At 34.2% G+C, this 72,089-nt stretch overlaps 2 protein-coding genes, 1 long non-coding RNA gene and 1 pseudogene across 12 annotated transcripts in view; 1 reads left to right on the top strand and 3 right to left on the bottom strand.

Annotated features, from left to right (window-relative positions):
* Positions 1-3,970, bottom strand: part of LOC148195323 (putative terpene synthase 2) — a 6,251-nt gene extending 2,281 nt beyond the window's left edge. For 7 of the 10 annotated variants that reach the window (XR_015780983.1, XR_015780982.1, XR_015780980.1 and 4 more), the window contains exons 1-6: positions 3,800-3,970; positions 3,403-3,685; positions 2,621-2,996; positions 2,306-2,527; positions 2,082-2,223; positions 616-861 (exon numbers count right to left, since the gene is read on the bottom strand). Coding sequence is in view for 3 of the 10 variants with exons in the window: in XM_088094939.1 (XP_087951065.1) it covers positions 1-50; positions 616-861; positions 2,082-2,223; positions 2,306-2,527; positions 2,621-2,996; positions 3,403-3,685; positions 3,800-3,940 (1,460 nt within the window). In the remaining 7 variants the exon portion in view is untranslated. Of the gene's footprint in view, positions 51-615; positions 862-2,081; positions 2,224-2,305; positions 2,528-2,620; positions 2,997-3,402; positions 3,686-3,799 lie in introns of all 10 variants that reach the window. The other 3 variants (XM_088094942.1, XM_088094939.1, XM_088094940.1) reach the window with 3 other exon arrangements.
* A 28,119-nt stretch (positions 3,971-32,089) lies between these two features.
* LOC148195322 (uncharacterized) lies at positions 32,090-36,322 on the bottom strand (annotated as a pseudogene).
* Positions 36,323-53,794: 17,472 nt separating this feature from the next.
* Positions 53,795-54,136, top strand: LOC148195321 (uncharacterized). Its single transcript, XM_088095158.1, has one exon. The coding sequence runs from the start codon at positions 53,795-53,797 to the stop codon at positions 54,134-54,136; it is 342 nt and encodes a 113-aa protein (XP_087951284.1).
* Positions 54,137-62,765: 8,629 nt separating this feature from the next.
* On the bottom strand, positions 62,766-71,479 carry LOC148195320 (uncharacterized). The gene is made up of 3 exons (XR_015780994.1): positions 70,953-71,479; positions 65,149-65,280; positions 62,766-63,179 (listed from the first exon to the last, which is right to left on the bottom strand). It is a non-coding gene; the product is annotated as an uncharacterized LOC148195320 (long non-coding RNA).
* Between the last annotated feature and the right edge of the window lie 610 nt (positions 71,480-72,089).

Below are 72,089 nucleotides of genomic sequence, written 5' to 3'. Positions count from 1 at the left end.
TTCATGTAGCAATCTACGCTTGACACAACGTGCCCTCTTTCATGCTCAAACTACATACATATCAAATAACAAATTTAACCTAAATCCCAATAACTAAATATAAAAGAAATTTGACTTAAAACATGATTTTTATTGTTGACAATCGTCTAAATTTTTTAGTCTCGAATAATTTTTCTTCGCTTTCCGTTCCTAATAATGGCTTTTCTCCTAATATTCTTATCTAAACCACTCTGGTTCATTATTTAAAATGCTATATGAACTTTTTTCAAAGACCAAAATTGAAATAAAATAAATTATTAGAATCAAAGAATGTAAACAAAATCTGATAACTAATCTGGGTCCAATACATATTTAATAAAAAACACTATTTAATCTTGTTCTCCTACCTTTCTACAATTATAGGTTTTCCATCTTTGTGTGTTTAAAAACGAAATGTGTTTGCGTTCCATATATAAAGCTAGCAGCATTGAGCATAAGAATGAGAACAATCTTATTACATCTTTAGACAAACTTGTTATGATTAGGGGTGGTTTTCAATAAAAATGTTTAACTTTCTCTATTCCAATTTTTAGTGAATGCACGTGTTGAAAAGAATAAGGGTAGTCTAAGATATACCTCACTTCCAACAATGTCATCCATGAGCCTACAAATAATTGAAGCAGCTTCAATAATTTTTGGGTGACTCGTTGCCCATATGAGGACCTCCTCTGTCGTGTCTTCCATGCCCAAGAAAGATACAGTTGTCAACATAGCATAACCACATGAGATAGTTGCAATCTCCATGTACTCCTCTACAGTTGGTGTGTGGTTGGAATTAAACCACCTTGCCTCAATAAGGTATGCCTGGACTAGTCTTTTCATCTGTCATTAAAAATACATTATATATGACCACATTGTTTGGTTCTTTTTGTTTGTTACAAGAATCTCTTTTGCTATATTGGGTATCATATAGTATTAGGTTACCCAATAAGGATATCTGTGTGCTCTACATGGATAAAAGATAAGGTTTAAGTTTTATACAAGTTTATTTAGTTAAAGAGTTCGTCCGTAAACCATTATAAAAAATCTTATAAACTCAACATATCCACCTACTCAAATACATATAAATATTTTTTTTCTTAGTACAAATACTAGTATATACTAAAATTGTTATTATGCATAAAAATCGTATTATGACTTGACTTACAGGAAAAAAAAAATGAATTATTGAAACATAAAATCCATTCATTTTAGGAACTTCATTAAGATAAATTTTCAAATAAATAATTTATTATGTTATATTATATGCTTATTTATACGGAATGTGTATCTTACATACGATGATAAAAGAAAAAAGTAATTACCAATGGACCTATTTGGCCAAAATCCAATAACCTTTTAAAGACTTATAAAGACTTTTAAACAAGTTCATACGTCGTATAATACATTCATATCACAGACCTTTAAAATTTATGCAATAAATCATACTTAGTTTAAAGGTCACTGACTGTTAAATTATTGGTCTAAAGAGCAAACGAAAATTAACATTTGCATTAAAGACTTTATCATAAGACGTGATATCAATTTTTAATGGAAAAAAAAATTAATGGATTTGTTGAAATTAACAAAAAAAGTGCATTGTCTAATTTTCAAAACATGATATTAGAATTGGAATCTTTGGGAGGAAATATACTATAAAAATTTAGTAGAAATGAATAAAAGTAAGTAAATTTATATAAAAGATTATGACACCATATTTAACAATAAAATCTTTAAAATAATTGGTAAAGGGTCTTATATATAACTTTTTTATTCTTTTCTACTTAATATGAAATTTCAAACTACATTTTATTTTACTATTATATATGGACCTAATTGTAGATAACGAAAGGCTATTTTTTAATTTTTAATTCTCTTAACCATTTAAATCTACTAATTAGAATATTATGATATATATATATATATATATATATATATATATATATATATATAAGGTATCTAATATGCAATTTTACTTAATTTTGATATTTCCAATTAAAAGAAAAACTTCTAAAAGTAACGACGATAAATAAATAAATAAATAAATAAAAAGTTAATCGTACTTCTTTTTGTGCATACTTGACGAAGTTTTCTTTTCCCCGCTTTCTCAACTGCTGCTCTGTTTCTTCAAAAATATCCAAAAGTTCCTTGTAACATAATCTCATATATTCTGGGAGATCAACTAATGAGGAGATATCCCACCTGCTAATCATTGGAAAGTTTACTTTATATTTATTTAAATAAGATAAAAAAGATGCTAAATTGAAGAATATAAGATTAAAAAGACCTTTCTATTGCATCGGTAAATATCTCCAGTTCATCAATGGTTCCATAGGCATCATACACGTCATCAATGATGGATGATATGGCTAGTACTTTTCTCAGTATTCTTCTAGCAAGGCAATACTGCGGCTCATAATAGACTCCAACAATCCAAAAGCAACCTTCTACAATCCTATCTCGTACAAACGGAAAATTGGTCGAGACATTCAAATCCTTAACCCACCACCTGAACAAGAAAATCCCAAATTAATTTCTACAAGATATTATTTATTTACTTTTCATTTAATAATAAAATGTAACTTTTGGAGGAAAAAATTACTTGGTCCCATTGGTGACTTCTTTTTGATGAAGCTTCTGCAACATATTAAAGTCTAGTTTTGCAAAGGTTAACAAACATTGATTATGTGAGGGATCTTGTTGGTAGAAAGATATATAAGATCTTACCTCCAACCTAGGCATTCCCTTGCGAAGTGCTTGTCCTATGCTATGGTGCACTAACCCAGAAAGAAAAGGGCTTAATTTGGTAGTTAATGACTTGGTTAACTCAATGAGAGTGAAACTGTATGCCTCTTCCAGTATCTCTTCTCCATGGAATCTTAATTGGGATGCTTCATACAAGCTCAGCATTCCTTCTACGTCATTCACAATGCTTTCCTTAAACTTTCCTGCTTTGTCCTTGAATTGCCAAAATACATCTGTCTTCCAAGTAAACAACTTGTTAAATTTCAAGATATATGTGTATTTAAATATATTCTTCATGCTATACAACAGGAAAATCTATTCCGAAACCGTTTAGGGTCTTTTTGAATAAACGTTTTATACGAATTTATAAAAAAGGAAAAAAGTATGCTTCGTATATCTTTTCATTTTTTATAGTTTTCAAATCATGTACATGTTTATTTTCCTTTTTATACAAAATGGTTAGGACATATTTTTTCTTAAACTTCACTAGCTATATGACAGCTCTAGACCAAAACGAGGTGACAGTGAGGTAATGAAAAGAGTGAACACAAATGAGGATAGAAGATAAACATGGTGAGTTACGACAAATATTAGATTGTTAAAGTGTAAATTTGGTGTAATAGTGGCAAAGTCATATACCCGACGAAATACGATATCCTTGCTGTCTAAGCAACCGGAAGAGTAAAGCGAGATGATGAAGATCATCATTGTAACTTATTATATTGTTCTCCTTTGTTGAAATCTCATAAATTTGATGCAATGCCTCATCAATTTCATGTTCAAAATGATAAGAAACACCCAAACGTTGGACTGAGTTGATGATGTTTAATTTAAAGAGGATATCCTTAAAAACAGGAGAGACAATAATCTTCCTCACATATTCTTTTAATTTTGTAACTTGTTGGATGTCGCTGTCATCTTCCTGCGTGTGGTTATGAAAACTCCAGCGTGAGAAAATTGTGTTGATTTTGGAAAAAGTGAAATACATAAAGTAAATAATCATAAAGATTAGACATGAATTGTTGTGTGCACTTACATGAAAAGTAGAATCATAGGAAAGGAAATAATCCCCCCAAATGGAAGGATGAAAAGCTGCAATTTGTCGAGTGAAGTTTGAGTTGTTGGGTTTGGCATCGTGGGGGAAAACAGGAAGTGATGATGATGGTACCATAGACATGCTTCGTTTTCTATTATATTAAATTGAAGATGATTTTTGCTTTGAACACTCAAGAACCCAAACTCAATTAATTTATAGGAATACAAGAGAGGTATCCGTGTCACTAACCACTATTATGTAGGCCCGAAGATAATATGAACATATTCTTGAGGTCGAATAAAACATACACTATTAAATTCATTGTGGTTATATCCAAAAGTAATCTTTTGAATTTCGGAACCGTAAATCTCTTCAATTTATTTTTTAATTAATCTTTATTTGATACTTTTATATTTAAGAAACTCGAACATTTTATTAATAGAAGAATTAAACAAAATAAAATAAATAAATCATAAAACAAAAAAATAATCAAACATTTTTTTATTTGTTTTAAAATGACTTTCATTATTATTCTTTTATATCAAAACTCTTTTTATTTGTAAGATACTACTTTAATCTCAATTATTTCGGCTTTAATCATCTGAAAATACTTTTTTCTCCAATTTATCGCTTTATTCATTTTAATCAAAATAAGAGTATGATTATTTCAATAAAACTGTTTCATAAAGTGGTATGTTTTTCTACATTTTAATACAGATATACATTATACGGCAAGTTTATATGAAAAAAAAAAACAAAAAATACTGTTCTTGTGTGACAAATGAAATAAGATTTTCCAACTGTTATGTGTCATTTTTAAAATTCTTTAAGTTCACTTCAATTTTATTTTTAAGAGTTATATTTTTCACTTTTAACCAAATTAATTTTTTCAATCCCAATATTTCTATTTTTATATACTTTGTGACCTATGTATATTAATGTTTTCCCTTTTACTTGTTTCCTTTCAAATATTATTTTGGTTATTTATTTTAGTCATTTTATTCATTAACAAAATTAGAATACGATATTTTATTTAAATAAATGAAAAATGTCTTTTTTTATAATAATATGTAAAGTGATTTTTTCTCTTTGATTAACAAACTTTATATTTATATTTTAAAATCTATAAAAATATGTTAAAAAACTGGTAAAAAATCATATTCCTATTTTATCTTTAATTATTTTTTAAAAAGAAAATAAACTCCTTAAACAAAAGTAACTATGTACTCCCATAAAATAACATATTACAAATCAATTTTTTAAAAGTAATTTTTCGCTACTTTTTTATTCAACTATAACTATTAATGCTTATTTTAATATATAAATATATGAAGAGTCCTTTTTTCAACAGCTAAAAAGGTCAGTATCTGCTTTGGGACGATATTTTGCATGTCATTTATGAATACACGTCACTTATCTCACATTGTGTCCACCAATAAAAGAATAAAAGATACTATTAAACCATTATTTAATCAATCAATTTTTTCTCATCACTTTCCGTTTTGCTATATAACACTCTTTCGGTGTGTGCTTGATTAGTGGGTGACCTGGCACTTCACCATCAACACGTTTCAAATCTAGATGTAAATCCTTAAGAGGAAGTTATTTTCAAATCTATTTTGAACGTGTTTTTATAGAATTGAACACACCGACTAAAAATTATTTTCTTCACAATCTCTTTATATTATTAGATTTTTTTTTTTTCAAATCTCATGTTCCCTTCGGCAAGAAAAATATTTCTCTTTAACCATATTTGAAATTATTGACAGATATTTATTGACGGCCTTGATTCGTCACTAAACATAATTTGTCAACGAAATTGTCAATGAATTGCACTGATTCTCTTATCCATAGATATATTTGTCTGTAATGGTTTGGTGACTTGATATACTGACAGACTTAGATCATTGGTAATGTTCGCGATGAGATAAGAATGAAAATCAGGGAATTCCCTTCCAAATCAAATTTCAGTGACTAAACCCTTGTTTCCCCTCCATTCCTTCTTTTCAGCGATTCTCATTGCTTAGCAACATTCCCTCTCTTCTACCAAGCTCTCTTCAATGCAATAAGAATGAAAATTGAGGTATTCCGTCCCCATATCGAATTTCAGTGAGCAAACCCTTGCCTCCCTTTCATTCCCTCTTCTTAGTGATTGTCCTTGGTCGTTACCTCCCTTCTCTTTTGCCAAGGTCATTCTTGTTCGTGTTATCCTCTTCTAACATTCTTCTGAAGAGCGTGCACACTCGTAGTGGTGGATTGTGGTTCGTAGAGGTTGTCTCCCTTTTGGTATCGGTAAAGGCATAAGGTTGTTCCTTCAGTTAGTGGCATGACAAAATATTTGGGGCTGAATAAAAGGGGTTGTGCGTGAGCGTTTGGTGCATAGCATTATAGTCGTGAAAGGAAGAAGAACTACAATAAACCAAGGTAAGGGGATGCTAAGTTGTTATGTGTGTTTTTCGGGCTTTCAATTTTGTTATGTTTTTATTTTATTTTATGGAGGTGCATGCAAGGATTGTGTTGAAATTATCGTGGATAATAATGTTGACTGTTAAGGTCACCATTGCTTATTATTAATTTATGTTTAGCGCATGAGCTATGTGTTTTTGGGCTGCCAAACGAGTGATTAACAGTGAAAATGACAACAAATTAATTAGGAATTTACGTTGATTAATTTGAAAATCTAAAAGAATAATTATTTGAACAATAACCTTTAAATAACTACTGATGTCCTATTTTGAAAAAACAATGAAATCAATTTATTTTCTTTATCCTTATTTTTATCTTTTTAAATCTCTTTATAAATTTGTTTCTTTCTATCTTTTGTTACTTTGTTCTTTAATCTTTTCTTTATCTTAATTTTTTTTTTATTTTACTAACCCCTTTGTATAATTTTTATAAGAAGTAATTTGTTAAATTCTGTACTCATTGGGAGACCACTTAGGGTTCAATTTATTTTTTCTATTTTGTTGGCTACTATCTTAGTAATGCTAAAGTTGTTATACTTTAGTAATATTAATTTGATGGCATCAACAATAGTGTTATTAGTAGGGGTGGGCAAAATGCAGTTCAGTGCACTGTACTGTAAATAGTTAACTATAAAATAGTTCAAGTAAACTGAACTAAACTAAAAAATAGTTCAAAGAAATTGAACTAAACTAGTTTTTAGTCCAGTTATACTAGTACAATTTAGTAAACTGGTACAGAAAACATCAACAGTAATACTAAACCCTGGCAGCAACTAGACTGAAAACAGAAAATAGGTAAACTAAAATAGTAAAAGCAACAAACTAAAACAGTATGCTAAAAACAACATAACACTCCTCACATTTGAACTAAACATTGAAGTAAACATTTTTCTGCTAAAAACAAAAAAAAATCAGAAAAAAAAGAACAACATCGAAACTGAAATGAAACTTGAATCCTAACATCTATAAAGTAGTACTAAGTATGAAACATATAAAAACCAACAAAAACAAATTGTATAAATCTAGGTTGAGCTAAACTAAAAGGCAGGAAACTAAACTAATCTATAAAACAATGACTTTCTCTCCAATTTTGTTGCACCAGCAACACCTCATCTAGTGAAGGTTTCTGAATGTGTTGAATGAGAGGTGTATGAATATCAGCATCAACAATTGCAAAATCAGCACTTGAAAAATCAGCAACAACAACTGTCACATTATTGAGTACAGAATGAACATTAAGAATTAGAACCAGAAGCACTAAAATCCACAACCATAACAACCTACACATGTTGATCTAAACAAAGGTTACAAGTTATTAACCACAACACAACTATTATCCACATGCATTTAATAGTTCATATCATCTAGTTCATTACAGACCCAAAGTCTAACCATTTATATCACATTCTACTCTTCACAACATCTCCTTTTTTCGTCACCCAACTAGCACATACATAACAATTTAATTTGCATATAACTAGATAACCAAAGCAACATCAATGATCAGACTTATCAGTACCTAGTTAACACCCGATATTTAAATCAATAAGTTCAGATAGATAATTACTCATGGAAAACAGAACGCGACCACTGAAAATGGCTTCTTCAGTTAATAAAAAATAAATCCTAAACATGCCAAATCAGAGAAGCAAAAAAGAGCATACCAATTATCAAGTTTCAGAACTCATTTTTACTCCAATGTAGAAACAAAATGCAGCTTAAATCACCGAATAACATTACAACTCAACAATGCAGCTTAAAACAGAGAGACCTTCTCAAGTTTAATTATATATTTGCTTACACAAATGATAACAACAACAATAAAAGGAATTTAGTGCAGACTGCAAGTATCCTCTATAGTTGCTTGAACCGGGTAGGACTACTCTACAGGCAAGCATACCATGGGTTCAAATACAAAACCATTTGACTAAAATGAAACAACCCCATCCGATTCTATCCATGTGTTTCATTATATATGAAATTTAAGTATAAAATCTTAGTCCATAACCTTCATAGTATACTCTTCAATAAACTCATATTCCTACCCAATTTTTCACATTAAACCAAAAAAACCCTCAAATTTAGAGACCACTGGTTAAGGTGGAACAACAGTGAACCCATGGAGGGACTAAGTGGTAACAGTAACAGACTCTTCAATATATTTAAATCTTCTTCCTACACAATTTTCTCACACACAAAAAAGAGGCGTAGTAAGCCCAAATTAAAATGAAAAAACTTTCCTTCATCGCAGGTCTAAATGATTTTTTTTTTCAAAAGGGAAAAAAAGAAGCAATTTTCACCATCAAATTGGTTGAATTAAAATTATAACTGCATAATGTGAGTTCATGATAAAATATTATTGGGGGAAAAGAATAAAGAGGTATGAGCGGTATATATACCTCGTAATCGAGGGTGCAATCTTGGCCAATACCAGACCTAATCTGCCACTGTTCATCATCCTAATCAGGGGGTTTAGAGGGTCAACGTGGTGCTTCTTCTTTGTCGCTGTCGTCATCTTCAAGATTGCCGAGGTCCTCTGGTTGAACCCGCGAACTGGAAAAAGGGTATGGTTGGGTTGGAGGGTTCATTTGGAGGATTCGCACCCCTCAATCAACCCCTTTTGCAGCTTCAATCCTGCAGTTTAATCCATTGAATCAACATTTTCGCAAAGGAAGAATGGAATTCTCTTCGCATTTCTCTCAACCTCTCGAAACCTAGCTTCGAAGCTTTTCAATTTGGGGTGAAATTTTTTATTAGAAGAAAAATCTGTGGTTCCAGTTAACTGTGCTCAAAGTGTATAAAGTTCAATTTCTTTTAACTGTACTGTATAATAGTTTATTTAGTTTTTAGTTAAAACAAATTTAGTGTTTTTAAGTACAATATAGTATGTTAACTGTAGTTACAGTACAGTTCATTGAACTATGCCCAACCCTAGTTATTAGACACCATGAGATTCCCATAGAGGTTTGATTGGTGACAATATTCGCTCGTGATCCCTTCCTCAACATGGTGTCTTCCTCCTCTCTCGTTTTCTGCTTGTGTGATGTCTTGATAATTCAAGATGTCTTCTTCAACTACCTTCCCATCCTCTAGTTCTCTTACCTTATTTTTCTTCTTCATTTTTCCTTCTCATCTCAGCAAGTTGTCTTTGTATATCCAATATGAATTTCGTATTTTGATCTGCCATATTCTGAGTAGGTACCATCTCTTCCAAGCATAACTTGTCCTCATAATAGTCGTCAAATGTTCTTGTATGAAACCGAACTATCTTGTAAGATTTAGTATATCTTCATTCTACGAAAGTTCCATTACGTAGTTTTTGTAATGATTGAATAAGTTAGGTACTTGTAAACACTTTGATGATCAAGTTAATGGACGTGATGTTAGTAACCTAATTTAACAAGGATAAATTTTCAATATACATTTTAATGGGAATCAACCATCTTTATATACATGTGATTTTTATTAGAATGAACCATCTTTATATACATGTGATTTTTATTAATGACGTAAGATTATTTTAGAAAAGTTTAGGTATGATAATAAATAATAATAAATATGCTTTCATAGCGTAGATAGGCTCGTCGTCTTGTCAAGATTGACATGATATTGGTATGCTTGAATCAACATGATCATTACCTATCCATAACTATTATAACTAAGGCTTTGTTCTTTTGTAGGGATTTAGGAGAGATGATTTGGGGGAGATGATTTGAATGAATTTGAGTGAATTTGAGGGTAATTTTTTTGTTTTTTTTTTTAGTGGATTTGTGAGTAATTGAGAGTGTATTTAGAAGTAAAGTTTGTGAGAATTAGTGTAGGATTTGATTGATGTGACAAATTTACAAAATTAGTTTAATTGGTAAAAATTGAAGATTATCAAAATGTCCCTAATTATTAAAGTAATATAAAATGTTATTTATTAATGTTATATTTAATTGTAAAAATGTTTATAAGAGAAAAAATAAAAATTAATTTTTAAAATGTAAAAAAATGATAATTTAGTAAATTGAAATAATAATAATAATAATAACTATTATTATTAATAACATTATTATTTTGATTATTATTAATATTAATATTATTATTATTATCATTGTTATTATTATTATTATTATAAAGAGAGAAAAAATCATTATTATGAATATTATTATTAATATTATTAATTATTATCATTATTATAATTATTATCATTACTCTTATTAATTATTATTATTATTAGTTATTATTATTATTATTAGTTATTATTTTTGTTTTTTGGTTGAAGATGTAATACATTCACATAGTGGTAATAAAATACATTCACGCAAATCCATGAACTCGATGCGGTTATTCCTTATTTATTCTTAAAAATCTTCCAAGTAATCAATCATAAAATCTGCTATGACTCCAAAATCCGATAGAAATTTTTTTTCAGAACTGTTCAAGAAACAAATGATCCCCTCTTTCACTTCTTATACCTAGCGGATCTTCAGACATATTTCTCTCCTTTCATAAAAGAAACTTATTCTTTCATTTTTGTTGTGAATTGACTTCTATTTTGTCTAGGAAACTACTGTAGGATCATAGATTTTCTAAATTTCTATTTCATTTACAGTTTTTTCTTTTTATTATAGTATTTATTAAAAAAAATGAAATACTAAAGAAAAAACTGTAAATGAAAGTTTTTGTCTCATATATATTAATTGCTGGAAAAATGTCGTACACATCGATATGAAAAGAAACTATTTGATATGTGAAGACATAATTGAATGTAAATTTCTATTATTTCTATAAGATTCTATCTAATTATAAATCATCTTAAATCTTCGCATAGCACCAATGATTGGAAAAATAGCTGATAGCAAATCCTTCCTTAAAATACATTCACATTAATATTAATTTTTTTTAAAATTCTTTTTATTTAAAACCTAAAAAGGGGTGAGAGACACTAAAGACTAAACATCAGTAATTTTTCATCGTATCAAAATTAATTCAAGAGATTATCTGATTTTATTCATTTAATCTAATGATACTTTGGATAACATTTTAACATCATTTATATATCAAATTGATCTATATTAATATTTATAATTATTATCGGTGATTGTAAAATAATTTTGAATCCAATATAATGAAAAGTAAATAATGTTAAAATATCCTAAAAAAAATATGTTCTCACGTATCATTGTCGCTCTTGAAAACTCACTACTTTAACTCCCAACAGTAGACCCCATCCTGTCAGAAGAAAACAATATAGTCCATTGAAGTTGGAAACATGCCCGGCCAACTTAAAACAGACACATCAATGCTTCCTGCCCATTTCAGTAAGCAGAGCCTACCTCCGATGTGAGGCTTTATATAAAATTGAATAAAATTATATAAGAATTTGTTGAAAGAATTATTTGTGGACAGAAAATATTATTTGACACGAGAGATAAAAAAAGGTATAGCTATAAAAGTGATATCATTAATCTTATAAGAGAACAGAGAGCTCAAAATAACAATAAGGGTTAATAACGTTCTTAAAAAAATAATATTACAAAAAACATCTAAACTTACCTAATTTAATTTTAAATTTGAAAAAACAAATTGCAAAAAACGTCTTTAAAGCTTAATAAGTTTTTTAATAAATACATATTCAATTATTTCAATCATTATAGGAGTTCTAACAACTTTTTTTATTGTAGTAGAAACAAAATATATGTTTTATACTTAACCAAACCAACTAATCTAATATATTATTAAGAGTTTTTTTAAATCTTTTAAGAAAATTAATATTATTTTAAGAGTTTATTTTTTGACATCTAAAAAATATATTAAGATATTTCTTTTGTTATTACTTTTTACTTTTTTTCAAACTTAGTTTTTAATGTTGTGTGTGATGTCACAGTCCAACCTACTTCAAAGTACTCAACCTTGACTAATGTTATAAGTTTTGCAAAATGGTAATGACTGTTTTCTTAGGGAGAAAATATTTTTCACATTTACCTTTTACTTAAATAACTAGTTAACATTTTCATTAATAAAATATTATATTTAGATAATAATAAATATAAATGATTTTTAAAAAAAAAATAATAATATACATAGTGATAAATAAAATAACAAATGCCATTTCCTTACGCATGGGTCTATTATTTTCTTCTAGTCCAGACAAGCTAATGTCACATAACATTTTGATGCCTATTTAGTTTTTGTTGCTGATCCACTATATTTCACCGCGTGCGTTATTTAATTATAGTGGACGACCATTTTTATTCTTGGCCACACGTTGGAAAAATCATATATGGGAGGTTAAGTGTTTTCTGTACATTTTGATTAGTTTTTTTATTTTTCATAACATGATATTTTTCTGTATATTTGATTGGTACGATCATGTCACTTTCTGATGTACTATTGCTTGATAAATTATGTTGGTACATCAAATATGTTACTCGTTCAATGCATGGTTGTACAGAGAATGAAAAGAAAAAGTATGGCTTAATATAATTGTTCTCAGTGTAGCTTTATTTGAAATGGTCCTAATTTTTTTTTAAATGTTCAATGTAGTCTTAAACATAGTAATTTATGTTTAATTTAGCTTTTTTTCAAACTCCGTTTAAATCGTTAATGATCAAATGTCCAGCTGTGTAATCAGTGAATGACATGTTATATATTGCTGGCGTGGACACTTTAAGACATAGTGAGGTAAATTTTTTATTTTTGGAAGTAATAATTTTCTGATATTAGGATTTTGATTCTTCGAGTGTGAACGTATTGTTTTTGTCAATTCTAAGTTTAGTGGGTTCTAAAATAAGGTTTTTGAAGTGTGAAGTGAAGGTTTGACCTGGTTTGGTGGAGAAACCCAAATGCGCAATCAAAAGAAACCCAAATGCGCAATCAAAATTCACACAGAAAAATAAGAAAGCACCACCCATGATTGTGATCTATAAACTCAACAAATAAGAACATAAGAACAGAGAATCAAAACCCCAATTCTCGCCACCGATCTGCAAGGTAGAAGAACCCCAACCCAATTCCAAATTTAGAGGAACCAATTATTTCTCAAATTAAAGCGAAACGAAACCCTATATCCCAAATCACAAAAAATGAGATATCCAAACAGAACCCTAAGGAACTCAATCAAAGACAGAAGAGGAGCAAGAGAAGGAAGCTTCCTCCTTATGCTACTATCCAGAACGAAAAAAAAGGAAAAAGCGGAAGAAAAGAGTCCCCTTGCACGACGAAGGCCTTACGGTTCCACTGATAATCGCGATTGAAGACGAGAACGCAGACTGAGTCGTGCCTCCACAGTGCGGGTGATTCTCGCCGCCACAAGACCATCTTCCATGCACGAGATGGAAAAATCCAAAACGAAGAAAAGGAAGAGAACCCTAATTTTTGAAGCCAGCCTCATAGACAACCCCAACCTCTGATTAAATTTTAGAAAATCACTTCTGGAAATAAAAAATTCACCTCACTATGCCTTAAAGTGTCCACGTCAACCAATATATAGCATGTCATTGACTGATTGCACACTTGGACATTTGGTCGTTAACAATTTAAATGGTGTTTGCAAAAATGACTAAATTGAACATAAATTACAATGTTTAGGACTACATTGAATATTTTATAAAAATGAGGACCATAACATAAAACCTACATTGGTGTTTTCGTCGTTATGAAGTCTTTACCGTTGGATGAGGCTAATTTTTGGACAGTGGGTTCCAGACGTATGGTTCTTCATTTTGACAGTTCGGATTGTCAATCAGAGGTCCAATTTGGGAGACAACGACCTAGCATCAACACCTTTATTTTGGAGAATTTCATAAAATATGCATTAGTGTTTTCGTTGTTGTGAAGTCGTTCACCGTTGGATCAGACTGATTTTTTAACAATAGGTTCCAAACATACGGTTCTTCATTCTGACCAATCAAATCGTCAATCGGAGTTCTATTTTGGGAGAAAATAAGCTCATGTCAACAACTCTATTTTGGAGAAGTTGTAGAACGTGATGAGAATCAGAGAATGAGTTTAGGGGTTTTGTTTAAGGTCCAGATTGACTTGTGGTTGAGATTGGAGCATGAGTAGAAGATGGAATGCACAAGAGTATGTGTGGATAATGAGCATGAGGCATGAGAGCTTAGTCTACTTGTCGTACCTAGTAAATCCTAGTTCTATCTGAGGATAGGTGCTCTCTTTGGCATTGATTGTTGAAAAGAGAGTGGTGACTTCCTTTAGCATTGGTTGTTGAAAAGTGAGGGATATTCCCTTTGGCATTGGTGGTTGAGAAGGGGATGACTCTCTTTGGAATTGGTTGTTGGAAAGAGAGTGATAACTCTCTTTGGCATTGGTTGTTGAAAAGAGAGTGACTTTCTCTTTAGCAAATAGTTGTAGATATTTGAGTGTTAAGTCTTCTTTGGTGAGTGGGATAAATTTTCTGCCTTGTGTGATAGGAGAATAGGTACGAAGCCAGAAGAAGGATGACTAGAGTGTATCTATATGGGAAATCCACAAATTGGACTGTATGAGCGATTACAGTCAATGAGGTAAGGTGCAAGAGTGTGACTTAGTCTTGTCATGATGTAGTTCATGGTTTGGTTATGCTTATAGTGTACCTATGATGATGATCATGGTATTGAGGATGCTCCAAGTTACGCTATGTTGATAGTGGTTATAGTAGTAGTTAGCATAGGTGCTAATAAGTGGATAGACCAAAGGTCTATGTGTGAGATGTTAGTGATGACATCAAGGATTTAGGGATCAAGGATCAAAGATGGAAGTTTGAGTATCGGGGATCGATGATCGAGTAATTAATTATGATTGAATTATTTATGTTAGAGGATTAAAAATCCTATTATTATTACTTCTATGTGTGGGGTATTTGATTATGGTTGATATAATTAGAAGGTGTGTATCTTGTTGTGTGTTTGATTATGGGTGATATAATCAGAAGGTATGTATCTTGTTGTGTGTTTGATTATGGTTGATATAATCAGTATGTATGTATCTTGTTGTTATGATTGTTTTATCGGTAGCTTACCCCATACATGTTTGTGTTTGTGCATGTGAATGTGATGATCTTATAATGTGTGATGTTATACGAAAGCAGATCATGCTACAGATGAAGGTAAAACATGATAGATCCGTGAGATGACGGGGCACAAACTCAGGTTTTATTTAAAACTATTGCAATTGAGTTTTTAAGACAATTTTATTTCCTTCGTTATTTTGGTTTTATTTTAAATAATGCAATTAGACAAATATTTTGAAACTATTATGCGATGCAAGTTTAAATGCTGAGATTTTTGAAAATACGGTTTCGTGCTATAAGAAAGTTTTCAAAATTATCAGTTTTTATATAATAACTTATGACATCCCAGAATTGGAGGCGTTACATTGAACCCTTTTGTTGTAAAGTGCTTAAAATTTCTTTATTTTCTTATTTTTTTCACTTTTACTCCATATTTGATATCAATAGTGTGAAACCCTTAATAATTAGCCTAAATTAATCCTGACACCTCACCAATTATGCTTGCCACCTCATTTCCAGCCATTTAAAACCCACTTCCTAATCTGATCACATTTCTGTCTGACGTGCACGAAGCACCACGCTCATCATTCTCTGAAACATTAAAACGCACTAAAATCTGCATGCAAGCATGCCACTTGTCACGTTGGAAGTTTCTGAAGTCAGGGTGGGGGGTGCAGGTGTCCGAAAATGAGAAGCTCACTCGTTTGGAATTGGAAGGAACAAAAGTAATTTTCGAAAAATTTTCCTCTCACCTGCACCATTCATCTTCTTCCTCAGAAACCAAACCTTTCATCTTCTCCAACTTCTCTCTGGAACCAGTGAACTTTCCTTTACTGTAAAACTCATACCTCTTCTCCAATCACGATTTCAGCACCATAGGAGTGTTCGTCCAGCTGTGATCTTCATTTTGGACCGAACAGAATTTGAATCCAACCTGGTAAGTCTCCTTACTGTAGTTAGTCCTTAGGTTTCTGGAAAAATAGAGTTTTAGTTGCATGCAACCTTGTATTCTGAGTATTCTGAAATCTGTGTTTAGAGTTTGTTCTGGAAGAGTCAAGAACCTAAGCAAAACGTAGTTGGACGAAGCCATTTTTACATCTAGGACAAGCTTGAATTCCAATCCGGGTAAGGGAAGCTTATATGTTTAATTTATACTTGCATGTTGTGTATTCTGGATTGCATGTATGAAAAGTATGAAGTTGAGCTGTTATGAATGGTTACTGATATCTGATATGAATTCTGGTTTGGATGGATCTGTCATGAACGAACACTGCTTGTATGAATTATATTTGATGTTGAATTTGATTTAAATGCATGTTGAGTTGATTATGTATGAATGGAGTATGGTTATTGTGTGGTTGGAATGATTAAAATGTCGAAATCTGTATGATGAGAATGTTGAGGTGAATTAAATCTGGAAATGAAAGTATAAAGTTTATAAATTTGAAATCTGGGAAAATTCTGTTAAGCTTGCGAAAATCTGAAATTTTAGATCATTCCCTTTGCTAAATGACGCTCGTCACTGTACGGTATTAGACCGTTCGGTTTTCATCAAAATAACTCAGATTGGAATTCTTTCATTTGGAAAGAATTCTGCTCGAGAACGAGCGTCCCCACTCTTGTGAATGAGCGTTCGGTTCAGCTCAGTATAGATAAATACTTGAAACTTTATAAATACGTGACGTTCGGCCTTAAGTCGAGCGTTCGTCCTCAATGACGTTCGGCCTTAAGTCGAGCGTTCGTTTTTAATGTCATTCGACCTTATGTCGAACGTTCGTTCTACAGAGCGTTCGGCCTTATACTGAACGTTCGTCCAAATTGGCATTCGGTCTTATTCCGAAACGTTCGTCTTAAATAGCGCTCGATTTATATCCAGCGTTCTTCTGATTTGTGCTCGGTCATTAATCTAGCGTTCGTCCAAAGCAGGGTTCGGTTTCTAACTGAACGCTCGTCCTTATTATTGAATTCTGAGCGAACGTATCTGGCGTTCGTCCACAGTCATTTATGGAACGTTCAGTCATTGACAGTAAGTGTTGTTTTCTGATTCATGAATACTCTGATTATTTATCCAAGTTATTTGTAAGGTATTTATCCTCTTTATTCAACCTAAAGTTCTTGTGCTCAAAATCTTCTAAGTATTATTCTGAGCTTTTAATTTCAAATCCCATTTAAATTGTTTAAGTATTCTTAATGTCCTTAAGTGGAAAAGAGTTCGTTTCTTTTGTTCAGAAACGTGTGATCCAAGGTACTGTAACACTTTCGTTTTATGTGATTAAAGAACGCATGTTGTTCACAATAAGAGAATGGAATACAAAATAAAAAGGTGAAAAAGAGAACTGGTTATTATGAGCGAATGATATATCTTGAAAGAATTATTGGAAGTGGATTTTAACGAGCGTTCCAAGGAGGAACGTCTCAGATGTGTTGAATGTGAAATATTGAATGGTAAAGTATGAACCTGGATAAGTTAAGCCTCGCGGTCCATCCTGGTATTCCATGATACTCATCTTCACGTAGAAGGGAGTAGTCATGCGTTGGAATGGCAGGAGGCCCTAGTCCATTGAGTACTCCGGACAGATAGGGTTAACCTCGAGTGGCAGCTGTGAGATTGAATCAGTTACTACACCACTCGGGTGCACGGACGCTTGTAACTACATGGTTCATACAGTCCGGACAGTCTGTCTTTTATATTTATTTCTATGATTGATTAATTGATAAAGTTATATGCTGTATGTGTGGATTTAAACGTAACTGTATGTGTTGATTGTATAAATTAAATATTATAAGCTTACCCTTGCAGTTCCATTGTGTTGTCTATTGTCCATGTACTTCCGTATTGTCAAATGCAATGATCATCCGTTGTGGATGTGAGCAGATGGTGGTGCATCCCTTGAAGCAATGCTGGAAGAAGAAAATTTGGATGACTCCAATCTGGTTGAAGTGGAAGTAAAGGCCGAGCCTTAGGGTGCTCTTTTGTTTTAGGCTGTACATGTTAGCATAGCTTGAACGTTCAGCTAGATGTTTTGTAAAGCTGTTCGTCTCATTTGTCTCTGTTTGTATTTTGACGTATGTTAGTGGATTTATCTAAGAACGTTTACTCTTGGATTTTACCCTTGTATGCGTTTATGCGCGTCTCTTGTACTGATGCCGTTAGGCTTTTATCCTGTTTTAATGCAAAGACTGGTTATGTTACTATTAATTGTGATTAATTCTGAATTATAGTGATTACTGTATTTTGGGATGTTACATTAGTGGTATCAGAGCAGTTTTGTCCTCTTAAGGACGCTGTAGGTTATGAGTGCCTTGCGTTTTTGCTGTGTACTCATTGTGTGTGTAATGAGTTATGGTTTTAACTCCTGTGCTTTTCTAACGTTCGTTTTCTCTGGTCTAGAAAACGATGGCACCAAGACTTCCTCCTCCCCCACAACCTAACGATCCTGACGCTCCTAATAGTGCCAGGATGTTAGAAACGGTTATTGATAGGTTACAACAACAAAACACAACATTAATAGAGCAGAACGCTGCCTTGATGAGGCAAAATCAGGATGCCATGCAGAGCTTGGAGGCCTCTCGTCTCAATTCAGAAGCGACTCAGAGACAGTTAATGGACATTCTGGCTGCTACTAGAGGTACTCCTGGAGCTTCTTCTTCAAACGCCACCCCACTTACTGCTCAACCAAATGCTGAATGGAGTTTGGAGAGTTTTCTCCAGCACCATCCATCCAAATTCAGTGGCAAGTGTCTTCCGGACGAGGCTGACCAATGGCTAAGGGATATGGAAAGGATCTTCAATGCCAAGAGGTGTCCGGATGAGAACCGCTTGGCATACACTGAATATTTGTTAACTGGAGAAGCAAGCCACTGGTGGGCGAGCGCTAGGGCCATCTTGACGGACGCTCAACAACAGATCACTTGGGAAGTATTTAGAAACAAGTTCTATGAGGAATATTTCCCTGATAGCGTCCGCTTTGCCAAGGAGGTTGAATTTCTGCAGCTCGTCCAAGGAGGAATGTCAGTTTCTGAATATACGAACAAGTTCAAACACTTGATTCGTTTCAATACAATGGCCACTAGTGAGGAGTGGCAGTGCAGAAAATTCGAGAACGGTTTGCGCAGTGATTTGAAGGTTGTAATTTCCAGTTTGTGTATCCGAACGTTCCCTGCTATGGTTGAGAGGGCCAAGGTGTTAGAGAAGAACTTGGCAGAGGCGGAACGGTATAAGAAACAGCAAACAGTAAGGGGGCCAATTGTCTCAAGGGGGAATGTAAATCAGAGAGGATCCCCTTACGCTCGTCCAGCAACCAACACGAGTGGATCTCAAGCCTTGGTTACTGCTGGACAGTCTGGGCAGCAAGGTAGTGTTGTGTGCTACAAGTGTGGAGGACCCCATTATCGTTCATCATGCCCTCAACTGGTGGGAGTGAAATATTGCACTCGGTGTAGGCGAAATGGCCATTTGGAGAACGAATGTAACATGGGCGGACGCGCTGTGATGAGGCCGCCGAACGCTGGAAGGAACAACCAGCAAGGTAGAGGTGGACGAGCCCAAGCTACTGGGCGTGTATATGCAATTACTGGGGCGGAAGCAGCGAGTTCAGGTACACTTATCACCAGCACATGCTTGTTATATGGACTGCAGTGTTCATGGATTATATGAACCGCATTTTCAGGCCATATCTGGACAAGTTTGTAGTTGTTTTTATTGATGATATTCTCATCTACTCCAAGACCAATGAAGAACATGAAGAACACTTGAGGGCAGTGCTGAGCGTGTTAAGGGAAAAGGAGTTGTATGCAAAGCTGTCCAAGTGTGAATTCTGGATGAAGGAGGTGCAGTTTTTGGGACATGTGGTCTCGGCTGGAGGTATTTCAGTGGATCCAGCTAAGGTGCGAGCAGTGTTGGAATGGAAGAGTCCGCGTTCTGTCACGGAGGTGAGAAGTTTTGTTGGTCTTGCGGGCTACTATAGGCGTTTCATTGAAGGGTTTTCCAAGATAGTAGCACCGCTGACGCAGCTTACAAGGAAGGACCGACCATTCGCGTGGACTGATCTATGTGAAGAGCGTTTCCAAGAGTTGAAGAACAAGTTGACGAGTGCTCCAGTACTGATTATTCCAGACACGTCCAAGCCCTTTGAAGTCTACTGTGACGCGTCTCATCAAGGGTTGGGCTGTGTGCTTATGCAGGAGAAACGAGCAGTAGCATACGCATCACGCCAGTTGAAAATTCATGAAAAGAACTACCCCACACACGACCTTGAATTGGCAGCAGTGGTGTTCGCATTGAAGATTTGGAGGCATTATCTCTATGGATCCACTTTCCAAGTCTTCAGTGATCACAAGAGCCTCAAATATTTATTTGATCAGAAGGAGTTGAACATGAGGCAGAGGCGTTGGCTAGAATTTCTAAAAGACTATGAGTTTGAGTTGCTCTATCACCCTGGGAAGGCCAACGTAGTTGCGGACGCTCTAAGCAGGAAGGCAGTGCATGTCTCAGTTATGATGGTGAAAGAGTTAAATTTGGTGGAGAGCTTCAGAGATTTAAGGTTGCAGTTTGAGTTAGAACCGAACAGCATCAAGTGCTGCAACCTTAAAATATCAAGCAATGTGTTTGATCGAATCCGGATGAAGCAACATGAGGATGAAGAACTGGTGAAGATTTTTGGTGCACTCGGTTCAGACAAAGCTAAGGAGTTTAATGCTGGAACGGATGGTATGTTACGTTACCTTGGTAGGACGTGCATTCCCAATGATGGCGAGCTGAAGCGGATCATATTGGAGGAAGCACACCATAGTCGTCTTAGCATACATCCAGGTATGACTAAGATGTACCAAGACCTTAGGAAATCATTCTGGTGGCCTGGAATGAAGAGTGATGTTGCACGCTTTGTGGCATCTTGCTTGACCTGTCAACGTGCAAAGGCTGAACACCAACGACCAGGCGGATTGCTGCAACAGTTGGAAATTCCTGAATGGAAGTGGGACAGCATTTCCATGGACTTTGTGACTCATCTACCACGAACGATTAGGAATCATGACTCAATTTGGGTGATCGTGGATAGATTGACTAAAAGCGCTCACTTCTTGGCCGTGAACCTGAAGATGTCCATGACTAATTTGGCCAAGTTGTATATAAATGAGATTGTTCGTCTGCATGGAGTGCCTTCAAGCATAGTTTCTGACCGAGACACGAGATTCACATCTTGTTTTTGGCAATCATTACAAGGCGAGTTGGGGAGCAAGCTGCAGATGAGTTCAGCATATCATCCTCAAACGGATGGCCAATCTGAACGTACCATCCAAACGCTGGAAGACTTACTGAGGACATGCGTTCTAGATCACTTAGGCGCATGGGATGAAGTACTGCCTCTTGTGGAATTCACGTATAACAACAGTTTTCAAGCTAGCATTGGAATGGCGCCGTTTGAAGCTCTCTATGGGAGGAAGTGCAGAACGCCACTTTGCTGGTTTCAGGAAGGAGAGAATGTGCTAACTGGACCTGAACTCATCCAGCAAACAACCGAGAAGGTTAAGTTGATCCAAGATAGGTTGAAGACTTCGTTAAGCAGACAGAAATCCTATGCGGATAGGAGGAGAAGGCCATTGGAATTCGCTGCAGGTGATCATGTATTTTTGAGACTTAATCCAATCACTGGAGTGGGAAGAGTTGTTCGTCCAAATAAGTTGTCTCCCAAGTTCATAGGACCGTATCAGATTTTAAAGAAGATTGGACCTGTAGCTTATGAACTTGCGTTGCCTCCTCAATTATCAAATTTACATCCGGTCTTCCATGTGTCTCAGCTTAGGAGATACATAACTAATCCTTCTCATGTCTTGGAGTTGGAAAACATTCAACTGCGCCAAGACCGAACATTGGAGCTACAACCAGTCCGCATTGAAGATGAACGCACCAAGCTGATTAAAGGAAAAGACATTCGTTTGGTGAAGATAGTGTGGGATGCTAAGACTGGAGATTCAACGTGGGAAGTGGAGAGTGCAATGAGGGGCTTGTATCCACACTTATTCACGGGTAAGTTCTAAATTTTCGAGGACGAAAATTTTTGTAGTTAGGGAGAATGTGAAACCCTTAATAATTAGCCTAAATTAATCCTGACACCTCACCAATTATGCTTGCCACCTCATTTCCAGCCATTTAAAACCCACTTCCTAATCTGATCACATTTCTGTCTGACGTGCACGAAGCACCACGCTCATCATTCTCTGAAACATTAAAACGCACTAAAATCTGCATGCAAGCATGCTACTTGTCACGTTGGAAGTTTCTGAAGTCAGGGTGGGGGGTGCAGGTGTCCGAAAATGAGAAGCTCACTCGTTTGGAATTGGAAGGAACAAAAGTAATTTTCGAAAAATTTTCCTCTCACCTGCACCATTCATCTTCTTCCTCAGAAACCAAACCTTTCATCTTCTCCAACTTCTCTCTGGAACCAGTGAACTTTCCTTTACTGTAAAACTCATACCTCTTCTCCAATCACGATTTCAGCACCATAGGAGTGTTCGTCCAGCTGTGATCTTCATTTTGGACCGAACAGAATTTGAATCCAACCTGGTAAGTCTCCTTACTGTAGTTAGTCCTTAGGTTTCTGGAAAAATAGAGTTTTAGTTGCATGCAACCTTGTATTCTGAGTATTCTGAAATATGTGTTTAGAGTTTGTTCTGGAAGAGTCAAGAACCTAAGCAAAACGTAGTTGGACGAAGCCATTTTTACATCTAGGACAAGCTTGAATTCCAATCCGGGTAAGGGAAGCTTATATGTTTAATTTATACTTGCATGTTGTGTATTCTGGATTGCATGTATGAAAAGTATGAAGTTGAGCTGTTATGAATGGTTACTGATATCTGATATGAATTCTGGTTTGGATGGATCTGTCATGAACGAACACTGCTTGTATGAATTATATTTGATGTTGAATTTGATTTAAATGCATGTTGAGTTGATTATGTATGAATGGAGTATGGTTATTGTGTGGTTGGAATGATTAAAATGTCGAAATCTGTATGATGAGAATGTTGAGGTGAATTAAATCTGGAAATGAAAGTATAAAGTTTATAAATTTGAAATCTGGGAAAATTCTGTTAAGCTTGCGAAAATCTGAAATTTTAGATCATTCCCTTTGCTAAATGACGCTCGTCACTGTACGGTATTAGACCGTTCGGTTTTCATCAAAATAACTCAGATTGGAATTCTTTCATTTGGAAAGAATTCTGCTCGAGAACGAGCGTCCCCACTCTTGTGAATGAGCGTTCGGTTCAGCTCAGTATAGATAAATACTTGAAACTTTATAAATACATGACGTTCGGCCTTAAGTCGAGCGTTCGTCCTCAATGACGTTCGGCCTTAAGTCGAGCGTTCGATTTTAATGTCGTTCGACCTTATGTCGAACGTTCGTTCTACAGAGCGTTCGGCCTTATACTGAACGTTCGTCCAAATTGGCGTTCGGTCTTATTCCGAAACGTTCGTCTTAAATAGCGCTCGATTTATATCCAGCGTTCTTCTGATTTGTGCTCGGTCATTAACCTAGCGTTCGTCCAAAGCAGGGTTCGGTTTCTAACTGAATGCTCGTCCTTATTATTGAATTCTGAGCGAACGTATCTGGCGTTCGTCCACAGTCATTTATGGAACGTTCAGTCATTGACAGTAAGTGTTGTTTTCTGATTCATGAATACTCTGATTATTTATCCAAGTTATTTGTAAGGTATTTATCCTCTTTATTCAACCTAAAGTTCTTGAGCTCAAAATCTTCTAAGTATTATTCTGAGCTTTTAATTTCAAATCCCATTTAAATTGTTTAAGTATTCTTAATGTCCTTAAGTGGAAAAGAGTTCGTTTCTTTTGTTCAGAAACGTGTGATCCAAGGTACTGTAACACTTTCGTTTTATGTGATTAAAGAACGCATGTTGTTCACAATAAGAGAATGGAATACAAGATAAAAAGGTGAAAAAGAGAACTGGTTATTATGAGCGAATGATATATCTTGAAAGAATTATTGGAAGTGGATTTTAACGAGCGTTCCAAGGAGGAACGTCTCAGATGTGTTGAATGTGAAATATTGAATGGTAAAGTATGAACCTGGATAAGTTAAGCCTCGCGGTCCATCCTGATATTCCATGATACTCATCTTCACGTAGAAGGGAGTAGTCATGCGTTGGAATGGCAGGAGACCCTAGTCCATTGAGTACTCCGGACAGATAGGGTTAACCTCGAGTGGCAGCTGTGAGATTGAATCAGTTACTACACCACTCGGGTGCACGGACGCTTGTAACTACATGGTTCATACAGTCCGGACAGTCTGTCTTTTATATTTATTTCTATGATTGATTAATTGATAAAGTTATATGCTGTATGTGTGGATTTAAACGTAACTGTATGTGTTGATTGTATAAATTAAATATTATAAGCTTACCCTTGCAGTTCCATTGTGTTGTCTATTGTCCATGTACTTCCGTATTGTCAAATGCAATGATCATCCGTTGTGGATGTGAGCAGATGGTGGTGCATCCCTTGAAGCAATGCTGGAAGAAGAAAATTTGGATGACTCCAATCTGGTTGAAGTGGAAGTAAAGGCCGAGCCTTAGGGTGCTCTTTTGTTTTAGGCTGTACATGTTAGCATAGCTTGAACGTTCAGCTAGATGTTTTGTAAAGCTGTTCGTCTCATTTGTCTCTGTTTGTATTTTGACGTATGTTAGTGGATTTATCTAAGAACGTTTACTCTTGGATTTTACCCTTGTATGCGTTTATGCGCGTCTCTTGTACTGATGCCGTTAGGCTTTTATCCTGTTTTAATGCAAAGACTGGTTATGTTACTATTAATTGTGATTAATTCTGAATTATAGTGATTACTGTATTTTGGGATGTTACAAATAGCTACAAAATAAATTAAATAGATAAATTAAGAATAATCTAAACAAAATCCAAACAAGATAAGTTTCAAAATTATCTTAAAATTCACTTGAGTATTTTCATTCCCACTCTCTTTTCGTCTTTGGTGTCTTCCATCTCTTGTTTCTTTTAATGGAATTGCTTTGCTTGATGTGCATTGTTCATTACTCTCTTAGCTTTCTTGCTATTGTTACTCTTCATTCCACATGTTGGCTTTTATTTATTTATTTATTTTGATTTGATTTTTTAATTCGATTAGTATTTGTTATTTATAAAATTATATATGATTTAGAGATATTTATTTAATTTTATTATTTGGAGATATTTGATTTATTGAATGAATTGTTATATTTGTGTTGTATTCGACAAATGTGGTTATAGTTTCTCAATTCCTAATTAGATTAAAAATATTTCTGTTGTTAAACATATTGGTATCAAATTTCACAACTAAGAAAAGAAAAGAAAAAACTTGGTAGTCCGATAGCATAATAGTTCAGTGAACGAGGTTGTAAAGTTTAAAACAAAAGAAATATTTTAAAACAAAAGAGGTTTACCAAATTTTTCTTGGAAAATTTATCCTCCGTTAAACGTGTTAAAAAGGGAAACAAGTGAAACTTTCGACTTCACAACGTCTCTTGAATTTCTTCACATAAATTTATTTGAAATATTATGCAATATTAGGATAAAGATATAAAGAAAATATTTTATATCCATGACATTGATCATCCATTGAACAAAAGTAATTTAAATTTATTAACTTAAACAAACTTGTTATAAATTTAACACAATTCAAAATACTGAATTACCTTGAATGCGAAACGAAAGGAAAGACACATAAATCAAATGAAGAGGGACCCCAATCAATCGATATAAAGAATCTTTCGACATAAAATATTATTTAAAATAATTGATTTGAATGATGTAAGATTTTTCTTTTCCAGGTACAAGGCTGAACCCCATCAAAATGCTTAACTTAAACGTTTTCACAACTATTTTCTTATGAACTGTTCGGAACATTATGACTTTTGTCTTATAACATTTAGGTACGAGGTCTATTATTTTTTTTCTTTCTCTTCCTATCGTCCCCCTAACATTTTCACATGCTTAATTCTATTTCACAACGTGCTAAATTTATAGTGGGCGCGACCTTCACTCAGTTGTTATTCTATGCCACACTTTCAGCCAAAATATCAGTTTTGTAAGCTATTGGCATGTAAACAAAAGCACGCCTAAAGATAATTACGAGAGTGTATATATATATAATTTTTGAAAAAAAACTATGCTAACTCATGGAAACAAATTATACAAAAAGCAAAACAGAGAGATCATTTCTAATAAAATAATAATAAATAAATAAAATTATGATAACTGCATCATTAAATAAAAGCTTGTTTAAGAAGAGTGATATTGAACCATAGGATGTGATATAAAATTTTAGAGAATAATTTATTTTGATGTAAATTTAAAATGCTTTATGAAAAAAATATATTGTTTAGATAAAGAAAGTTAAAAAATATAAAATATTAGAAGATTTTTAGAGTAATTTTATAATTTAAAAGTATAATATTTTGATTCCTATTTAAAAATAAGAATTTGAAGATTTTTTACTCTCAATATCATGTTTATTTTCTTCATATTTTCATAAAATAAGTTGTACATCGACAATTAAGACAATCTTCAATTAGTTTGAAAATGATAGACTTTTTCTCTTAGATGTTTGGTCTCGATAATATAGTGGTTGAGACTCATAGTTTCCAAATAACTTTATCCTTGAAATTGTCACCTATTGGTTGTGTGTTGGCTTAGAATCAATTGTATACCTCATGGTTCCAAAGGTTCCTTACGATGAAGATATGCACACTTTTGCATAAAAAGGTGAGAAAATATATATTGGCTAATGAAAAATACGAACAATAATACATTAGATGACTTTAATGATGAATAGGTGAATTTTTTTGACCTATGTTAGACAAGCATATCATGAATATATCTTATAATGGTAATCTCATAGGAATGTGAAAAAATTTAAAGAAAAATAACAAAGAAAAGTGTAAAGAACTAGAAAGTAAATTGAAAGTAATATACGAGCTAAATGAAAAGCTAAAGGTAGAAAATAACTCTCTAAGTAATGATAAGTTAGAACTAGAAAAGAAGTTAGTAGAAAGTAAATCAAGACATAAGGAACTGAAAAAAGAGAGAGTGTTGACTCAAGAAAGGATAGGCAAACAACCGATAAGATTAAATGATAATAAATTAGAAGAAATTGAGGAACAAAATATAGCGAAAAGAAAACTTCTGGCATAAACTAGTTCAAATGAAAAATCACTAAACATGCTTCTTAAAAGATTTAGTAAATCACATGACAAAATAATGATTGTATATAAAGTAGAAAGTAAGACTAGCTTTGATAAAGGTAGAGTGGTATACAAAAGAACTAACCTCCAAGGGCTCATAGAAGTTTGCGTACCTAAGTAATAATAATTCCTATAATAGATATATTCAACTCGACAAAAAGAAACTTTATCATGATACTTGTAAAATGGGTGCTCGCGACATATGATAGGAGAAAAGTCTATATTCCTATACCTTTAGCTAAAGAAAGGAGGAAAGATCATATTTAGAGGAAACCAACATGGGAGAATCATAGGAATTGGTTAAGTAAGCCTCAAACCTTATTTGTACCTTAGTAATGTCTTATAAATTGTTTGGTTGAATAATAATCTATTGTGCATAAGCCAATTGTTTGACAGCGATTGTGATGTAGGGTTTGATAAAAAGAAATGTATAACAAAAAAATATGACGAAACACACATTTTTATCGTAAAAAGGCAAGGAAACATGTATAAGATTGACATTGATGAATAAACATCTCAAAAGGTGTCTTGTGTCATGATCACACAACAAGATCACTAGCTATGGCACAGGAAGTATGACCACATAAGCTTGACACTACAATTAAAGCTAAAAAAACAATGCCTCGTAAGAGGCTTCCTATATCTATCATTAAAAGACAATGTTATGTGTGAATCATGTGTTGAGGAAAATTAAGTTAAAATTTCCTTTAAAAGCATAAACATGTTTCAACACAAAGACCTCTTGAGTTGTTTCATATTAATCTATTTGGTTCAACAAGAACTAAGTCTGTAAGAAATAAGGATGAGTCTTACAAAGTACAAAATGGAAAAGGTTTGTTAATCTTTCTCTAAGATGTGATTATTGCTTGAAATTTTAAAATGAAAATATTTGTAAATTACTTGAAAACTGACATTATACACAATTTCTCATATTCAAGAACACCAAAACAAAATGGTTTAGCAGAAAGGAAAAATAGAACTCTACAAGAAAAAAATGACTATTAAAGGTTAACTCCACACTTAAACATTATAGGACAAAACACATTGAAATTAAACATCATTTCATTAGAAATTATGTTTAGATTGACAAATATATTTACAAAACCTTTATTTGAAGAGTGTTTTAGTAATTAAAAAAGCTTTTAGGCATGACTTTAGTGACTGAATAATTAATGTAATATGGAAGCAGTAACAACATTTTAACCTATTAGACGTATCCTATTAGACACATATATCTTACTAGAGGCACCTAATCTCTATTAAACACACATAGCCTATTTGATTGATATTTACCACTTTCATTTGAAAAATTTCTTATATCATATTTCCATAATTTTTTAAAATAAAGTGTGAAAATATCTTTGATTTCAAAATATTGTGAAATTCAGTTTAAACTTTAAAGGTTCCTGTTCATTTTCAAATTAATTTCAATTTTTTCGTGTTTAAAAAGTTTAATGCTATAAATTAGAAAATATTTTTTAAAATGTATGAGCTACGGACTCTCCAAAATCTTTCTAAAAATCACTTTAAATTTAATTTATTCAAATCATTGGTTCATACAAAGTCACACCTCACCTCTTAACCTAAAAATTCCTTGTGACAATGAGTTCTAATAAGAAGATTCTCTCTTTTAAGGAGAAAATCCTCTTAACATCGTACTCATCACAAGCCACGATCTTCACCATCTTTACCCTCTTTAGACGAAGAAGCTTTGTTGTCCTTTACGAGACATGCCTCTAAACCAGATCTACCACTTACACCTCTTACTTTTCCATGTGAGTTTCTAAATCCTCTTAACATACTCAACGTGCCTTGGTTTGAAACTCCAAAAACAACCAAATTGATAGATATTCTAAAAAGGATTTTGGAGATGAATTTAGCACAAGAAAGGAGATATATCATTCGTCTCTTTGGCGCCTATGAAGCTCGACAACATTAAAAAGTTAAACATTTTACTGCAAGCATGTCAACAAAAATGGATGCTCTATTCCATGGCACCTTATATTATAGTGAAATACCTCCCACTCTATCGTCACTGAAGCCTCCTTCATCGTAGCTATGATGCTGATTTTTATTGTTACTTTTCAAACTCTTTTTTATGATGACAAAATGTGGGAAAAGAAAAGATATGGGGAGAAAAAATAATAATAAGTGGCAACAATTTTGTTTGTGTGTTTTTTGTTTTTGAATGATTTTCAAGTTTTGAAAACTTTGGTTTTAAGTCTTTTGTTTCTTTCCAATCTATTTCACCAAAACATTTTGGATTTCATTTGAATAATGATTTGATTGCTTTTAAATTTTGTTGTGTGATCTTGTCCGTGTTAACTCTAATATAATAATCATGTGTGCTCTAATATATTTCTGATTATAATTACCAATTATAAAGTTTTGATATAAATTTATGTTGACAATATGACATATTTTGATCTACTTTGCCTTATATATGATTGATAAATTACGTGCTTTATGGTAATTTATTTTATGGTTTATTTTCTCATAATTAAAAAGGAGGAAATTGTTAAAATCGACGAACCTTAACAATAAATAAGATTTTTATAATAATAAAACATTTTACCATATGAGTAAGTCTCTTGTTAGAAGTAGAAGTGTGATTCAATGACTTAGAAGAGGAGGTGAAAGAGGTTTTTGATCTATGATTATACAAGTTAATTAGCATATTAAAACAATGATATGATTTACAATTAATATTATCACTCACTATGGAAATTTTTTTTAATTATATGTTTCAATGAAATTTATATTGAGAAATATCTGATGAATAAATTATTTGATTGAATGAAATATATAGTTACTATAACGATTTAAATGTGAAATAGTTGGAAAACACTAGAAGGGGTTGAATAGTGCTGTAGGAAAACTTTTTGTCAAAAGGTAGTTTAACAACCTTGTTAAAGATTAAACAATTTATATAAGTTGTTAAACACTTTAGTAATAAAGTTTAGTTCAAACTACAAATTCGGAAATAAATATTTTTTCAATTTTCTAGTTAAATCTACAATATAGTGTTTTGAGAAAGATGACTCTTAATTAGAGTATTGTTTGATGACAAGAGCTTTTATAAACGGTTGAGTTAATAAGCAACTACAGAGTTTATAAGAAAAACGTGAAGCAAAACTAAAGTAATAAACACACATTTATTTTATACTAGTTCGCTCCACCGAGTTATGTCCAGTTCTCCTCTAAGACATCTTAGAGGATTCCACTATAATCTTCAACAAGATTACAACTATCACACTACTCCTGGTATCACCTAGTCAATCCTAGTAACCCTCGTTACTCTATCTAGAATCGAGTATCACCCACTCCTAGTTGTGCAATATTCTTCACCACTTTTGGTATCCCTAAACAATCCAAGTATCTTCCTGATACGGTGTCTAGTTGAGTTTGGTTTCCACTAGACCAACATGCTAAGCTACTGTTTAACTCCATCAAGTTAATTGCTAAGTGTTTGTATTCTCTTCAGAATATGCAATCAATCAGATCGCTTACGAGTTTCTAGAAGGTAACTCTCACAGAGAGGATGTGCTTACAATACAATTTAATCTAACAGACTTCTAGAAGCTTAAGAGTATTTTCTTTTCTTTTGAGCTTGTTTTTCTTCTTAGATTTATCCTCTTAATCTTTTCTTCAAGCATCTTCAATTTATAGGATTTAAGAAAATGTTTATGAGATAGTACTTGTATTGATCCTCGAATCATCTTAGCCTTTTTGTAGGTAGTAGCCATACATTAAAGTCAACTTGTCAATCAAACGTGCTTTTTTAGTACTTTATAAAAAATAGATTGTACAAACTCTTTGGTGCGACTTTTGATAGAGAGAACATTCTGTGAATGTTTTCTTTGTCTCTAACGTCCACTTTTGACTTGTATATGATAGAGCAGGTGAATGCTTGACATAGGTAATCTGCAAAGAGTGTGGTAGATATGCATGCAGGCATATATGTTCTTTTTCTTATCACTTTTGTTGTTTTGAAATTTTGTGCATTTAATGTTCTTTAATGCGTGTTCAGAACAATTTTAAGCTTTTCAAATTTTCTATTACCGAAGCAAGATTTGATCATTTAAGCATTTTTGTAGAGATATGATGAAGTTGCTCCAGCTAGAAGGAAGGATTGAATGCAGCGGGAGGTTGAATCCAGAGATGGCAACAGAGATGAAGAATGGAAATGCAGTGGCATAGGTGATGGTAGAGGAGCTTTTTGGAAGGTGGATAACTAGCTCAGGAGGCCTTCCACTGGAAGGAAGCTAGATGGAGAAGGGAAGCTCATTGGAGTGACTTTTGGGCAGAGTTTTAGGTGCTGGAAAATGCATCAGCAGAGTAAAATTCCATATATCAAAAGTGTCATTACAATGGTGGCTACCATGAATTTATAGGAGATTCATGGAGCTGCAACGAGAAAGCAAATGAACCATGTGTAAAATGTGAAACATTTATAAAAAATGTGCTTAAAACTAAAGCAGCATGTGAGCTAATGGTGTGGAGGAGCGGATGTGCTGCTGTGGTGTGCGCAGTAAAGAGGGGTGGTGCAGCTAGCAATTTTTGACCATCAAATGGACAGTTTTACCCTTCTCTTGGTGTCTCCAAATTCCACTTAAATTGAAGGAAAAGAACGTGTCCTGTTGTGTCCATATCTTCAAGCTCTTCTTGAATTCTTCTAGCCATACTTCTAGTGATGGGTCCATGTCCTAAGTCATCATCTCCTTCCCCTTGAAGAGGATTTGTCCTCAAATCCAAAGCATCATCTGTATTGAATCCTGCAAAAGGACGAAGATCAGTAACATTAAAATTAGAATGGACACCATACTCGGCTGGAAGGTCTAATTGATAAGCATTATTGTTGACCTTCTTAAGGATTTTAAAAGGACCATCTCCTCTAGGACTTAATTTGGACTTCCTTTGAATAGGAAATCTTTCCTTTCTAAGATGAAGCCAAACTAAGTCACCTTCATTGAAAATGACTTCCTTTTTACCTTTATTATGATACTTAGCATATCTCTCACTTTGTTGTTGTATTTGGTTACTAATCCTCTCATGAAAAGTTTTAATGAATTTGGATTTAGAGATTCCCTCTTGATGAACAAAATCATGTGAAGAAGGTAAGGGAATCAAATCCATAGGTGTGCGAGGATTAAAACCGTATACAGCTTCAAAAGGAGAGATTTTTGTAGTTCGATGAACTACCCTATTATAAGCAAACTCCACATGTGGAAGATACTCATCCCAAGATTTGTGGTTACCCTTGAGGACTACTCGTAATAGAGTGGATAGAGATCTATTGACTACTTCAATTTGACCATCTGTTTGAGGATGGCAAGTAGTAGAAAAAGAAAGCTTAGTTCCTAATCGAGACCATAAGGTTCTCCAAAAGTGACTAAGAAATTTTGAATCTCTATCAGAAATGATGACCCGAGGTAGTCCATGAAGTCTAACCACATCTCGAAAGAATAACCTAGCCATATTGCTTGCATCATCTATCTTGTGGCATGGTATAAAATGAGCCATTTTGCTAAAACGATCCACAACCACAAAAATAGAATCAAAACCCCTTGATGTTTTGGGTAGTCCTAAGACAAAATCCATGCTAATATCTTCCCAAGGAGTTGAAGCAATGGGTAAGGGAGTGTAAAGACCATGAGGCATTGCTCTAGATTTGGATGTTAAACAAGTAATGCACTTGAAACAATGCCTTTGGACTTCTCTCCTCATGTGGGGCCAAAAGAATTTCTCTTTTAGCATGCTTAAGGTTTTATCAACCCCAAAATGCCCCATCAACCCTCCCTCATGCATTTCTTTGACAAGGAGTTTTCTTTGTGAGCCTTGAGGTATACAAATTTGATCCTCTTTGAAAAGATACCCATCTCTCACATAGAATCCTCCTTGTGGTTTTTGCAAACATTCCTCATATAAGGTGGCAAAGTCACTATCTTGAGTATACAATTCTTTTATGTTATCAAATCCAAGAATTTGAGCTCCTAAAGTGGCTAGTAAAATATTTCTTCTTGACAAAGCATCTGCCACTATATTAGCCTTTCCTTTCTTGTATTTGATAACATAAGTGAATTGTTCAATGAATTCCAACCACTTAGCATGTCTCTTTTGCAACTTGTGTTGGCTCTTCAGATATTTTAGTGATTCATGATCACTATGAATAATAAACTCCTTGGAAACAAGATAATGTTCCCAAGTTTGAAGAGCCCTCACAAGAGCATAAAGTTCTTTGTCATAGGTGGGGTAATTACAAGAAGCACCATGAAGTTTTTCACTAAAATAAGCAATTGGGTGTCCTTCTTGTAATAACACAGCACCTATTCCATGTCCAGAAGCATCACATTCTAGCTCAAAAGTTTTGGCAAAATTTGGCAGAGCTAGAATGGGAGCTTGAGTAAGCTTTTCTTTAAGTAACTCAAAAGCCTTTTGTTGTTTGTCCCCCCAAATGAAAGTAACATCCTTTTTCACCAACTCATTGAGAGGTGGAGCTAGACTAGAGAAGTTAGGCACAAATCGTCTATAGAAGCTTGCCAATCCATGGAAACTCCTAACTTCTCCTACATTCTTTGGTATGGGCCATTCTTGGATGACCTTTACCTTCTCAGGGTCAACATGAACCCCACTTTTATTGACTACAAAACCAAGAAAGATGACACTATCAACACAAAAGGTGCATTTGTCAAGATTTGCAAACAATTTATTGGTTCTAAGAATTATTAGAACAACTTTCAAATGTTTTTCATGATTTTGCAAATCTTGACTATATACCAATATGTCATCAAAGTACACAACTACAAACTTCCCAATGCAGTCCCTTAAAACATGATTCATAAGCCTCATGAATGTACTTGGGGCATTTGTAAGACCAAAAGGCATTACCAACCACTCATATAACCCAAATTTAGTCTTAAAAGCAGTTTTCCACTCATCACCTTCTTTGATTCTAATTTGGTGATATCCGCTCTTAAGATCTATTTTTGAGAAAATTTGAGCCCCATGTAATTCATCCAACATATCATCAAGTCTAGGGATGGGATGTCTATACTTTATGGTGATGTTGTTGATAGCCCTACAATCACAACACATGCGCCATTTCCCATCCTTTTTGGGCACCAACAACACTGGTACAGCACAGGGGCTGAGGCTTTTTTGAACCAAACCCTTATCTAGTAATTCTTGGACTTGTGACTCAATCTCTTTGGTTTCTTGGGGATTAGTCCTATAGGCAGGCCTATTAGGAAGAGTTGCCCCTGGTATGAAATCAATTTGATGTTCTATTCCTCTTAATGGTGGAAGCCCATTTGGAATTTCTTTGGGAAATAGATCATCAAATTCCTTCAAACGCTTTTGTATTGCCAAAGAAAGAGTATTAGTCTGAGTCTCACTAGATGTGCAGATGAGTGTTCCTTGGCAAAGAAGAAGGTATGAAGGTTGCTCAACTTGAAGTGTATTGTTTAAAGTCTTTTTATTTAAAAGAACTTCAGGTTGAGTGACCTTGTGGGAAGTAACACTGGACTCTATGACTTCTCCGCTCTGTTGTTTTGGCATTTTTTTCTTTTTCTGTTTCTTTTCCTGTTCCCTAGTGAACTTCATTTGTGCTTGATCTTGTGCCACCTGAGTAGGTGTCAAAGGTTGAAGCACAAATTTCTTGTCTTGTTTGTGCACAATTATGGTATTGGTAAGACCATGGTGTATAGTGTTATGATCAAATTGCCATGGTCTTCCCAATAGCACATGGCAAGCTTCCATAGGAACTACATCACAAACAACTTCATCTTTGAAGTTCCCTATAGATAGAGCCACTTTAACTTGATTCTTGACTGTAATGTCCCCATCTTCATTTAGCCAATGAAGTCTATAAGGTTTGGGATGGGGTATTATAGCAAGATTCAGCTTTTCAACTAGTCTGGTACTACAACAATTGTAGCAAGAACCACTATCAATAATGAGAGAACAATAGTTTTCTTGAATTTTACACCTTGTATGAAATATGTTCTCTCTTTGTGATAGTTGTTCCAGACTTGGTTGACTGCTAAGCACCCTTCTCACCATGAGAAGTTGACAATCATCCGCAAACACTTCCTCTTCTTTTTCTGATTCACTCTCACTATCGCTGGTAGGGGATTCACTTTCACTGCTATAGATGTCCTTTCCCTTTAAAAGAATAGTTCTCTTAGTAGGACATTGAGCAGCTATATGACCCCTACCTAAACACTTGAAACACTTTATATCACTTGTGCGAGTGTGTGAAGAGGACTCTTTGTTTGGCTTCTCAACTATTTTGGCTAGAGGTTTGAGGGGTTCTTTTGCTTTAGTAAATTTCGGCTCAAAGGGAGACTGAAATCTTTTGGCAGAAATTTTTCGCTGATTTTGTTGTTCTACCTTTATACACATTTGAACAAGTTCATTCAAATCTCTATAAGGTAGAAGTTCAACTTTATCCCTTATGTCCAAATTTAACCCACTCAAAAATCTAGCTAAAGTAGTTTCCTCTGCCTATGTGATCCCTGCTCTCATTATGTATAGCTTCATTTGTTGTCTATAGCCTTCAACAGACATAGACTTTTGTTGCAACCTTTGGAGCTTATCCATAAGTTCCCTTTTATAGTAAGAGGGAATGTGCCTTTTCTTGAGAGCAGCTGTGAGTTCATTCGAATATTTAATGGGAGGAAGTTGTTGTCTCAGTCTCTCTTTGACTAGAGCAGTCTACCAATACATTGCATACCCTTGAAAACTAAGGGTAGCTAGAGAGACTTTCCTTTCCTCCGACACTTGTTGACAGACAAATATTTGCTCTACTTTCATTTCCCAGTCAAGGTAAGCCTCAATGTTATCTTTCCCATGAAAATGAGGCAATACCACATTGACTTCCTTAGGAGGAGGAGGAGGATTTTCATAGTCACGCCTACGCCTTCTTGATGAAGAAGGATAGTAATCTCCTACTCTTAAGTTTTCTTGCTCACTTTGGGATTCTACACTCATGCTTCTCTCCCTATATTGAACTTGTTCATCTCTTAGCATTTTCAACTCATTAGTAACCATGGCATTGTGCAATTCTCTTTGAATCTTTTCTTGCCCTATTTTCCTTTCAATTTCTTTGAGTTGATTGACAAGAGTTTGAAAACAAAATTGTTCTTTAGGCTCCTCATTAATTCTAGGGGAATGTCTTCCAGACATTTTATGAACTTAAAAATTTTCTTGAAGTAAAGACTAAGAGAGTTCACTTGAGAACAATATTCCAGGTAAGAGAGGTGGACCTTGTAGGTCGCTTAAGTACCAAGTCTTGCCTTGCCAAATATATCCTTAGTTACTTACTAAAAGTCTTTAAATCAAAATCACTTCTAAATTCACTAAATATATGGAGACAAACAAACACAAAGAAAGAAAAAAACCTTAGACTCTAAAGTCGGACTCTAAGACTTCCTATGCGAAACTTGCAAAAATTAAAACCAAATTAAAGGTGAGGTCTCCTAGGTGAGGCTTAGACTTTTAGGATCTAAGACACACTCACCGTCTACCAATTTTAAAAATGATGAGACTTTAAGTCAAGTTAGCAAATGAGAGAAGAACACTTCTGAGCTCTTCCACTTCACTTGCTTGAAATGGCCAACTTACAAGAATGAAAAGAAAATAAAAAAGCAATACAATGGAAACAACAAAACAAAAATTTGGAAGAACACAAGGTAGTTTAATGTGGCAGCTTTGGTTGCTCTCAAACAAGTAATGAATCAGGATTGATTCATGCAAATCTCCCAGCTGCAGAGTGAACTATGCTGCTGTTGCAGCCACCAAAATTCATGCAGACCAGTGAAAAACGTGGTCTTGCTGCACCAAAAATCAACTCCAAAGTTGATCTTTCCTTGCTCCAATCCACTGCCTAAGATGCTACCAGTGTTATAGGACCACCTGAAATACTTATGCACCCCACAAAGAGCTCATACAAATCACCAATAATCAATTATTAAGTCAGAAAATCAACACTGCTGCTGCCAGAAAACTGTTAAACCAGAATGCACAACTGTAGTTTTATCAAACAGTTTATGTGCAGGATTTTCAAACAACTTAAATCAATCAATTAATCGGTTTCCAATGAATGGTGGCACTCAAAATGAACTTAGGAAAGGATCTAGAGTGGATTTAAAAAGCAAGAAACAAAGATAAGTTGCAGCTTTGATCAATTTCGAAACCAAATGTAAACTAGGCAAAGTGTTTGATAAAATGTCTAGGAGAACGGTTGAAATTTGTGCATCAGAGTTTAAAATTTGCTTGGCACTGGTTCACACAGCTTTTTAAAATGCAGTATATTGTTAATTTTCAATGATGCACTTCTTTATAATCACTTGAACCAAGCTTTTGCTACCAAATTGAAACTAACTTTGATGCAGTAATCACAACAAGCTTTCAAATTAAAAACAATCTGCAACTATACCAGAAAAGGTGCTTAAAAATTGGTGGTTTGAATGGTCATTTTGCAAGAACGAATTTGAACTCTTAATTTTATGATTTGAGCAAATTTGTTTTACCAATTATGACTTGTGCAAACTGCCAACAGAGGCTAAATGCCTTTGAATCAAAATTTTACTATTGCAGTTGCTCTTTCACACCAGATTTGGCCAATTCACCATCCAATTTTTTAGCAAAGGAATCAAACAGATATGTAATCAATTAAAATGACTATAGGACAGCAAATCAAACTTAAACAAGACTCTAGAAATGCATTTAAGAGATGTCCAGAAAGAATTCTAAACTGGACAGATTCAAAAATCAGAAACATCAATCAAAGATAGGTGCAGTTCGGTCAAGCTGCTTGAATGAGTTATGGATTCTGCAGAATGGTGCAACCAGATTGATTGTCTTGGACAATTCCTTGTTTATATGGTATGCACACATCACATTACAGCAACTCCAACATCACCAATTTTAACTTCACACGGTGCATTTCAGAAAACACATTTTAAATCATATTCAAAACAGATTTGAATTCTGCCTTAACTGGAACTGCACTGTGATGGAATTCAAGATGCACTAAGCTCATTCATCATTGCTCATCTCATGTGCATCCAATCAAACACAGCAGATTTATTCCCAAACCAGTTTCAACTCAGAAATTTGACAAAATAAACCAAAACACATTACTGGACATGACAACATTAGATTTCCAAATTAAAAAAACTCAAAGCAAAGAAGTGAACCGATTAAAATGATGAAAATAAAATCAAGTAAAAGCTGGAACAAAGAAACGATGTAAATGAAAAACTACTGGAATTGAAGAGAGTAATGAAACAGTGCACAGATTCAAGAAAACACGAAGGAATTGTTTATGACAGTATAGAATGGAAAGAACACTTAGCTGGAGCGTATTGCAGAACCAAGGCTCTGAATACCACTTGATGAAGTTGCTACAGCTAGAAGGAAGGATTGAATGCAGCGGGAGGTTGAATCCAGAGATGGCAACAGAGATGAAGAATGGAAATGCAGTGGCATAGGTGATGGTAGAGGAGCTTTTTGGAAGGTGGATAACTAGCTCAGGAGGCCTTCCACTGGAAGGAAGCTAGATGGAGAAGGGAAGCTCATTGGAGTGACTTTTGGGCAGAGTTTTAGGTGCTGGAAAATGCATCAGCAGAGTAAAATTCCATATATCAAAAGTGTCATTACAATGGTGGCTACCATGAATTTATAGGAGATTCATGGAGCTGCAACGAGAAAGCAAATGAACCATGTGTAAAATGTGAAACATTTATAAAAAATGTGCTTAAAACTAAAGCAGCATGTGAGCTAATGGTGTGGAGGAGCGGATGTGCTGCTGTGGTGTGCGCAGTAAAGAGGGGTGGTGCAGCTAGCAATTTTTGACCATCAACTGGACAATTTTACTCTTCTCTTGGTGTCTCCAAATTCCACTTAAATTGAAGGAAAAGAACGTGTCCTGTTGTGTCCATATCTTCAAGCTCTTCTTGAATTCTTCTAGCCATACTTATAGTGATGGGTCCATGTCCTAAGTCATCAAGATACCTAGCAGTTCATAAAGGTTTCATCATTGGATGAAAACATTGTTTGGTACAAGGTATTGTTTGGCCTATGCAAGGCATTTTCTACCACTATTTTGCTTGGTGATCTTAGTTTGGCCCCAAAGCAAGATGTCTTTGAACACATGTTTTTATGTTTTTAGAAAGTTTATCAAAAACATCATTTTATATATTATTGTAAGAGCTCGTAGCAAGACTCTCATATAACACTTTGATGCATTTTGTGAGGAAATCATTTAGTAGTACGTCCACTTAGATATTAGTGTGCTTATTAAATCTTTTCTTAAAACATTTAGATTTCATAAAGTTTTTCATAAAATGCTTACCATTCAGTAAAATTATTTTTCACAAAGATAACACTTTATCATATGTTTATTTCAATTGTTGTTGTTTGTTAAACTTGAAGTACCAGAAAAATACTAGAAGGGGGGAGTTGAATAATGTTAATGGAAAAAAATTTCGCAACCCTTCTGATATAGCACACTATCGAGCTCTTGAATTATTCTTTTGAGAGCTCAGACGGTCGAGTTGAGATATATGTATAAACATTGATTAGAATGTCATGTTATTATGAATATATCTACTATAGTGTTTTGTAAGAACTTTCTTATTAAAAAATAATCGTTTAGCTTGCAAGTTCCTATGTTTGAAATATAAAGCTCAACTGCAGGTTTTGCAAGAGGATCATTTAGTTATGAAAAGAAAAAATAACATAAGAGATTTTATATTAGTTCACTCCAATTGAGTTACGTCCAGTCTCCCCCGCAAAGGGTTCACTATAATCTTCACACGATTATAAATGAGTATTAACACCACTCTTGGTACTCAACTACCTCGCCAAGATTTCCTCTAAGTATTAGCACCAGTCCTAGTACTTACCTCCCTTGCCAAGATTTCCTTTGAGTGTTCTCACCTCTCTTGGTACTCAGCAACCTTAGCTGAGATTTCTTTTGAGTATTCGAACCACTCCTGGTACTTAGTAACCTTGCCAAGATTCCTCAACTCAAATTGAGTTCAGTTGTAAGTATTTTAATTCTCTTTAGAATTGCAATGAATGATTACTTACAAGTAAATCATACTAAATACCTCATGGAGAGGATTTGATTACAATACAATGTAGTCTAAACACTCGTAGATGTTTATCTCTTCTCTCTTACAATGGTAAGATATATGACGGTTAAGCTCGAAAGTATCTCTTTTTCTCTTCTCTTCTTTTTTCTTCAGTTTAGATGTATCATTTTTCTTTGAGCTCTCTCTCTAATTTTCTCTTTAGGATGAATTTTTCTTTAAGCTCTTCTTATGCTCTAGTGTTATTGAAAGATAATCTATTTATAGACTTCATGGATATGTATCTGTTAGACTCGATTTGTAATTGACAGTGTCAATACTTGTAATTTTTGTTTCTTCTTTTCCCAACCGTCGTTGTGTAAGTCAACTTTTGTTAGAATTGTCGTTGTAACACCTTGATTTTTGAGATGTCACGGTGCAATTTTTTTTTCGAAACATAACATTTCCATAAAATATTCATTAAAACAATCAAACTTTATTCAATTAAAATTGCAGAAGCAAAACATAACTATAAACGTCGTCTGAAAATTTTCGAATATTCCTTTTACATAAAAATATCAAGTTTGAAAACTTTTAAGTGATAAAAGTAATTATAAACCCCGAACTTAAACTCCCAACTCTCGTCAGCTACTCAGATCCGGTCTTATCTGCAAGACCATCTACTTTCGTAAAAATACGATCATCATAGGTGAAAACCACAACCATAACATGCCAAGGTGAGCAACCAAAAATATCATAACATATAATATACAATAATCATTTTAAACACATAATTATTCAATCATAAACATATCTCATCTCAACATTATCATCACAGCCAAATCATTCATGAACCAATGTTATTTCCTTCTACTGTGTCGTCATGACCTGTTCTTATTAACATGAAACCTATTCTTATTAACAAGGCGATTCAAGTCGTCTTCCATGGAAACTTCTGATCTATCTCTTCGATTTCTCAAGGACTAACGAGTAAAAATACTAATATTACACCGGTGCTGTAAGACCCTAGGAAAATGTGGTAATTAGGGAATAATGTGGTTATGAGACTTGGACATTATTATTGGTAATTGTTGTTGGATTATTTGATGTTTTTCTACAATTATAATTATTATGTTATTATTTAATGTTATTATTGATTTAGAAGAACACATGGTTGGTATGTTGTTACCAATATGATGTGTTTGATTGATGGTAGAAAAGTGATTTGAGATTTAATAGGTATGAGTGTTGAATCGTTTGGAAAGCGTACAAATAGTCAATTGTAGTATAATGATTTTTAAGTAAGAGTGTCGATCCCACAAGGAACAACCTCAATTAAATAGATAAATTTATTTCAAACAACATATATATAAGGGTATTCAACCTTATTAATAATGGATTTTGATAATTTATACTACGTTGCGTAAAAGTAAAATATTAACAGTAGATAAGTTAAAGAAAGTTTAATATGAGAAGTTGGGATTAAATTCATCTATCTGACTCGTCTGCAATTTGAATGAATATAAACATATAGCACCTATAATTACCAATATTGATGCAACACACAAAAGTCATTTATATCGATTCCTTGCGTATAAAATTCATAAGATCAGTTCCTTGAATATTGATTCCTCACACATCCAACAAACTGTCTAGCATTATATTCAAGTGTTATAAGCAATTGATACACTGAAATCTATCCCTAGCATCACAGGATATCATGTATTCTTGTTCGGATAAGATTTTATAAATACTTTCCAGTGAAAACTAAAACCCACATTCATGAAACTATTGATCAGATAGAATCAAGCACTAAGAGCATAACAAAAATACCAATATTGAATAAAACAAAAATGCTATATATAAATATCACCATATTACATTCGAGTTCGAATCGATTACATTCTATCCCAAGAGAAAAGATCAGTAACTCATGGTTGCCATTAACATTCTACGAGATGGTGAAGAAGATTCTACAACTAAAGTAGAAGAACAACCCTTTTGATAACTCTGTGATTTTTCTCCGCCGCTCTCTCCCTTCTTCTTTCTTTCTAACTCGTGAGTATATATATTGCACGAATTCTTGCTTAAGCTAGATGATTATCGCTTAAGCGAGAAGAAACTTCTTGGAGAAGATAGGTCATTCTCGGTTAAGCTAAATTATTCTCGCTTAAGCGAGAATGACTTATAAAGTAATGGCTTCCTGGACAAATCTTGCTTAAGCGAGACCATTTTAGCTTGGGCGAATTGTTGCAGGATTTGCTCTTCTCTCTTTTCTCTTCTCTCTTAATTTACCTTTTACAAAATAGGGATCAAATGATTTCCTTTTAATCAACAACTCGGAAACATATGATTACATTTCATCTTTCTTAGATTGGGGCGAATTGATACAAATGTACACAATTTAAAACATAAGTGCCAAAATTTCATATGAAAATTTACTACTTTTTTGGACTTATCAACTCCCCCCAACCTAGCATCTTACTTGTCCTCAAGCAAAGTAATAAGATCCCAACAACTTTTCAAAACTCAAACTTTGAAATTGGTTATTTGAGAAATCAATTTCATAGTCCTTACAAGACAAATTGTGCATTCCAAACTACAGATTCAAAATCAGAAGCAAATGGTGAATCCAATTATCAAATAAAAGCATGATAGAAGTGCAACAAATTTTTCAAGACAATCAATTGTAAGAACCATTGACTCTAACCAAGGAAATTCTCTCTTGAATCTTACAAGGTTGTGTTTCTCTCATTTCCACTGAAATTAAACAAATTAAAATTGCCAGTCATTTTCAATCAAACCACACACACAATCAACATGAATCTCAAGGACTTTTAAAGGTTGTAATGAGGCTGGGCTTCCAAGAATTATGGTTTTTCAAGTTAACAAAAGCACAAATTTTGAAAAGAGAGCATAACTACACTTTAAACCCACTTCCAATTCTACTCTCAATTCATCCCATCTCATACCTCAAAACCCAATGTTTCTTTTTAATTCATTATTCACTCCTTCTTTTTCTTTTTTCCTTTTCTTGTTTTTTTATACATTTCTATACAATACTAAAGAGTGAATTATAGTACAAAATACTCAGCCCCTTTCTTTTCTAAGTACAATTCCACCAACCAATTCCATTTTAAAATTGAATAAAATGCACCTATGCTCTCTATCCTTCAAGTGTGAAAAGGGAAAGGATACTAATTAAATCTAAGGTTAAGGTGCGTAATTCAAAGCAATTAACCTCAAATAGGCTATCACAAAAGGATGATTATTCCTAGGTTGGATGTTTGGCACTGAGTTATTTAAATTCAACAAAACTGCCTTGATCATTTCCATGCTTTAAGTGTGATGTTATCCAAATGAAAACTCAAGCAATATCAACTTGACAACAAACACTGGAAACTCTCAAATTGTTTAAGGATTCAGACACTCACTGGGTTTTGTGTTTGGTTTCTTTCCTTGGTATATCACTTGTTGTTACAATTGATTATCTTAACCAATTATCCAGCACTAATATCCTAATCCCATTTAACTATGGATTCAACCAAAATATTCCTTTTTTTTTCAGTTGTACTATCTTAGGACACTTTTTGAAACTTGATTTCTCTTTAACCAATTTCCTCAAGAAAGATTTTCTTATAATTCCCAAAAAATTCATTTTAGTTGTGTATTTTCTATGTTCAATATTAAGCAAAAAGTAATTGAAATTGTACATTCTAACCAAAACAAGTAAAGCATAATATTACTAAAATAAAAGTTCTGCAGTCAAACAAAAAAACCGTATTTTATTGAGTTCTAGCGGTTTGAATAGTGTTGTGTGTCAATCTCCCCTCATAACTCTATCAAAATTAGTCTGAAACTCCTCCTCTTGAAGGTCCACTCTGATTACCTCTTGAAGGTCCAATTGCAAAATTGTTGTCAGGTCCAGGTGGTCCACTTCCCCCCTGGAAAAATTGGACTATCCCCAGGCCACTATAAGTATGCCAAGAATTCTGGTGAAGTCATGCTTGGATATGGTCCTCGAACATTGTTATAGAGGTACTCATAAAGGTGAAGTTGTCCTTTATGGTGCATTTCATGAATTAATCCATGCACAGATAGCCTACATTATTCAATTATACCAAAAACTCCACTTAAACATTCACAATAATTCATGGACAACACCACGCATGGGCACTACCTTAGGGTTCCACAAAACATACAAAGAAAAACTCAAATTTGTTCTTTGAAAATGGAAGATAGTGAAGTAGAACTTAACTTCAAGGGAATTAAGCAAAGGGAGGAAGGGATTGGTGAGTTAATTGTGTGCCACTGGACCAAGAACTCATGCCCTATATTTTTAGGAGAGAAAGCATGGTTTTGGAGAGAAGGAGGTTATGAACCAACTCTTCCATGTTTGAGTTTTAGCATAGGGTCACGTATTCTCGCTTAAGCTAAACTTTTTTCGCTTAAGCTAGATTGATAGGCAACAACTTTAAAAAGTTTCGCCCAAGCGACCCAAGTTTTGCCTAAGCGAAAAAGTTCTAGTGGCTCAACCTCATTTGCAAGACATTTTCGCCCAGGCGAGCATGGTTTCACATAAGCGAAAATGTTCTAGTGGACACCTTAAGTTTTAGCCTAATTCTCGCCCAAGCGATTGCTTTTTAGCTTAAGTGAAATTGCTCCCATGAGCACTAGAATGTGATTTTCAATTCTCGCCCAGGCTACTTATTTTGAGCTTAAGCGAAATTGTTCCAGTGACACTCCAAGTTTTAGGTTGAATCTCGCCCAGACAAAGCAAGTTTCGCTCAAGCAAAAAAGCTCCAGTGGCTTACTTAACCTTAGATGCATGACACTTTTAGCTTAAGTGAAAATATTAGTAAAACTTGTGTTTCAGTTTTTTGCATATCTCGCCCAAGCGAGAAGGTTTAGCCTAGACGAAAATAATACAATTTTGCATCTTTTGAAAAAATTTAAACTTTTACTCACCTAATTCATGATGAATTCAATCTAATTAATCCAGAGACACATATCAATCTATTCCTCAACCAATTATCTATCATTTCCAGAAGTTTCACATCATCAAATGCAAAATCAAACTCCTAAACTCAAATTTCACAATTTGGCCAAAACAAGGCAATTTTTAACATTGAATGAACTCAGTTTTGGCACCAAAACTTATTATCATGCATGACACAAACATTTTGGAACAAAAAGCACTTAGGCATGCATGGTTTGTCTTATTATCATGCATGACACCAAAACTTACCCTTTTGCATACAAACACATAATATATACACAAACACAATAAACACACAAGATAAAACTCAAATGCGAAAACATAGCATAATATTATTGATTTCATCAGTATGTTTATATCATGTTATTATGATTGTTTTACCGGTAGCTTACTCATACATATTTGTGTGTGTGCATGTGAATGCGATGATCGTATAATGTGTGATGTTATACGTGAGCAGATGATGTTGCAGATGGTGTTGAAACATGATAGATTCGAGATATGACAACGGATAAGTGATTTTATTTACAGTTATTGCTTTTGAACTTTGAGACAATGTAATTGAAGTTATTTAATTGCTTCGTTATTTTCATAGGACAAGTGTTTTGAAACTATTATGTTTTATGTATGTTTAAATATTGAGGTTTCGAAAGTACGTTTCCGCATTATATTAAAGTATGAAATTTTTACTGATTTTTGAATAACCTGTGACACCTTGAAAATTTGGGGCATTACAGGTGCACTATACTTAGCACGAGCCGAAACCTTTCTTTTGGAAGAGAAATTCACCTCTTCGCGCAGAAGGAAGTGACACTCAAATCTCTGTCTCTACACGAGATTCACATATCCTTAACGTAGTGCAATACGAAAAACTCACACTGATCACAATATAAGGAAATAAAATAATTTCATATTTGTATCACAATCAATACACATTATCTGTATTACTCAACCAATCACAATGTTTAAACACAATTCTAATTATATTAATCATTCATCCACTAAGTTCAACCTCATTAAATCTACTCTGAATATTTCCAACAACCCTTGTCTAACACATTGCAATTGCAATAGTCACAGTTCCCGTTTATGTTAATATTACCACATAAAATAACAACCACACCAGCACTCATAATCGGTCCTCTAAAATAATGAAAAGCATAAATAACAAAATCCTACTCCAACACAGTACATCCAAAACCAAACCCGTGGCCCAACAATGGTCCGAAAGACCAATAAAAAAACGAGAAAGAAGGGAAAACTTCCCCCTCTAAAACAGCAACACATAACAAGAGAACCCAACTATGTTAAACTACTCACGGCTCTACACTCATTCTTGACTTTAATATAAAACAAACTCAACAAAACAGAGGCAAACCCTGACCTTGCCCCTTGCATAAAAGCCCATGTGCCCAAAAGAGAACACTCCTCGCATGAAAGAAACCCATTACCCTTTTTTTCTTTTTCCTCTTTCTTCAAGAGTTCGCGGGACCCACTCGTAGCAGGTAAGCCCACCCTTATTTCTCCTTCCCAAGCAAAGGGGGAGAAACTTACCTCCTGCATGCAAGCCAACACTCCCTTTTCTTCATTAATATTTCATTCACGCACGTACTAAAAAGAAACAACTGTTTTTTATAATTTTTTTATAACGCTTATACGATGGTTTTAAATTAAATTCGTTTCAAATATTTTTTCAAAAGTAAATTCAAACAAACCAATAAAATAATAATACCTGTTATTAAGCAAATAAGTTGTTTAGGCCAAGAGAATGGGATGCCCGGTCCCAAACTTTGCTTCTAATAACCTATTCAGTGATTTGTAATTGATTCATTCCATACGAATCAATAAAATAGTGATATATAATTTATTATCAAAAAATTATTAAAAATTATTGTTAACATCCATCCTTTAAATAGACATGATGTTATTCGCTTCGAGATTATTGTGTTTTTTGGTCTAAATATATTTAAGGCCAGTAGATCTCGGTTAGGTGGCGAAAGGTTTTCTAACAAGTCTAGTACAATGACTATATTTGTTTATCAAGTTTCAAAAATGATAATGATTTCACTCTTACCACCGTTAGGTACGGCGCCTATTTTGTCTTCCTCTTTTCGCCCTCATACGTCTCGTCTGCTAACTAGTTCTGCATCACATTTTGATGTTTAATTTTAGGCTTAATAGCCTTTTTGTCCCCAATTTTGTTCGATTGTGTCAGTTTGGTTTCTGGTTTTAAAAAAGTCGCAACTTGGTCCTCACATATTAAATTTTGCATCAAAATTGTCCCTTCCGTTAAATAAAACCAAACGGAGTTAAGGGATTGATTATGTGCCATAGTGCAGTAATAACGTGTCAATTTGAAGTTGTATGTGTGATGACATGTCTCTTCATTCTCATTCTCTAGACTTCCTCCTCTCCGCCACCATCATTCTCCAAGGCAACGCTACTCTGTAAAACCTCAACAACACTTTCCAACTTGGCTTCTTCAATTTCTTCCCAAGCCTAGGCCCATCGAAATTCTACCTCGCCATCCGCCGCACTCTTTGCCCAGCCCCAACACCATTTGGGTCGTCAACCGCCTCCATCCCTCCCCTCCCAAGCCGCTTCATCCCTTGAACTCACCCCAACCAATTAGTTAACCCGCTTCAACACCACTCTCTGGACATTCGTCGTCGCTGCCACCACCAACCTCACCCTCAAGCTTCTAGATTCCGGAAAACCTCATACCCTCGGACACGTGCCTCTCCTACCTCTACGCTTTTTACTTCGTTGCGCCGTTCTCCCCTGTCGCGGCCTTCGGTTTCTCCGAACGCGCCATCGAGACGAGCTTCTGACCGCCGACGATGTTCCGCCTTTTCTTGCAAGCGAGTTTTTTGGAAGCGTTAAGGAAGTGGGTTTCAATGAGGTTGGAGAGATTAATGGGACCGAATTTTCCAATTAGTTCCATGTACGAGTCGAGGGTCGCCTTGACTTGGCCGGTTCCAAAGCCATTGGCGAAAAAAATGACTTGGATTCCGTTGATGGTGATGGAAGTAGGGACGGTGGCGGTGTCTGCGATGGAGGATTTGAAGACGCGGTGGTAAACTAATTCGGTGGTGGCAAGTGTGACGTGGAGGCCTCGGGTTAGTAGGGTTTTGCCTAGCCTAAGCAGAGGATTGATGTGACCTTGGGCAGAAAAAGTGACCAGAAGAACGTGAAGCTCTTCCATGGATTGGCTTGGATTCACAAACCGTGTTTTGATGGAGGAAGCTGAGAGATGGAAAAATGACTACAATAATGGCCATTTATAATGCCCTTGTAGGTCAATACTCAAATAAGGGAAATTACATCTCATAATAAAGAAAATTAAACTTGATCCGACAAAGAATTACCCATTCAGACCATGGTCATATGCAGAAGGAAAATTGTATTTTGAAACCCACTTTTCTCAAATTGAGTTTCGAAAAGCACAGTGGGTTATGCAAGAAATTTTGTGGTTCGTTTTCGAATTTTCATAATTTAATTGTCGATTCAGAATTTAACTGTTGATGGTGAGAGTGGAGTTTTGCATGTTAGGGTTCCGAGCGGGGGATCTGGGAGGAAGGTGTTTGATTGGAAGGTTTTGAGTGGGGTTGTCATTGGATCGATGGTTTTGGGGGTGGTGGTGGTGACATTGTTAGTGATGGTGAAGAGGAGGGTTGAGAGGAAGAAATTGGAAGAGGATGGGCAAGATGGGTTTTTGTATGAGAAATTACGTCAGCCTCTAATTCACTGACATGTCACCACGCATACAACTTCAAATTGACACGTTATCACCGTACTGTGCCAGATCATCAATCCTTAACGCCATTTGTTTCTATTTAACAGAAGGGACAATTTTGATGCAAAATTTGATAAGTGAGGACGAAGTTGACACTTTTTTAAAACCAGAAACCAAATTGACATAATCAAACAAAATTGGAGACAAAAGAGGCTATTAAACCTTAATTTTATTTCACAATGTACGTGGCTATTTAATTATAATAGGCACCCTTTTTCACTCATGGTTCCTATTCTTGGCCAAACGTTTGGAGCCAAATATAATTTTTATGTTATTACCATGTAGAAAAGCACGCCAAAATATAATTAAGAGAAAAATATATAAGATTTAAATTATAAAAAAAAAAAGTCAACCATGAAAACAAATTAAACAAAAAGAAAAATGGTGAGAACACTTCTAATAAAAAAAAATCATAACCCATAAAATCATGCCAACTGTCTAACAAATAAAAGCTTTTTCATAAGATAAAAATGGATTGTAATGTGTGGATATAGAATTTTAACAGGATAACTTATTTTTGTGTATAATTTGAAGTGCTTTATGAATATAATAGGTTTTCTTGAATAAATAATTTTAAAAGAATTTGAAATGAAAGATTTTTATAATAATAATTTCATTATTTAAAATTATAAATTTTCAAATTTTATATACTAAGGTAAGATTTTGTAAATTTCCATATTTTCATTACAAATGTATTTTTTTCGTATTTTTCCTTCAATTTCATGTTGGTTTTGGTTTTGCTTGATTAAGATTGAAAAATAGTAGGGATGATTATTCTTTTTTAAAATATATTATTTATTTATTGATGTTTATAAGAGTTAATATTTCTAATTAAATTGTTAGAATTATTTTGATTATTTTATTGCAAAACATTGCTATTTCTTACTTAATATTAATATTAGTGATGTACGATTGTATAGAAGGATTCATATTACACCTTTAACTAGGGTTATGATTAGGATAATGGAAGAAGAAGGATTTCAAATAACTCTATATATTTGCGGAGTGTATCTTATTAGCTTTTCTTTTCTATATTTTAGCATTGTAAAATTGTAAATAGCTTGTAAATAAGTTTGTTTTGGACCTTTTGTATTTACGCCAAGCAAAATAGCTTTTGGAATGGGTATTCTGGCCACTTTGGAGAAGATTTTTTTTTGTTACAATTGATTATGAAATTTCATAATTCATTAAAATATGGTGTGTCAAGTGGGATGCTTGTTTAGCTTTGAAAATTAAGTTATTGTATGACCAGGCCTTGGTAAATGGATTAGGATTTTATTTGGACTAGCTTAGACCCCAAGAAATCCTAGAACACTTGTAAGAGAAGCTCTAGCTTGCATGGATTATTGACGACTTAAAATAGATCAATAATAATCTTGTAGTTAATAATTATTGATAGATACTAATCATCAATAATTATCGTCGGATAATACCTCGACAATTACCGAAATATACTCGTTGATAATTATCGAATGATATATCCATATGTAATTACCAAAGGATTTTTTTCGTTAGTAATTACATGAAATCACAAGAAAAACGCTAGAAAGGGATGAATAATATTTTCAAAATATTTTCACAAAGTAGTATGTTATAACTTCTAAAGAAAATGTGTAATGATTTTGAGATGTTTAGATGCTAGTTTTTATAATAGGAGTAAATAGAACATGTTTTGAATAGGAAAGTAATAAACCACAAATTTTTATATTGGTTCACTCAACTTGAGTTATTTCGAGTTCTTCCTTAAGAAGTCTTAAGGGGTTCCACTAATCTTTTCCAAGATTACATCAGTTTTTCCTCTCTAGGATCTCACTGAGTATTTTGTAGTTGTACAATGCTTTTTCATAGTTTTTCATTAATGTGAAGCTTGTACGGCTTGTCAGAGCAGAAGTCTTCAAAATAGAAATTTCTAGAATGTTTTGTAATTCTCTTAAGGCCTTTATCCAATGCGTGCTTTGGTTCCAATTAGTCCATTGTATATTTTTGAACTACACAGTGAATGAGGACAAAACATACAAGCAAAATCACACTTTAAAATACATGCATTAATGGACATTTAATGTTTTTGAACGTTTATATACGTTAAGTATTATTTCTTGTCAATAATGAATGCATTTGGTTTAGTGCAACGTTCAAAAATTGACAGACGATATAAAGTGTTAGACACTTGTTAATGAGAAGCATTCTTGAGGTATAATATTAAGGATGTTTTTCATTAGACTATTTCTTCTATTAGATGTTAACATTAGTGACATGTTTGAGACCATGTTTTATTATGTTTATTAGACACTATATTTGTTTTATCTCTTCTTCTACTAACATTAATTGAATATAAAGAGTTAAGCTTCAGTGTTTTGTCCTTCTCAAGCATAGGCATGTTAATTTCAGAGCATGAGAACTTATCCTTAAGCTTTTCATATGTTCAGATGATGCTTATCATGAATCATCTTTGTAAAACATGTTTCTACCTTAGAGGGGATTTTTACGCTTACTATTTTACAAGAGTAATTAAGGCACTTGTGTGTAGGTATCTTGAGCATGGTGTCTTATTAAGTTTGTGTAGGTTTCTCCTACTGATCAGATGCTTCTTCCTAGAACATGTTATGTTGCTTAGTTCATCTTTTTCTTCTTAGATAGCATCTTTAAAATTGTAGCTTGACAGACACTGTTTGTAAGATTTCTTGTGACAAGACTTTTAGGTTTGCGCTTTAGATGCTTTTTAGCATAAGTCTTCCAGGATTTTTGTTTCTAGTTAAGCAAGCATCTAGATGATTCATTTGATAGATGCCTAGATGATTCAATGTTTTCTGTTACAACATGTTCAGATTCTCTTTCTTCCTAAAGAATATTTTGTTAAATATGTTGATAGGGAAAGCAATGTGATAACTGAACCCAATCCTTGTTATACTATTTTTTTTATGACAACATATTAATAGCAACAACACATGAATGTTGTAATGTCACAACAGAAAAGTGTTTTTATGTTGTGTTATATATATGTGAATTAGTATATGCTTACTATGATAAATGCATATATTGTGACAAATGCATATGTTGGACATACTGTGTTGGTTATGCATACTATTGTGTTTATGATGTGATTATATTTGTGTATGCACACTATATGTTTATGTGTATTGAAAACCACAAGCACAAAAGCATATCTGCATGACAAAATCGATTACAGTATTGTAATCATCAATTAAGGTCATCAAACAGCCTGGTTTTTGAACTGTGGTAAAACAACTAGTTTGAATCGATTATATTAGTTGTTAAATTGATTAAAACTCATGTGTTTGCATATATCTTTTTCAAATGTGCTGTGATGAGTTTTTGGGAAGAAATTTTTTTCAAAATATGTTTAAGTGTTAAGTTTAATCGATTACATGTGTTGTGTATTCAATTAAGTATGTTAAGTTTTGAAAAATGATTTCATGTTTGTCATAACTAATTTAACGATCATATTTTTAAATATGTTTGACCAACATTTAATGCAAATCGATTACATTAATTGTGCATTTAATTAAGAGTTGTGTTTATTGTAATCTTGTTACATCTGTTTAATGTAACCGATTACATAAGTATAATAATCGATTGTTTTGCGTCAAAACTGATAAAAGCTATATATTGACGCATTTTTTGAATCTCTATAACTTTTGATCAATTAAAATTGTAATATCTGATATTCTTTGTGAGAAAAGTGTTACCGGTTGAACAAATGTTCCAAGAATCAAGAACGTGAAGACTTTGAAGAATCTTGAGACATTATTGAGAGGCATATTACTGGACTTTATTGGTTGATCGCATTAGCACGACTGAAGGTGCATCTGGGTTGATCAAGAGAAGGTTTTGCAATCTTTGATTTGTTGTTTCCCTGGACGTGCGCGTCAGGAAGAAGATTGAGGAGATCTTGACTTTGAGAGGGGATTCTCAAAGGGTTTCTGCAATAGGGACAAGGGGTTCTGTGTTGGCAAGTTTATTTTGTTCTATATTTGATTGAGAGGTTGTCAAGTGTTTACATTTGAGTGTGCTCTATAAAGCCTTGGTTGTAATACTCTGATCATTATTGTGAGATACTCTTCAATATAAGGTTGATTAGGAGGGTGACTGGATGTAGGCATTAAGGTCGAACCAGGATAAAAACTATGTTTGATTTTCTCTCCTTATCTCTTTACATTTTCAGTTTCATTGCATACATATTTGCTTGTTGCACAAGAAAGATTTCAAGATCATTCTAATTTTCAAAAAAGATTTAAAAAGTGCATGATTTTATTAAACACCAATTCACCCCCTCTTGGTGTTGAGAAACAAGGTTCATTAATTATGACAATTGGCACCAGAACTGATTTTCAAATGTTATTTGAAGAACAAATCAATTATCCTTTTTGTATAATCGATTATTTGATCCTGAAATGTCTTTTGTTTCTCAAACCTTCGGTGAAGGTGCATCCATAAACAGACCACCTCTGTTTGTTGGTGAAAATTATGCTTTATGGAAAATCAGAATGCAAATCTTTCTTGAGTTAGTAGACAAAGGTGTATGGGATGTTGTTCTGAATGGTCCCTTTGAACCCACTAAATTAATTGATGGAAAAACTGTTTTGAAAAGTTTTTCTGAGTGGAGCCAAGAGGAAAACAAAAGAGCACAATATGATGTTAAAGCTAGAAATGTTATATCTTCTGCTCTTACTATGGATGAGTTTTTCAAGGTATCACAATGCAAGAGTGCCAAAGAGATGTGGGAAGTACTTTAAGTAACTCATGAAGGCACAAAATGAAGTGAAGAGAGCAAGAAAGAACTCCTTGGTGTAAGAGTACGAGATGTTTAGAATGAAGACTGGAGAGACCATGTATGATGTGCAGAAAAGATTTACTCACATATTAAATCACTTAATGGCTTTCGGTAAAGCTTTTGAGAAGGAGGAAATCAACATCAAGATTTTAAAGAGTCTCAACAGGAGTTGGCAGCCAAAGGTAACAGCCATATCTGAATCCAAATATTTAACTACTATGAGTATGGATACATTGTTTGGTAAGCTTAGGAAACACAAGCTGGAGCTAGGAAGATAGAAGGAAGAAGAGCAGACTGAGCAGAAACAACCTATTACTCTCAAAGCTACCAGCAAGAAGACCTCCAGAAGAATTGAATCAGATGTAGATTCTGATGCAGACATTTCTTAAAAGGAAGTGAATACGATGGTAAAGAAATTTACCAAGTTTATGAAAAATAGAAATGTTGTAACTGACTTTGCAGGAAACTCAAAAGGAGGCAAAAGGAATGCAAAGATCAGCACTATCACTTGTTGTGAGTGTGGAAAGGAAGGACACATCAAGCCAGATTTTCCATACTTGAAGAACAAGTAAAAGGTTGAGGTAAAATGCACTCAAGACAAGAGGAGAAGCAAGTAGAGAAAGGCTTACATTGCCTAGGAGAACAGTGATGGTGACATATCAAGTGATGATGATCAAAGCATAAAAGAAGAGTCAAATTTATACTTCATTGCTGGATTTGTATGTTCTGAAAGTAGCAACAACGACTTTGAAAATGAGCCAATTGAGGACATATATTATCAATTGCTAGACACATTTCAGGAGATACATGCAGAGGCAATGAGACTCCAGTACAAGGTTAATCGATTAAACTCTGAAAGAAAAGACTTTGAATATCGAATCAATAACCTTGTGGATGATAATGATCAGCTTAGAAATGAACTGGATCTTGCTTTACATCTGCTAAAACTGTTAGAACAGAAATTAAGATTGTAGAAAACGATTGTGAAAATTACAATGATCTTGCTAAAAAAATAGAATATCTAACAAACACATTATCTAAGTTTACATTTGGTAGAGATAATTTAGAAGTTGTGTTAAGGTCACATGGCATAGCTATTATTAGGTAAGGAATTGGTTTTAAGGCTAAGAGTGGAAGAACTAACTATAAGAAATTTATTGATATAAGCAAACCTGTAACCAATGAATACTTTTACTATAATACTATTGGCCATACAGTAAGGAATTGTTATTATAGGAAAATTGGTGTTCCTAAAGGGAAATACAAATGGGTTCCTAATGAACAAATTCCCGTGACTAACAAAAAAGGCCCCAAGTTTAGTTGGGTACTTGCAACAAAACCATTTACAAGTTTTGTAGGGAAGTAAGCTGATTTAGAAGCAAACAATGCTCATGGATGCATTTAAAATTTGAACATATCAAAGGTTCTTGAGTAACATCTATTATTGTAAATTCATACATCCATACATCATTATTGTTGTTTGTGAGTGTATGTAGTGTGTATGAATGATGTGTGCTTGTTTGTTTAAAAAATTTGGATGAAAAACACTTTACCTGAAATTTAACCGATTACGTTTCTAGTGAAATCGATTGGATAATTTATGGGTGTTCCTCTGTTGTGTGTTAAGCTGATATAAAACGTAATCGATTTCAAAACTAATTAAATCGATTAACTCTCCTATCTCTTCTGTTGTTGTGTTAAAAATTAATTGAATGCAATCCTTGTGAAATCGATTGTATCTTCTGGTCGTAAACTCAACTTTTGGGATTCCCTCCAAATTGAATTCTCAAATTTTTTTAAACCCTAAAATTAGCATTTTTCACTCACACTTTCCCTGCTACTCTGAACTCTTACTCTCTTGGGTCTTTTGGAAATCTTCTTCTACACTTTATCGTCATGGCGTCTTCATCATCCCAAAGAAAGAAGGTCAAGACTATTGGTCACAAGAGAATGCATCATGGTACAAATCTTGACAGGTGAATAAGTGATGATAGTGCTCAGACAAACTTCGTCGACAACTAGAAAATGAGGAAGATCATTCCTCACAAATATGTGAAGTTCAGTTTCTTCCCGAGAGAAGGATTCAACTTTCCAGGGTCGCTTAGAACACATTGTCTGAAAACATTCGTGGAAATGGTTGACCCATGGTACCTAGAATTGGTAAGGGTATTTTATTCAAATTTGAAAATAAGTTATGGAACACTCTACTCCAGAGTAAAGGGGGTTTATATAAAACTAACGGATGAAGTGTGGACTGGGATTGTTGGCTTTCGGTTAGGAGGTGAATAAAGTCATTTAGGTGTGAAAGGATTCCACAAGTTCACTATATACCAAGATTGTTTAAGGAATCCTAATGAAATGAGAGATACTCTCATTACAGGACTAGTGGAATGAAAAAGGATGATCGCCTATGTGCTTTCATCATTTCCTAGATTCTGATGGCACGAGGGAGCAATCACGCATAAGCAACCACTGAGGATCTATACCTTCTGCATGCTCTTAAAGAAAATATTCAGACTGACTAGGTTGCTGCAGTATCAAAAGTGTTGATCCACTTTATGGTGTATTCATCTCTAAAGTGTTGATCCACTTTGGTGTAGAATGTGTAGATGAGTCTTCTGAATCATATGGAAAGAGTAATATGATTGAAAATTTTGCACTACATCACGTGGGATTTCAACATGGACCAGATGGTTGGTTATTCAAGGATGAATATGTTGGAGAAGGGGAAGAAGCTGCTAGGTCATCATCTGCGCCATATAGGCCCCATTCAGAGTTTGAAAAATATATGGTGAGGCAGATGAATTCTTTAAGTATTCTTTGTCAAAACATCAATCAGGATGTCACTGTAATTAAAGAAAAGTTGTAGTTGAATGAATCTGGTGACGAGAATGAAGAGTCTAAGGAAGAGGAAGAGAGTGGTGAAGAGGAAAGTGACAGTGACATGTTGATTAATTTCATGAAGAAAAATAAGCAAAAGAAAAGAATATAGAAGGCATATTAATCTGAACTAGAGTTTTCTTTGTTTGTTTTGTTTTGTTTTGTAGTCAATGGCTTTTAAGCCATATGTTGCTTTCCTGATTGTAATTACCTTTTCAATATCAATAAAATTATCTCTTGGTAAACTTTCATTGAAATGTGATTGATTGATTGAGTTTATTAAATCGAATAATTCACTTGTATGATAGCAATTGAACATTTAATTGTTTCATCATTACATTGCATATTCATACTTGTTTTGTGATATTGATTAATTCTCAGTTACACTACACGTGTGCTAACACTTGATCTAGTCAAGATGAAAAATGTTATGCAGGAGCACTGACTGATTACTGAGATGAAAGGGATATTTCACAATGCACTGCAGAACTGAATCGATTAAAGGAGATTCATAATCGATTAAATTTCGTCAAGTAGTTTGAAGTTTCTTATATGCTAAATCTTTTACTTTTAAACCATGAATTATGATTGCATATGTGTTTATTCATCATAAACCTCATTGTTTAAAATCATGTGTATATGTTATGAGTTTATGGATGATAACACTAGGTTGTTTTATTTCAAGTTGTATCTGAAATGTTTATATTTGTGATACACTGCTTGAAAATGCTTAAATGATACATACTCTGTTAAATCTCTATCATGCAACTCTAATACTGAAGTATGATATGCATATTGATAGGGGGAGTTTTGTATTATGTTACATGACTTTCACATGTTAAAAGGGGAAGAAATTAATATCATGTGAACACTGCTGACAAGGGGAGTATCATGTTTTTCTGTTTAAATATGCTGATGCATCTTTGTATGATTCAATATTTCAGTGTTTCAATTACTGTGTGCTATAAATCTTTTTTTGCTAATGTCCACAGAGGGAGAAATAATTGAACATTGAATGAGATAGTTGAATGTATATGTCTGTGTTTGAAAATGTGTGAAACGATTTTTGATTGTGTACTATACATCATGTTTGTCTTATTAATCATGGTTGTGCATCATCAAAAAAGGGGGAGATTGTTGATAGGGGAAGTAATGTGATAGCTGAACCCAATCCTTGTTATGTTGTTCTTGATGATGACAAAATTGATTACAGTATTATAGTAATCAATTAAGGTCATCAGACAACTTGATTTTTGAACTATGGCAAAACAACTACTTTCAATCGATTACATTAGTTGTTAAATCGATTAAAACTTGTGTGTTTGCATATATCTTTTTTAGATGTGTTGTGATGAGATTTTGGGAAGAAAAATTTTTCAAAATATGTTTAAGTGTTAAGCTTAATCAATTACATGTGTTGTGTATTCAATTAAGTTTGTTAAGTTTTGAAAACTGATTTCATGCTTGTCATAACTACTTTAACGATCATATTTTTAAATATGTTTGACTAACATTTAATGCAAATCGATTACATTAATTGAGCATTCAATTAAGAGTTATGATTGTTGTAATCCTGGTACATTTGTTTAATGTAATTGATTACATAAGTATAGTAATCGATTGTTTTGCGTCAAAATTGATAAAAACTATATATTGATGCATTGTTTGAACCTCTGTAACTTTTGATCAATTAAAAATTGTAATATATGATTTTCTCTATGAGAAAACTGTTACAGGTTGAACAAACGCTCCAAGAACCAAGAACGCGAAGAATTTGAAGAATCTTGAGGCATTCTTGAAAGGCATATTACTAGACTTTATTGGTTGATCGCATTAGCACGATTGAAGGTGCATCTGGGTTCATCAAGGAAAGGTTTTGCAATCTTTGATTTGTTGTTTGCCTAACGTGCATGTCAGGAAGAAGATTGAGGAGCTCTTGACTTTGAAAGGGGATTCTCAAAGGGTGTTTGCAACAGGGACAAGGGGTTATGTGCTTGCAGGTGTATTTTGTTCTATATTTGATTGAGAGTTTGTCAGGTGTTTACATTTGAGTGTGTTTTGTAAAGCCTTGGTTGTATTACTCTGATAATTATAATGAAATACTCTTCAATATAAGGTTGACTATGAGGGTAACTAAATGTAGGCATTGAGGCCGAATCAGGATAAAAACATGTGTTTGAAATTTTCTCTCCTTATCTCTTTACATGTTTAGCTTCATTGTATACATATTTGCTTACTGCACAAGAAAAATTTCAAGATCATTCTAATTTATGAAATAGATTTAAAAAGTGCACGATTTTATTAAACACCAATTCACCCCCTCTTGGTGTTGAGAAACAAGGTTCATTAATTCTAACAAAATATATTTGTTAAACTTCAAAACTGAGTTACTAGACAATCTAGTCTTTATAGACGACCTTGTCTTAACATGGTGTATGTACCATAGGAGGGTGTGCTGCATGTGATGACCTAATGTCTGGTGGAGTGAGGGCAGCTTCAAACGATAGTGTTGTAGGAACCCTTGATATATAGTGTTCTTGCCATTACCTTTTAAGTTTTTCTATCCCTTTGCCTTTATCAACACGTGATGGATGTTCTCTTGTCATCATTGTAATGAAATGGTTCAAAATAAAGTCAAACAATGTAGAGCATTAAGTCAAAAATATATTTTGAAATACAATTAATCGAACATGTCTATTTATAATGATTCACTTTTGTCACAACAAATGGATATGCTATTTAGCATAAAATAAAGTGAATGGAAAGTTTATGTGTACAACTTTGAACATGCTATACACTACAAAATATGTATTTCAATTTAAAGTTTGAAAAAGCACAATAGATCTTCTAATTCAATCATCATCATCCTCGTCGTCATAATTTTCATTATTGTCATCAAGAAACTCATCATAATCATCATCGTCATCTTCATCATCCTCATGTTCTTATTGTTGTTATTGTTGTTGTTGTTCTTCTTCTTCTTGTATTTCTCCTTCTAATTCATCAACATCACCATCAAGGTCATGCAACGAAGATACATATTCAACTTCAATAATTTCATGGGCATGTGACATTTCCTTAACTTGGTAGGCAATATCCTCTTCAACCTCATTTGAGTCAATGTGACCCCTTGGTTTGGTTTGTATTGCAACAGACCAACCATGTTTGTCAATGCTGCCAAATGATGGATATGAGACATAATAAACTTGTCTAACATTACTTGCTAGAATGAATGGATCAAACAGTCGGTATCTTAAACTCATTTGCAATTCGACAATATTATACATAGGATCCACTCTTGTATCACTTCTAGAAGGATCAAACCATTTATAATAATAAAAAAAACTATTCTCTTTGGAGAAGTAGAAGTGTTGTTCTCTAGCTCATATATTTTATGAATTATCCTTATCAAAAATGTATACATACTTGATATCTGAACTAGTCAGAAAACTCTGAGTGTATTTGAGCATAACCTCTTCCGTCTTGGACTTGCTTACCACAAGGAATGAGTTGTTAAATATGAACACAATTAGTGAAGATGGTGTTCAAGCTTGTTTTTCCATCCAGGGAGCTACAACTTGAGCTATAACTAGGAGGATGGAAGAAGAAGAAGGACTCTACTCAGAGATGGTGTTCAAGCTTGTTTTTCACTTCTCTTAAACCTTGTAAATATGTACATATGTCTTTCTTTATGCCTTGTATTTTGGGCCAAAGACTTACCCATCATAGGAGATTGGTAACATAAGAAATTTTGAAGACTTCATTGTCTCTAGCTTATACGTCCATAAAATACGTGCTTATAGTCAAATGAAAGCCCTTTGAGTCTACTTTCCAACAAAAATATAATTAGCTCATTTGGAGTTTAGTGGAGGAAGTTATGACTCAAACTGTCAGCAAAGGTCAAAGCTGCCAAGATGTGGTCAATTGGGTTAGTTTTGCTCTCCTTTGGACGTTCTTCAATGAGGGAGGCTCTCATTCACCATCCCTCCCTTGGACAATTGGTGAAGGGAAAGACTCTATTTCACTTCCCTTGGACAAAGGAAGTTTCTAGGATCTTAGATAGTTCAATGAACCTGTTTCAAATGAATGTAATCATTTCTTTTTAGAGAGTTCTCCTCCTCCTATAGGAGAGCTCCTCTCATTGTAAATCATCTTGGAGTTGAATATAGTGAAACTTTGCCAAATTAGTGTCTCACTTTCTCTAAGGTTAAGTAGTTGCCTTCTTCTAAGACTCTCTTAGCTCTCTCTTACGAGATTGGCCAAACCTCTTTCAATAAACTATCACCAAGCCAATCTTCATGAAGCACTCCCTTCATAATTCAAGTCTTCTGCAAAGCTACTCTTGGATTCTTCTTCAAGCTCCTTAAGGAGGGTTCCATCACAATATAAACCATTCGAGATTGGCAACTTGATAAGGGGATTATAACATACTCAAGGTACAATTTAACTTTAGTGTAGTTGATTAAAACATGCCTGTCAACTGAGTTGAATTCAACATCAGTTAATCAATGAGTGGCTTCCTTTCCTACGTGACGTCCAACTTGCTGAAACACTAATAAAGTTGAGTGACATGTTTCACTTTGCCATTATGTTTCATTCCTAACATTTTTTGGGGACAACATGAAGTTTTTGAAATAATGAGAACAAAAGAATGTTGTCTCACGATGCATGCAAACTGCACAAATGATCCTTCTACTCTTGCTTTGTTTTTACTAAACGTTTGGATTCCTCTGTAAACCTTTCAAATTGATACATTTGTAAGACCCAAGGAAAATGTGGTAAATAGGAAATAAAGAGGTTATGAGACTTGGGTATTATTGTTGGGTAATTGGTGTGTAATGCTTAGGTGTTTCTTTTATAATTATAATTGCTATGTTAATTAATTAATATTATTGTTGATTAAAGGGAACATATGATTGGTATATTGTTATTTTGATTATTTGTATGTGTGATATTGCCAATGTAATGTGTGAGCTTGTTGATAGAAGGGTGGTTTAGGATTGAAAGTGTGGGTTAAATTTTTAGAGAGAAAGAGAGTTAAGGTAAACTTTTGTTTTAGTTTGTACTTTTGGCCTAAGGGCAAAATGGTCTTTTACTTTTATTTAATTGGTGTAGAAATTAAATAAGAGGGTGTAGAAAGCAAAAGAGTTTGAATTAAATAAAATAAAATAAAGGGTTTAAGAAGGGAACATAAGATAGAAGGAAATTAAAGATTTATATAAATTTGGTTTTAAAAATATATTATTATAAGTAAGGAGACATTAGAGATAAAGTTGGGTTATTTTATAAATATTAAGATATAGAGAAAGTGGTGGAAGTGTGTGTTTTAGAAACATTAAAAACTCAAAAATCAAAGAGAGAAAATAGAGAAAAAGAGGACAGTGGTGTTTTGGGAGAGAAGAGAAAGAGCAACAAAAACCTTTAGAGCAAAAGGAAGATTAATGATGTTTTAGAGTTGTAGATAAAGCCTTAGGATTGACCAAGGTATGAGAAAGTTTACCTCTGTTTGTTTGTTTGTTGTGTTATATGTTCTTCATTATCTTGATTAATAAACCTTGTCTTGATGCATGTGTACATTGTTAGAAATAGGAGGACTTATATCTCAATCCAAGAGAGGGGTTGAATTGGATTTAACCTTTTTTGAAATCTTTGAGTTCTTGAATCTTGAAATCAATAATCAAAGATAAATGAATCGATGAAGTAAAGAAAGATGAGAGAAAGATCAAAGCACACAATAATTTATATTGGTTCAGCTTATCACAAGCCTACATTCAGTTTTCTTCCAACAACCTAAGTTGAGAGGTTTTCCACTAAATCAAATTTGGGTTGAGAATACAATGAAACTCTTTATTGCTATCCTCGCCACACTCAAATCAGATTACCACACAAATAAGAGAGGAAAACACTCACTACCACCCAATACAAAAGATGAAAACCGTCAATCTCTAACCTGGCCTACTCACACAGGTGCTAAACAATGTAGAAAGAATGATACATTGATCATAACACACTCTTATAGTGCAAATATATCAGCAACAGTGAAGTCCACTTGATCTTGAATGATTCTTTGAATGTATGATCATCAATGAAGCTTGAAATCCTACAAGAATTGTTCTTGAGAGACCCTATACTCAAAACTTAGAAAGTATGTTATTATTTGAAATTATAATGAATCAAGTCTTGAGTCTGGTTTATATAGAAAATTGAAATCTTGACACAGTTTAATCGATTACGTTATTAGCATAATCTATTATGCTTTTGCCTCTATTTTAACAGACTATTGCACATGTATAATCGATTATTTCAACATTTATGCCTATAATTGTTTCTTCTAACATACTTAACATATTAGGGTATCTATATAATGGAGTAGACCTAACTTTCTATTTTAATCGATTATAGAACTTATATGATCAATTATTTTTCCACTTACCCTAGTTAGCTGTTCATTTTCCTTTCTTAACATATTATGTTACTTATATAACAAATTATGTGTCTTTTCCTCTGTTTTAATCGGTTATGTAACTTATATAATCGATTAAAACAGAGTGATTTGTTCTTGTTTAGCTTTATAAGTGTTATGGCTTAATCTAATGAATTATACCACTTATGTAATCAATTATTATTACCAGAAACTAGCTTTTAAATTTGTTTTAGGCTCATTTCACCAATCATGAATGAATTAAAACATGTAGCACTAACATGTTAATGATTTCAACATTTGTTATGTCTTTTTGTTGTGCAAGAATGATTAAAACCATTTCTAATCATTTAAACCTATTCATCATCAAAAACAAATATGTATAGAAGTTAGGCTCCCCCTGTCAACAATCTCCCCCCTTTTTTATGATGACCAACATTTTCTACATTTTCCATTCTTTCCTTTGGGCATTAGAAAAAGATGGCAGAACAATGAAGTATAATGGAATTCATGTGTGGAGAACATCAAGAAACTTTAATAACAATTAAGTATGTGATGCTCCCCTATCAAAAACAGTAAATACACTATCGAATGTGGTGAGTAATTTAAGAATTTTGTCAAGATCAATATTGGCTCAAAATAACTATCCCAAAATAAATATAAAACAGATATGCAGGGACTTGTTTGTTCAATGCTAGCAATACATATATATGCCACATAATCAAATCCAGCTATGCATTTTGTACATGAATTAGAGCAAAATTTGCTTAAACAGATATGATATTGCAATGATATCAAGTACACTTTTCAATAATCACTACAAATGTAATTTTCAAAAGTAAGCATAGAGTATTATAGCACAAATGTTATGTATAATGCTCATGTATATCAACAAAGTTATGCAGCATAATTTAGAAATGCTTGAATTAAATCAAAATGAACATGTCACTACAAGAAAAATCGTTGTTACCTACAGCCAAAATCTGTTTGTAAGCTCAAAAATCCGTATATAACGTGGTGTTGCATACGGACAAAAATCTGTATGTAAAATGATCGTAGGTAATGTTACATACAGATTTATCTGTATGTAATTACGTATGGATAAATCTGTATATAATTACATATGGATAAATTTGTATGTAAAATTTGTATGTAATTACATACGGATAAATTCGTATGTAAAATTCGTATTCAATGTGTAATTAAGCATATAGAACTGTTGTCTCTTTCTGTGTACACTATTATTTCCTTCAAAAGTTTGAGAGTATGAAGAGGAGAATTAGTAGTAGATTAAAGGATTCAAATCAAACAGGTCTCTATGCTTAAACATATAAAATCAAAGGCAATAAAAAAGGTTTATTTGCTAACTTGTTTTTTAAATACTTTTAGACAGCTTGCTAACGGTAAAACACAAACAGATTTGACAGTTTCATGATTGAGTCAGAAACAAATTCTAGTTCTCACGAAGTCAATCACAAAAGAGAACCAAAAGAAGTTAAATTGCACAGTATATGTAGTTCTAAGCTAAAGCATTTTGAAAACAATAAATGTATGTGTCCACAATTAAAGGCATAGAATGGTAGTAACTTACAAATACTAGATGTCTACACTTCACCATTCAACTAAAAACAAAGGAGAAAAGAAGGATTTTTATTTCTTAGGATAGAGTTTACCTTAACTTTCCAACGTAAGCATTGCTTCCTTGCAATAAATCATCAGCATCGAGGGAAATTATATATTCAGTATGGGTACCGCACCTATATATATCCTAGCTGCTAGTAGAAACTTCCTTTTATCTGTGAATGCTGGGAATAGGTGGGGAGAAACGACAAACAAAAACAGGCATAAATCTTAGGCATGCCAAATAAAACTTCAAAAAGATCAGTGCATAATCAAAATTATATTTCACCCAGTATTGAGAAAGATAATACTCATACACTAGTGGCTAAAATCAACTACTGTACAAAATACATTGATTTATTACAACACTTAAAAAATCATAATATTATTAGTTTCCTAGCGTTTCAAAATGTCTCAGATTATTTAACCAATTGAAGTTTCCAAATTTCATCTCCAACAAACACTATTTTACAGTAAACAACGTAGGTAAAATTTATTGGACAATATTATTTAGTTTCACCCTAGAAATGATCCAACAAGAGATTGTCCATTATATTTTACATGTGTACTCATTGTCCTGTATCTCAATTAACCATATCCTCATTGTCCAGTAGACCTCTCAAATATAAGTAAATAAAAAAGAACATTAATTCAGGACCTTCACATTGTTATGAAATGAATTATTTACCGGATTAAAAAAATAAGAATAATTTGAAGTTGTTATCCTAGGAAAACCCAAACACACTATATGTAAGAAATGTAAGATGCTCTTGGACCACACTGAAACTTGATGGAATTAAGCAACTCTGGAAAGCATACTGCAAAAACTAATATATCTATCTTCAAATATAACTGATAAGTACCAAAGGACTTGTGGAATCCAGCCTCTACAACTAGTTATTAAAGCGGGGTTCCAAGCACCTAAATGCTTCAGAGACAATCCCATACTACTTAAGGTAGGATCTAGGCACCACCATAATACCCAAGTTTCTATCAATAACAACATCTGTACTCAAGCTTCTTTATGTTATTCCTTCTCTTCCATTACTACAGGTCCCTTCGTGAAAAATAAAGCTTCCCAAGCTACTTTTAATAAGGAAAATGATACTCGAACAACCAAATTTGACAACATTTCGACACAGCACACGTGTCAGCGTTTGAGAGGGTCACGTTTTAAATGAAAAAAGCTGCTGCAATCTGAGGAAATCTGATCAAACCTGCTTCAAATGTGACGTGACGAGGACGAGCACGGGCAGTTTAAAACCCTTTTGAAGAAAAACCAACTCCTCACTGATTTCTAGGAGTTCCCGACACTGAAACACATTCCCTGATCTGTTTTGTCTTCTCTTCTTTTCCTTTTTATTTTTCGACAACTTTCCAAGAATTCGGAGACATATTCCTGATTCCAGATTTTTTTTGTTTTTTTATTTATTTTCTTTATTATTTCTATTTTTATATATTTTTATTATTTTTATTATTATATATTTTTTATTAAAACAAATAAAGTGTAACGAAATAAAAGACGCACGCCCCACTGTTGGACGAACGCCTCGAAAACACCAAACGCCTATGACGAGTACTAGAAAACATCTAGAACGGCTGTTCACTATGGACACGAAAAAACATAACAAGACCGAACGTTCAATGGAGAATAAACCCATCAAGACCGAACGTTCAACTAACATAAGAAAATGACCGAACGCTATTTGCTGAACACCACAATAGGCCGAACGTTCAAAACCGAACGCTGGAGAAAATAAGCACAAATAGGACGAACGCTGAAGACAAATATCATGGAGACCGAACGTTCATCAAAACACTATGACCGAACGGTAAAGCTGCGGGGACGAACGGTCAAACGTTTGAACTGAGAATAGCCGAACGTCCTAGCGGTTGAATGGACGAACGGTCGAATAAGGCAAAGGACGAACGGCTGAAGAGAAGGACGAGCGGTAGATGAGGAGGAACGAACAGGACAAGCGGAACGATCGTAATCAAAACTTACTGTTTGGCCGATCGTTCAAAACCGAACGCCGGACGAGCGGTAGATGAGGAGGAGCGTCCTCAGACCATTTTAAAACACAGCACCGCCTATGTCGCCTATGTCGAACGGTAACACTATGAGACCAAACGTTCAGTTTGAGAATAAACATCTGAACGTTCAATCTGCGAGGACGCACGATCGAACGCTTGGCTGGCAGAACGGTATCCGGCTAGGACTCGTTCTCTCTCTCTCGCTCGTGCACCCTTTTCTCCAACTCTCGTCTTCGCGCCGCTTCTCTCTCTGTCGCTCGTGCACCCTTTTCTCCAAACGTTTTGGTTGTTCGCGCCGCTTCTCTCTCTACGAAGTGATAAAATAAAATTCAAATTTGAAACGCACACCCTAAACTGCCCGTGCCCGTCCTCGCCACGTCACATTTGAAGCAGGTTTGATCAGATTTCCTCAGATTGCAGCAGCTTTTTTCATTTAAAACGTGGCCCTCTCAAACGCTGACACGTGTGCTGTGTCGAAATGTTATCAAATTTGGTTGTTCGAGTATCATTTTCCTTTTAATAAATGTACTTCTTCTACATTTTATTTCAACAAATAGACCACAAGTAATAGATCCTTCCCCCTTAGGAAAACCTCTGATTATTGTTCATAAACAAAGCACACCGATTAAATAAGTCAACTCCAATTTAGTTGTTACATTTCTTATTTTAGGAAATCAAATAACTCGAAATGAATAAATTGCACAAGGAACGTTCTTAAAATTGAATAAAGATAATCTTGGACAAGGTCCGGTCAACACCATAATTATGCAGTTTGACAAATAATTTCCCATTAACATTTATAAACAAAACTTGCAGTCATCTTACTTGTTGACTAACTAAATAGCCATTAATTCAACTTGTGCAGCTTTGAAGCACAAAAGCAAAGCATGCCTTAGTCAAACAAGAAAAGCTTGATTTTATGCTAGATAATAAGACGGAGCCCAGATCTAGTCTATTCACATATTGTCAGAGTTCTACCCCACAAGAAGAATTACAGAGTACATGAGATCCTTCAATTCCAGCCCTAATTATTTTTCATCAACCTCTAAAGCAACACACAAAAAATAATCCTGTTTACCAATACAATACTTACTTACATTGTGTTAGAGCAAGATATAGATAAAATGTTGAGGTCTTCTTGTTCCGCTTTATAAGGTGTTAAAATGGTATACAGGAATATGTATTACTTGAGGTCTTAAACACCTCTACACTTATATTTATAGAAAACAAAGTAACTAACCACACTCCTTTCCAACTCACTCTTAGTTGGAACATACTTGAACACAACTCATACACACATAACTCATACACAATAACAAATAATTCTAACACTTCCCCTCAGGCTGGAGCATACAAATTGTATGAACCAAGCTTGGAATAATTGAACTCGGTTTTGAACTGGATGATTTGTCTTCAAGAGTGTGAGGCAAACAGAGATGGGTTATCACATGTCAATGAACTAACAGCAGCTTGTGAAACTTCAACTTCAAAAGTTGATGAAGGAGAGCAGCGGTGGACAATGACAAACTGCAAGGACCGAATCGCCATCAATGATGGATGAGTGACGGGATCTGCAGTGGCTGAAAGCTATAAAACTGCAGGGACTACACTGAATCCCCATCAATGATGGATGGGTGATGGGATCAACAGTAGTAAAAGCTACAAAACTACAGGGACTACACCCATGCTAAACTGCGATACTTGGTTTGCAGGATGGGTGATGGGATCAACAATAGTAGCTGAAAGTTAGAAAACTGCAGGGATTACAACCATGGTGGACTGACATTTCCTTTGCAGTGTTGTCTTAGAACGATACTCCCCCTCAGTGTGAACAGCATGGCAGAAACGGTGAAATTGTTGATTGAGATTGGAAGTATCACAGTTGCTTGTCCGAAGATTAAAAAAGATTTGCAATCTTAAGAAATTGACAAAGCGGCAAATATAGTGAGAAAAAGGCAAGAACAACAACACAAAGGCGAAACCCCCTACGGTAAAGCTGGAGGATGACAAAAGCGAAAAAAGGTAGGACTAGACGCTGGTCCATCAACGACGGAGATGAAGACAGACGAAGATGGCAGCAATGGCTGCTCTGGAGGGTCTAAACAGAGAAAGGGAGGTCCAGCGAGACGACTGGTAATGCCGCGGTTTGATGCTGACATTGAGAAGGCGACACGTGGTGAACACACGTCCAAGATCTACCTGAGAGAGGAGGCGTGTGACGGCGCATGCGGACGAGACAGAGACGACGACCACCAGGGTTAGGTTGCGCTTGAAGAGACGGTCCAGATCCACTGGACACCAGTCGACTATGACGGTGGCCGACAAGAAGGCGGCGCGTGACAAACACGCACCCGATACTAGCTGAAGACAGGCGGCGCATGAAGAGGAGTCTGGTCTTGACTCCGACGAGGTTGGTCGTCGCTCGAGGAGACGGTCCAGATCCGCTGGTCACCGGTCGAAACCGTGAGGGTGGCCGGCGTAGATCGGAGAGATCTGATGCTCGTGGCGACGCGTGAGGGAGAAGTAGCTTCCGAAACTGACGTGGTTGGCCATCGCTCGAAGAGACGGTCTAGATCCGCTGGTCACCTGTCAAAACTGTGACGGTGGCCGGCGGCGGACAGTGGCTGGCGACGGCGGAGAGGGGCGATCGATTGGGTTATGGCTCGCGACGACTGACTGTTATAGAGGGAGTGTCTTTCTAGGGTTCCCGTGAGACTTTAGGTCTCTTTGATTCTGGGTGCTGAGTTTTAAGAAGAAGAGAAAATGGATGTTATGAAATTTTTAGGGGCTGCCGGCATCGGCCGCTGGCAGACAGCAAAGACCACCAGAAGAGATCAAAGAACCTGCTCTAATACCATGTTAAAATAGACACTCTGATACCATGTTAAAATGGAATACAGGAATATGTATTACTTGAGGTCTTAAACACCTCTATACTTACATTCATAGAAAACAAAGTAACTAACCACACTCCTTTTCAACTCACTCTTAGTTGGAACACACTTGAACACAACTCATACACACATAACTCATACACAATAACCAATAATTCTAACATAAGGCATTGGTGGGAACCTCACGTGGTCCAGGCTGCAAGTAATCAACACACAACCAAAATGTCAAATTCTAAACCTCCCTGATGGTATTCAATACAAAATAAACCTTCAATAACATAAATAAAACAACTCGTCGAAATTACAAATTACTATCTTTTACTGAGGTAAGCAATGAAGCTAAAACATAAGATATTTCAGCAAATGTTAGACAGTGACCAAAGTGCTGAAACACATCATGCAAACGAATAATTTCTATCCACTAAAAGTTAGATGAAACTCCCTCACCCACCCACCCCATTTCTTGAAGGCAAACATGGATCCATATTCTCAATTCTCCCATCTTATCCACTCTCACAAATATAAAGCTGCAACTAATAACAACCACTTACTTAACATTAATTACATATTCACACGCCAGCACCCTTTCTATCAAACCACTACAGTTTCTCTCGTAGCAATACAGCACAAATTCGAATATCAGACACTAACAAAGTGTTTCCATATCTTAGACAAACAAAATTCCCAAATCCTGTCGATCCCTAAAACATAATTCCCAAATTCACCACTCATTAACTAAACATTCACAACCCAAAATTGAATGACCCAATGATCGTACAAACACCACCAAACCACAAATGCTTAAATATATCAAATTAAAGAAATTAATCGGTAAAGAAACATCAAAAGAAAAACGTCAAAGCATTCATCATTTTATTCTGGGCACAAACAAACAAAATTAAAGATGAAGGTACTGTCGAAGGCATCACCTTAACCAACCACAACAACGAACGTCGTCACCTCAATGCACCGAACCACACAACGGATGAAGGAGAGTGAGGTAGAAAGAAATGAGAAGGTCGAACGCGAATGTCGAAAGAGAAGGCCGAACACCCATCAAACACTAGTGCTTCATTGTAAGAGGCCGAAGGGAGATGGTTCTTCACTCAGAGAGAAGAGGCAACGAAAGTCGAGTAAAGTGGAGGGAGAGGGTTTCACGATTACCTAATGTAATTTCGGTAGAGAAGATTCATTTTCCATTACACACGGATTGGGGCCCCTTTACGTACGGATTCATTCCTTAGGAAACTTTCCCGCCACTACGGGCAATAGTTTCATATGGATTTTACATAAGAATTATCGGTAAGTAAAAATTCAAATGTAACCCACTTTACTAAATCTGTATGTAAAATCTGATTACATACATATTAGAATCCGTATGTAATCATTGGTAAGTAAATCCAGTTTTTCTTAAGAACAATGAAATTCAATGTGAATTTGTAATAGATGCCACATACAGAATGAATTGTGTTCAAAGCATGTATTCAATTACCATTTAAACTTATAAAATAGACCAGAATAACCATTAAATGCATATTTGACCAGAATTGGTCATCCAACTAATTATATTAGTTGCTTAACCAATTAAAATCTGCACAATTGGTCACTTAATCGATTGTGTTGTATATCTAATGGGTTAAAACCTACACTGTATGTGTTAGACAAAGTCCTTTCCACTTGGATTTACACCTGCAGAACTTCTTTATCTGTAACATACAGTGTCAGTATTTATCATATAACCCAAATATCATATTTATGTACCATAATGAAATCAATTTGGTAACATATTGAATTCAAACATGTATATCAGATTGATGTACTATAATCTGAATTATACTTAATTGCTAACATAGACTAGTTAAAACATTCATTAAGATTTAGATATGAGAATTAGTCAACATCAAAGCAATTTCCAAACATTTTAAGTGCCAATCACTGGACATATATATATATATATATATATATATATATATATATATATGATTAACCAAACAACATATTTAAAAGTATTGTTCAAAATAGAAGTATTGTTAATGAAAGCGTAATCCTAATTAGCTAGAGCACAG

The sequence above is a fragment of the Vigna umbellata genome, chromosome 7, assembly GCF_029865625.1.
Source record: "Vigna umbellata cultivar VRB3 chromosome 7, Vumbellata_1.0, whole genome shotgun sequence".
In the NCBI taxonomy this organism is placed as follows: Eukaryota; Viridiplantae; Streptophyta; class Magnoliopsida; order Fabales; family Fabaceae; genus Vigna; species Vigna umbellata.
Note: the sequence above shows the minus strand (reverse complement) of the source record. Positions and strands in the feature narration are given on the sequence as shown.

Bases quoted from the DNA above. Each gene is read 5' to 3' on its own strand.
- LOC148195321 (XM_088095158.1), top strand. From the start codon at position 53,795: ATGTCTTTTGTTTCTCAAACCTTCGGTGAAGGTGCATCCATAAACAGA.